General features: G+C 45.3%; 1 protein-coding gene across 3 annotated transcripts; it reads left to right on the top strand.

The window, feature by feature from the left end:
* Positions 1-2,988: 2,988 nt before the first annotated feature.
* SLC16A12 (solute carrier family 16 member 12) lies at positions 2,989-50,445 on the top strand. 3 transcript variants are annotated; one of them, XM_038744396.1, is made up of 8 exons: positions 3,009-3,046; positions 12,072-12,152; positions 15,179-15,394; positions 24,706-24,809; positions 28,490-28,633; positions 33,555-34,137; positions 43,591-43,850; positions 49,673-50,445. In XM_038744396.1, the coding sequence occupies exons 3-8, from the start codon at positions 15,285-15,287 to the stop codon at positions 49,921-49,923; spliced, it is 1,452 nt and encodes a 483-aa protein (XP_038600324.1). In that variant the 5' UTR covers positions 3,009-3,046; positions 12,072-12,152; positions 15,179-15,284; the 3' UTR covers positions 49,924-50,445. The 3 variants fall into 3 exon arrangements, with proteins under 3 accessions (XP_038600323.1, XP_038600325.1, XP_038600324.1); XM_038744395.1 differs by lacking the exon at positions 12,072-12,152 and having other exon boundaries at positions 2,989-3,046; XM_038744397.1 differs by lacking the exons at positions 12,072-12,152; positions 28,490-28,633 and having other exon boundaries at positions 2,989-3,046.
* Positions 50,446-72,089: the final 21,644 nt, after the last annotated feature.

The following is a 72,089-nucleotide window of genomic DNA, read 5'->3' on the forward strand; positions in this document are numbered from 1 at the left end:
GGGTTGATTGGTAGTCACTGGAGATTTTTGAGGAGGGGAGTAACATGCCCAGAGCGTTTCTGCACAGAGATGATCCGGGCAGCAGCGTGAAGTATAGATTGAAGTGGGGAGAGACTGGAGGATGGGAGATCAGAGAGGAGGCTGATGCAGTAATCCAGTCGGGATAGGATGAGAGATTGAATGAGGAGGGTAGCGGTTTGGATGGAGAGGAAAGGGCGGATCTTGTCAATGTTGCGGAGGTGAGACAGGCAGGTTTTGGTGACAGATTGTATGTGAGGGGTGAACAAGAGAGTGGAGTTGACGATGACACCAAGGTTGTGGGCTTGTGAGACGGGAAGGATGGTAGTGCCGTCAACAGTGATGGGAAAGTCACGGAGAGGGCAGGGTTTGGGAGGGAAGATAAGGAGTTCAGTCTTGGACATGTTGAGTTTTAGATGGCGGACAGACATCCAGATGGAGATGTCCTGAAGGCAGGAGGAGATACAAGCCTGGAGGAAGGGAGAGAGAGCAGGGGCAGAGATGTAGATTTGGGTGTCATCAGCGTAGAGATGATAGTTGAAGCCATGGGAGAGAATGAGTTCACCAAGGGAGTGAGTGTAGATAGAGAAGGGGACCAAGAACTGACCCTTGAGGAACCCCTACAGTAAGGGGATGGGAGGGGGAGGAGGAGCCCGCAAAAGAGACATGAGAAGCAGCATGGCGTAGTAGATAGAGCACGAACCTGGAAGTTAGAAGGTCAAGGGTTCTAATCATGGCTCGGCCACTTTGCTGTGTGACCTTGGGCAAGTCACTTCACTTCTCTGGGCCTCAGTTACCATATCTGCAAAATGGGGATTGAGACTCTAAGTCCTAAGAGGGACAGGGACCGTGTCCAACCCAATTTTCTTGTATCCACCCCAGGGCTTAGTACCATGCCCGGCACACAGAAAGCCCTTAACAAATACCACAATTATTATGTTACCATGAACACGGATGTTGCTATGCAAGCTGTTTCCTACCCGGGAATTCTCTGGAAAAATCTGGGAAGGGAATTAATAACAAAAGCTACTGACTCCCCAGCCAGTCCATCAGTGAGCAAGACAAATAGATAGGCAGTCAGGCACTTAATCAACTAGTATTCATTAAGCACTGTAATAGACTGTGAGCCCATTCTTCTAGACTGTGAACCCACTGTTGGGTAGGACCGTCTCTATATGTTGCCAACTTGTACTTCCCAAGTGCTTAGTAAAGTGCTCTGCACACAGTCAGCGCTCCATAAATACGATTGAATGAATAATAGGTGACTGCTGATACAGAAAGCGACATTTTTTCATACCTTAATTTTTTTTTCAAAGCCAAAGATATGCTTGAGGAAAAGTTACCTAAAATGGCTCCAGACCATGACAAACCCAAGCAGAGTCCTTGGACCAGCTGTGAACTTTCTCTTGAATGTTTTTGAACGGCTGTTTTTGTTGGTGCTGAACTTCGCCGGGCAGAGCGGTAAATGCTGTATGACTTTAATACTGGAGTAGAAGTTCCTCACTGTAGGGAGGACTCCAGAATCTTTGTGGAGAGGAGAGGGGTCCAGTGACAGCTTCGAGATTCCGATTTCAAGGACGTAAAGCAGCTTTTTAAATAATAATAATAATAATAATAATAGTTATGGTATTTGTTAAGAAATTACTTTGTTCCAGGCACTGTACTAAGTGCTGGTATGGATACAAGCAAATTGGGTTGGACATAGTCCCTGTCCCACATGGGGCTCAAAGTCTCAATCCCCATTTTACAGGTGAGGTAATTGAGGGATGGAGAATAATAATAATAATAATAATAATAATAATAATAATAATAATGACATTTATTAAGTGCTTACTATGTGCAGAGCACTGTTCTAAGTGCTGGGGAGGTTACAAGGTGATCAGGTTGTCCCACGGGGGGCTCACAGTCTTAATCCCCATTTTACAGATGAGGGAACTGAGGTCCAGAGAAGTGAAGTGATTTGCCCAAAGTCACCCAGCTGACAAGTGGCGGAGCCAGGATTTGAACCCATGACCTCTGACTCCAAAGCCCATCCTCTTTCCACTGAGCCACGCTGCTTCTCCAAAGGGAAGTGATTTGCCCAAGGTCACACAACAGACAAGTGGTGGAGCCAAGATTAGAACCCATGACCTTCTGAGTCCCAGGCCTATGCTCTATCCACTGCACCATGCTGTTTCCCAGGGAAAGCAGGGGCAAACTGCCTGATGGGTCAAGACTCCCCTGTTGTCTGTAGGGAGTTGGGGTAAGGTCTCCACAGCCTTCCAGGAGAACCCCTGTAGCTGATCCCTCAGTCCCTTCTTCATTTTTTCCTCTCTTTTCCATACCAAAAGTAACCTGGGCCAACACAGAAACTGTTGGCGTCCTGTTGGGGAAGTCTGGACACAGTGGACAGCAGAGTAGGTTTGGGACCATTGGTGGAATTACTTCTTTGAAAATGAATGCCTCAGGATGTTATTTCTTCATTATCAACAGCAAAAGACAAAAGTTTAGTGAAGCTTAAAGTTGGACATCTGAAGCTGGGTATCAGTTTGGGAAAGGTCTTTTAATGGGTCATCTGCCTATAACACATCATTTGTTGGGGGAATGTCTAATTCCACTCTCTTCTCCTCTAATTGGGAAGTTGCTTCTGACATATCATTGGCATTGACAAGTAAATTGATATCGTTGGAATTTGAACAAAAATGCCCACCTGTGGATGAGAACGGTTTGTGCAGCAGGGGAAGGAAACATTCATGAGACGGACCAGTATTTAAGAGGCTCTCTGGAGTTTTTTACCAACTTTAACAGGGATCTTCCAAAAAGCTAATAATGAGGGGCTAAGCTTGCTGCCCTGAAATCCCTAGGAGATGCGTCAGTACTGGCCTTTTCTCTTCTTTATTGTAAATAAGTAAAAATCTGTTAAACATTATCTTTTTGAATGACACAAGAGCTTCGATTTGGCTATCCCCTAAGTTGCTCTGTGTCATTTTGCTGTTCCTATGTGCTTGGATACAGATTCAGCGATGATGAAGACAAAAACTATCAGCTGGTAAATTCCAAACTTTAATATGATGACTTGGTTAATATAGTCTCCATAATGCTTAAATCTTTTCGTCTCTGCTTTCCTCACTGATCCTGGCAAGTGAAGTTGCTCTGGGTGGTCACAGTGTTGTTTAATCGTCATGATTTAAGTAGGGGAGTGTTTGTTAATTTAAGAGCATTGGCAATGCATGTTATTTTGGGGGAATATTTTTGCCTCTAAATAATCTGCTCCTGAGGTTAAAGGTATCCATTTTATCTATTCCTCATAAAAGAGAAAAAAAAAAAAGGAGTGAATTCCCACCCATGGGGATGGATTTAAATTGTGCCTCATTTTACCTCTGGAGAATATCAGCGCCTGTTTCTCATCAAAGGATGATGAGTGAAAGTAGGGTGAAAGAGGTATTGACATTTTCAAAACCTTGAAGATGTCATTATGGAAAGTTAATATGTTCTTACCATGGCAATCATTACTGTGTTTAGTAATTCTACCTCTGTTACTTTAAGTTTCTAACATCATGTCCTTTGCTAAAAAAGCTTTGTCTGTTGTCTTTTAACTGGTGTTAGCTTGTAATTAGTGATAATTCCAAAATACAAATCTTTCAATTAAAGTAAATGGTAGGAAGTTAACTGTCAGAGCAAGAAATAGAGACAATTAAAATCCCTTAGTCTCATTCATTCATTCATTCATTCAATCGTATTTATTGAGCACTTACTGTGTGCAGAGCACTGTACTAAGCGCTTGGGAAGTACAAGTCGGCAACATATAGAGATGGTCCTACCCAATGATGGGCTCACAGTCTAGAAGTGGGAGACAGACAACAAAACAAAACATAGAGAGGTGTCAAAATAATCAGAACAAATAGAATTAAAGCTATATGCACATAATTAACAAAATAAATAGAGTAGTAAATATGTACAAGTAAAGGAAATAGAGTAATAAATCTGTACAAATATATGCAAGTGTTGTGGGGAGGGGAAGGAGGTAGGGCAGGAGGTGGGGATGGGGAGGAGGAGAGGAAAAAGGGGGCTCAGTCTGGGATGGCCTCCTGGAGGAGGTGAGCTCTCAGTCGGGCTTTGAAGGGAAGAAGAGAGCTAGCTTGGTGGATGTGTGGAGGGAGGGCATTCCAGGCCAGGAGGAGGATGTGGGCCAGGGGTTGATGGCGGGACTGGTGAGAATGAGGTACAGTGAGGAAGTTAGTGGCAGTGGAGTGGAGGGTACAGGCTGGGCTGTAAAAGGAGAGAAGAGAGGTGAGGTAGGAGGGGGCAGGGTGCTGGAGAGCCTTGAAGCTGAGAGTGAGGAGTTTTTGCGTGATTCGTAGGTTGACAGGAAGCCACTGGAGATTTTTGAGGAGAGGAGTGACATGCCTAGAGTGTTTCTGTACAAAGATAATCTGGGCAGCAGAGTGAAGTATAGACTGAAGCGGGGAGAGACAGGAGGATGGGAAATCAGAGAGGAGGCTGATGCAGTAATCCAGTGGGGATAGGATCAGAGATTGAACCAGCAAGGTAGTGGTTTGGATGGAGAGGAATGGGTGGATCTTGGCGATATTGTGGAGGGGAGACCGGCAGGTTTTGGTGACAGATTGGATGTGTGGGGTGAACGAGCGAGCGGAGTCAAGGATGACACTAAGGTTGTGGGCTTGTGAGACAGGAAGGATGGTAGTGCCGTCCACAGTGACGGGAAAGTCAGGGAGAAGGCAGGGTTTGGGAGGGAAGATGAGGAGTTCAGTCTTGGACATACTGAGTTTTAGATGGCGGGTAGACATCCAGATGGAGATGCCCTGAAGGCAGGAGGAGATGCGAGCCTGGAGGGAGGGGGAGAGAGCAGGGACAGAGATGTAGATTTGGGTGTCATCAGCGTAGAGATGGTAGTTGAAGCCATGGGAGCAAATGAGTTCACCAAGGGAATGAATGTAGATAGAGAACAGAAGGGGACTAAGAACTGACCCCTGAGGAACCCCCACAGTGAGGGGATGGGAGGGGGAGGAGGAGCCCGCAAAGGATACTGAGAATGAACGGCCGGAGAGATGAGGAGAACCAGGAGAGGACAGAGTCTGTGAAGCCAAGGCTGGATAGCGTGTTGAGGAGAATGGGGTGGTCCACAGTGTCAAAGGCAGCTGAGAGGTCGAGGAGGATTAGGATAGAGTAGGAGCCGTTGGATTTGGCAAGAAGGAGGTCATTGGTGACCTTTGAGAGGGCAGTTTCGGTGGAGTGTTGGGGACGGAAGCCAGATTGGAGGGGGTCAAGGAGACAGTTGGCATTGAGGAATTCGAGGCAGTGGATGTAGACGACTCGTTCTAGGATTTTGGACAGGAAGGGTAGGAGGTTGATAGGGCGATAACTAGAAGGGGAGGTAGGGCCAAGAGAGGGTTTTTTTAGGTTGGGGGAGACGTGGGCATGTTTGAAGGCAGAAGGGAAGGAGCCAGTGGAGAGTGAGCGGTTGAAGATGGAAGTTAAGAAGGGGAGGAGGGAAGGGGTGAGAGATTTCATAAGATGAGAGGGAGATCGGGGTCTGACGCACAGGTGGATGGAGTAGCACTTGAGAGGAGGGAGTAGATCTCATCTGAAGATCCTTCTGGGAAGGATGGGAGAGTCGCAGGGAGGGTTTAGAGCAGGGGGTGGTGTTCTTATAATAGAAGAACACGTTTGTGGCATGACTTGTTTGCAATGAGCATTGTGTTGTGAAGTCTCACTATTCTTTAGGGGTGAATGAGCTCAATGAAAGGCTCATTTCATTTCTTGAGAACATGTCCACACTCTTACCTTTTCTCACCTATTGGTATAATAATAATAATAACAATAATCTGTGGTATATATTAAACACTTTCCATGCGCCAGACGCTGTACTAAACACTGGAGTAGATACAAGATAAGTGGTTTGGACACAGTTCCTGTCCCACATAAGAGCTAGCAGTCTTAAACCTGTTTCACAGATGAGACAACTGAGGTGCAGAGAAGCAAAGTGCCTTGCCCAAGATCACATAGCAGACAAGTGGCAGCACCCAGGTCCTTCTGATGTTCAGGCCCGTGCTCTATTCACTAGGCCATGCTGCTTCTATTCATTCATTCAATTGCATTTATTGAACACTTACTGTGTGCAGAGCACTGTACTAAGCGCTTCTATGCCACCAAACACCAAACACCCTGAAGTGGAAGTAGAATCTCAGACATTCTTTGCCTGAGGAAGGTTTGCTTTTTTGGGGGGCAACCGACCCTCCATTCCTGGAAGCTAATCCCTGGAGGGTGGCCCAGGGACTTAAACATTGCCCATAAAGTGATAACCACAAAGCCCCAAGAAGCACAAGATAGCTCAGGCCCCCCAAAATGAACACTAGTTTGTCCATGGCCCCAGCTCCTGCCCAAAGCTCTCTGAGGTGGAGAGGGTTCCAGCCTAGCTGTTTGTCTTGCTATGTCTGCACACCATGCCCTTCTGGAAAATAATAATATAATAATAATAGTAATGGTATTTATTAAGCACTTAACTATGTGCAAAGCACTGTTCTAAGTGCTTCTAGAAAACAGCATAATTTTCTATTATCCAGCAATCAATAAATGGTATTTATTGTGGCCTTTCTGTATGCAGAGCACTATACTAAGCACTTGGGAGAGTACAATATGATATCATCATTGGTAGATGCATTCCCTGTCCTTAAGGAACAGTCTAAAGGCAGCATGGCTTAGGGGAAAGAGCCCAGGCTTGGGAGTCATTGTCATGGGTTAGAATCCTGGCTCTGCCACTTGCCAACTGTGTGACCTTGAGTAAGTCACTTAACTTCTCTGTGCTTCAGTGACCTCATCTGTACAATGGGGATGAAGACTGTGAGCCCCACGTGGGACAACCTGATTACCTTGTATCTACCCCAGTGCTTAGAACAGTACCTGGCACATAGTAAGCACTGAACAAATACCAACATCATTATTATTATTATTATTATTTTATTATTATTATTATCAGGCAAGATTTTAAAGGGAAAGGTGGAGAAGAAGGCTGCCTGGGCCTAGACCTCAGTTGAGAAAGAATCACTGAATCATATTTATTGAGCTCTTACTATGTGCAGAGTACTGTACTAAGCTCTTGGGGGAGTACAAAACAGCAGAATTAGCAGATTGTTCATTGCCCATAACGAGGTCACGGTAATGAGCTTGAGACATGAAAGCAACTTCTCAGATCTCTTCTTTGAAAAATACATTTTTATAAAGTTTCTTCTTCTTCAAATGTCCTCGAGTTGTTTCTGTCCCATAGCGACTCCATGGACCCGCCCTCTTCAGAGCGTCCCATCGTCTGTCATAAAGTCATTCTGGTATGTGTATCTGGAGAGTTTTTTTTTGGTAAAGATATTGAAGCAATTTACCAGTGCCTTCTTCCGTGCCGTAAAAGCTTGAGTCTCTGCCATTGTTTTTGATATTTACTATTCTATTTATTTTGTTAATAATGTGCATATAGCTATAATTCTATTTGTCCTGACCATTTTGACACTTGTTTACATTTTTGGTTTTGTTGTCTGTCTCCCCCTTCTAGACTGTGAACCCGTGGTTGGGTAGGGACCGTCTCTATGATATTCCAAAGCCACATGGCCTTGTGGGTAAAGCGAGGAAATGGGTTCTAATCCCGGCTCTGCCAGTGGCCTGCTGTGTGATCGGGGGCAAGTCACTTCACTTCCCTGTTCCTCGGTCTTGCTCACTGTAAAATGAGGATACCTAATTCTCCCTCCTACTTAAACAGGGAGTTCCGTGCGGGATGGGGACTGTGTCCAACCTCAACAGCTTGTATCCTCCCCAGCCCTTGGAACCGTGTTTGATGCTTAGTAAGCTCTTAACAAATACCATTAAAAAAAAAGCCAGAGCAGACATAGGACACAGCAACTCGGAGCCACCAACGGAGCCACTGGAGATTAAAAGGTTAATGGGGACTAGTAACAATAATAATAATAATAATAATAATAATGGCATTTATTAAGCACTTACTATGTGCAAAGCACTGTTCTAAGCGCAGGGGAGGTTACAAGGTGATCAGGTTGTCCCGCAGGGGGCTCACAGTCTTCATCCCCATTTTACAGATGAGGTAACTGAGGCCCTGAGAAGTTAAGTGACTTGCCCAAAGTCACACAGCTGACAAGTGGCAGAGCCAGGATTTGAACCCATGACCTCTGACTCCAAAGCCCAGACTCTTTCCACTGAGCCACGCTGCTTCTCTGAAGCAGCTAGTAGGACCCAGGAATGAGCAGGACGGCTAAGGAATGAACCCGTAAGCCAGAAGAGTGAGGCCCAGTGCCTTGTTCCCTGCCAGGAGACACATTGGCTCTTGGATGTCTCCTGGTTCCCCACTCACTAGGGTGAACCAGACTTAGCTCTAGCAAGATGAATTTCCCAGCACCTCCATGCTCACCGGAGCAGCGTCTGGCCATAATCTTAGCATGGGATTCCTCCAACCAGAGGCCAAAGCCGTGTTTACTTGCTGCTTTTGGGGCTTCCAGATTCCACTGCCCTTCCCGCGGGCCTTCCTTGTCTCCCCCTTCTAGACTGTAAGCCCGTTGTTGGGTAGGGACCGTCTCTATACGTTGCCAACTTGTACTTCCCAAGCGCTTAGTACAGTGCTCTGCACACAGTAAGCGCTCAGTAAATACTATTGAATGAATGAATTGAATGAAAGAGCTTAGTACAGTGCTCTGCACACAGAAAGCGCTCAATAAATGTGATTGAATGGATGAATGAATGAATGAATCAGTGTTTTGATCACCTGATCATCTGCCTTTGACTCTTTCCCATGCTGATGCTGCCCAGCACAGGTGAATCAACTTTGTTTGAAACTTCGGCTTATATCTTTCCAATATGGGTAACCCTATATGGCATAGCTCTAAGATTCATTAGTGTACACAAACTCTCCTGCCACTCTAAGGCGTTGATTCATTGGAGAGCTATAAAGTTTAGAGACTGTTAACTGCAAACTGAATCATTTTGCTGTGTTGTTTTTGTCTCTGCCTATAATTTTTTAAATTCTTGTTCATTTAAATGTTCCCACTGTTAGTAATTGATTGCCTGTATTTCCTTTCTCTTTACTGTATCTGACCTCGCCCCTAGATTATGAGCCCATGTGAAATAGGGACCATGCCCAGTTTGTCTATTTTGCATCTTCTCCAGAATTTAGCGCAGCCTTTTGCACACAGTAAGTGCTCAAAAAATACTTTATGGGGGATGGCATACCTAGAGTGTCTGCATAAAACAGTGGAAATGTCAGCCACCTCATTAGGAAAGTGGTAACTTGATTTAATTGCTAATAATTCTAAGAACGTTTGACTTTTTCAACCTCCTCCACTTAACAGTATCAGATGGCAATTTGCAAGACTCTGTAAGCCTCCTCATCCCAATGGCAGCATTCATTTAAAAGTAGTAAGTAAAGATTAAAATGGAAATGTATGATAGCTTTAGTTGTTTATACTGGGTTTTTACTTGAGGGGAGGATCTTCACAAGAAGATTAAGAAAAATTAGCCAAGTCATATTAACAGTTACAGTCCTGCCTGGGTTGAGCAGATGGGACATGAATTGGGCCTCCATAAGATAGCTGTACAGGGTTAGGGAAATAATCAGAAGGATGTAAGTGGATTTTTCCCACTGCTGAATGACTATAGCAGTCCTAGACTCAGTCTTGATACTAACTGGTGGTGATTTTTTTTTCCTCAATCTAGCATGATTTGCCTCAGAAACATCTCTTGGGCTTCCTTGTGCCTTCTGTTGGCTCTGGAATCCATAAGATTGATAGCTGGTGTCCAGGGAATGCTGACAACCCAACTTCCCCTGATTCCAGTCCGCAAAGATTAGGGACTGGAATTGCCTTATGGCTGTCCAGGTCAACAGTGGTGTGAGCAATCAATCAATCAATCGTATTTATTGAGCGCTTACTTTGTGCAGAGCACTGTACTAAGCGCTTGGGAAGTACAAGTCGGCAACATATAGAGACGGTCCCTACCCAACAGTGGGCTCACAGTCTAAAACGGGAAGACAGAGAATGGGGGTGGAAACCGTGCATAGCTCCATGTCGGATAGGTCCGGTGGAGGTTGGGGTTTGGAATTGAGGTCGTTGTGGGCAGGGAATGTGTCTGTTTATTGTTGTGTTGTACTCTCCCAAGTGCTTAGTACAGTCCTCTGCACACAGTAAAGCACTCACTAAATACAACTGAATGAATGAATCCGAGCTGGCTGGGGTGAGCTGAGAGGAGCAGACGAGGCAGGCGCCTTCCACTAATGTTGGTAGTATCTGTAAGACTTACACCCTGCTCTGAGAAATAGGAATCAGCAGTGTAACACTGGAACAAAAACAAATCTTCTAATAGGGAAATTAAATTAAGGAAACAAGATTGCCCTTTGGAAATGATCGTTAAACTCGGCAAATAGAGCATGAATCTCATACCGCTATTTCTATAAATCCACAGAATCATCATCATCATCATCATCATCATCAATGGTATTTATTAAGCACCTATTGAGTTAGAAGTACTGTATGGTGACAAACTGTATTCCTGATGGGTGATCAGCCCATAAATCTGTCTTAGAAACCATTGTCTTTGTTCCTGAAGAGTTGTTGGCTTAAGGCAAATGTCTGCTTATTGTTTGTTCAGGAGGTTTTCCCAGACTGAGCCCCCTTTTTCCTCTCCTCCTCCCCTAGGAATTCGTCTCCCCACCCTACCCTCTTCCCCTCCCCACAGTACTTGTATATATTTGTACATATTTGTTACTTTATTTATTTTACTTGTACATATTTACTACTCTGTTTTATTAATGATGTGCAAATAGCTATAATTCTATTTTTTCTGATGGTTTTGATACCTGTCTACTTGTTTTGCTGTCTGTCTCCCCCTTCTAGATTGTGAGCCCATTGTTGGGTACGGGCTGTCTCTATATGTTGCCGACTTGTACTTCCCAAATGCTTAGTACAGTGCTCTGAACACAGTAAGCACTCAATAAATATGATTGATTGAATGAATGAATGAATGAATTAGCCGGTTTGACTATACTTAAAACAGGAATAGGTACCCCAGATAATTCCCAGCCTAAATGTCACTTCTGAAAATGATGTTTGATTTGTTTTTAAAATAGTATATTTGACTCACCTCTATAGTATATTTGACTCATGCTAAGAAAGAGTATTTCTGCTTTTAGAATCAGAAGATGTTACAAAGTGGAACTCTATATGAGGGGAAAAGGTGAGGTTTGTGCATTACCCTGAAGGGAGTGGCAAGGGCCTGGTAGAAATGTCTGGGGAGATGAGTGAAGTTTCACTCATTCAATCATATTTATTGAGCACTTACTATGTGCAGAGCACTGTATTAAGCACTTGGGAAGTACAGTTCAGCAACAGAAACCATCGCTGCCCATAAAGGGCTCAACATCTCAAAGTAATGCAACATGGCCCAGTGGGAAGAGCCTGGGCCTGAGAATCAGAGGACTTGGGTTCTAATCCTGGCTCCGCCACTAAACCTTTTGAGTGACCTTGGGCAAGTCACTTAACCTTGCTGTGCCTCAGTTCCCTCATCTACAATATGGGGATTTAATACCTGTTCTCCCTCCTACTTAGACTGTGAGCTCCATGTGGGACCTGATTATCTTGTATCTACCCCTGTGCTCAGTACAGAGCTTGGCATGTAACAAGTGCCTGACAAATACCACAATTATTATCATTATTATTAGTATTTTTAGAAAATGTGGCCCTGCCCCTGAAGAGCTATTGGTAGTGGCAGGGAAATGGGTGTTGTGGGAAAAAGAGGTAGGATTCAGAGTGATGGCTTCTCCCAGTAGAGTGAAATGGGGTGACTTGTATAGTTTTTGCAAAATGGGTGTAGGGGCTGATGACTTATTGCTTGGAAAATCCACTTAGTATAAAATCACCATGGATTTTTAGGTTTATCGATTACTGCCTTTAGTGAACATTCGGTTTGATATTATTTTGGTGGGAAAAAATGAATCATTTGTGGAATACTCAGCTGCTTTTTAGAAGACAATAAATTCCTATTTCATGCAGCCACTCTTCCTCTCACAGACCCAAGTCGGATGAGCCAGGGATGGATTGGGGAAACAGACATGGGAAGCTTTCAGAAATCCCGGACCCTGGAGAAGGCAGGTGAATGGCTTTTTTAACCAGAGAGAGGAGTAAGGGAGAAAAAATTATCCATCAGAATGCCAGCTATATTTGATTAGTGTGAGAAGCTCATTGCAATCATTTTTTTAATGGCATTTGTTAAATGTGTACTATATGCCATGCACTGTACTAAGCCCTGGAGTAGATACAAGCTCATCAGGTGGGAAACAGTCCACTTCCCACATGGGGCTCACAGTTTTAATTCTCATTTTACAGATGAGGTAACTGAGGACCAAGGCATTGAAATGACTTGCCCAAGGTCACACAGCAGGCATAGACGGGATTAGAACCTAGGTCCTTCTCACGCCTAGGCCCATGCTCTATCTATTAGAAGCATGGGAGAAGCAGCATGGCTCAGTGGAAAGAGCACGGGCTTGGGAGTCAGAGGTCATGGGTTCGAATCCCAGCTCTGCCACATGTCTGCTGTGTCACCTTGGGCAAGTCACTTAACTTCCCTTAGCCTCAGTTACCTCATCTGTAAAATGGGGATTAAGACTGTGAGCCCCACGTGGGACAACGTGATCACCTTGTATCCCCCAGTGCTTAGAGCAGTGCTTTGCACATAGTAAGCGCTTAACAAATGCCAATATTATTATTATTATTATTATTAAGTGCATTAAAACCAGCATCCCTATCCCCATGTGATATACAGAGAGTGCATAGAAGCAGCATGGCATAGTGGTTAGAGCACCAGCCCGGGAATCAGAAGGTCATACTGGCTCCATCACTTGTCTGCTGTGTAACCTTGCACTGCTCTGTGCCTCAGTTACCTCATCTGTAAAATGGGGATTGAGACAGTGAGCCCGACATGGGGCAGGAACTGTGTCCAACGCCATTTTACTTATATTCAATCGTATTTATTGAGCGCTTACTGTGTGCAGAGCACTGCACTAAGCGCTTGGGAAGTACAAGTTGGCAACATATAGGGACGGTTCCTACCCAACAGTGGGCTAGTAAAATATCCAAAAGTCTTCCCAACTTCCAAGGTACCAGAGAGCACCAGAGAGAGTTCCCAAGAGGATTTTTCTGGGAACCGGTGACATCTTTCGGGGCATCATTAAGGGGAGGGTGAAGAGGTATCCCAGAAGCTTGCTGTTCCCTAGCCTCATTTGGGAAAAGTCCTGCTCCTGGGTTGTCAAATCCTGCTGCTAAGCTTGATAGCTTTTCTGATTCCTTCACTCCAAAATTCACGTAGTCTTCCTCACCTCTTCTAGACTGTGAGCCCATTGTTGGGTAGGGACCGTCTCTATATGTTGCCAACTTGTACTTCCCAAGCACTTAGTACAGTGCTCTGCACACAGTAAGCACTCAATAAATACGATTGAATGGATGAATGAATGAATAGCAAGCGCTTAACAAATACCATCATTTTTTTTCTCACCAATGCATACCGTCCAGATGGCTTTCTCCTTTGCAATTCAAGGGAGCGGACCCCCAGCCATTCCCCACCAAGGGGTGAAATGCGGTGGGCAAACCGCCACGCTGGGACACCTGAATACTGCTGGCTGGTATCTCTCTCAGACCCTGGGGTTGGGTGAGGGTGACAGGGGCTAGGGAGGAAGGGGAGGAGGGGAGAGAAAAGATGGGGGAAGAGCCAGTAGTCTCCCCTTCTTCACTCCCCCCTCCCAACCCCCTTGTCCTGAAATCTCAAGTCCACCTCAGCAGTCAGTTCTAAAGGAAAGGAGATCCTGGCTCCTCATTGTGCATCTCGGGCTCCCATCTGACATGGTGGGAATTCAAGCATTGCAGAGAGGAGGTGGAGGGGGAAGGGAAAGGGAGGAGGAGAACGGGGAGTGGCAATCGGGAATCCCCCCATCTCTGCAGCAGGAGGATTTTTCGGGCGGGGGCATTGGGGAAGGTGCAGAGAAGTGGGGAGAGGAGAGAAAATAGTGGAAGTCAAACCGTTAACTCCATTCTCTCTGGACCAACCAAACCCAATTTCCATCTTTGTCAAGTGGCCCCTTTCTCCCAATGAACTCAATTCTGATCGTGGCCCTTCCATCCATTCCATCCAGCCAGTTGGAGGCTACTCTCCCCATCCACCTTTGTTCCATTATGTATCAGGGATTCAGCTTTTTGAAATGTCTTTTAATGTCCGTCTCCCCCTGTAACCTTCATTTATTCATTCATTCATTCAATCATATTTATTGAGCGCTTACTGTGTGTAGAACACTGTACTAAGTGCTTGGTAGAGTACAGTAGAACAAAAAGCAGACCCTTTCTCTAAGCTCCTTGTGGGCAGGGATCACATTCATTCATTCATTCATTCAATCACGTTTTTAAGTGCTTACTGTGTGCAGAACACTGTACTAAACACTTGGGAGAAACCAATACAACAGTAAACAATGACAATCCCTGCCCACAATGAGCTCACAGTCTAGAGGGGTGGGAGGAGACAGACATCAATACAAATAAATAAAATGACAGATATATACATAACTGCTGTGAGACTGGAAAGCAGGGGAAAGAGCAAAGGGCAAAGGGAGTGGAAGATGAGGAAAAGTGGGGCTTAGTCTGGGAAGGCCTCTTGGAAGAGATGTGCCTTCAATAAGGTTTTGAAGGGGTAGGGAGTAATTGTCACATCTGCCAACAAGCAGCGTGGCTCAGTGGAAAAGAGCCTGGGCTTTGGAGTCAGAGGTCATGGGTTCGAATCCCTGCTTTGCCAGTTGCCAGCTGTGTGACTTCGGGCAAGTCACTTCACTTCTCTGTGCCTCAGTTATCTCATCTGTCAAATGGGGATTAAGACTGTAAGCCTCCCATGGGACCTGATCACCTTGTAACCTCCCCAGCGCTTAGAACAGTGCTTTGCAAATAGTAAGTGCTTAATAAATTCTGTTATTATTATTATTATTACTTTCCCAAGAGCTTAATACGGTGCTCTGTGAACAGTAAGCACTCGGCAAATGCCCCCGATTGTTCGATCCATTGATCAAGTTAACTCTGATCGATTGTCTTTGTGATTTTGATTGTGCCAGGTAACGTTTCATGTTGACTTTCTATATTGACAGGAATTCTTTGTGTGTAAAATCATCGGGCTAGCGGAATCTGCCCCAAACCACCACTGGGCCATTAAAGTGGCTTTGCGGAGGAGAGAGAAGCTCATCAGCAGACACGATGGCGGCCCCAAAGAAAGTCCTGTACGCAGCACCCCCGGATGGAGGCTGGGGTTGGATGATTGTCGCGGGCTGTTTCCTCGTTACCATCTGCACTAGGGCAGTCACCAGGTACGTGGAGGTTCTCTCTCTGTTCTCTTGGACGGCCCTGCGTGCCCGGGTCCTTTTTCCTTTTTCTTCTGAGTTTGTAGGACCTGGAGTCTCAAGATTCTTGTCTCCAGGTGATTTTATCTTTTCCCCATATAAGATGGATAAAAACACGAGCAAAGCCAATAGTGTACGGCATTTAAAGTCCATCCGGCCCAATATCCTGTCTAAGGTGTAAGCTTGTCTCTAGACTGTAAGCTCGTTGTGGGCAGGGAATGTGTCCATTTGTTGTTGTATTGGGAGCTTATTACAGGGCTTTGAACACAGTAGGTGGTCAATAAATATGATTGAATGGCGATGACACTTCCTAGTTACCTTCTTTAATGGCTTTAAAAATACAGTGCTGTATACACAGTAAGTGCTCACTAAATATCATTGATTTAATTGATTTAGCTAACTTATGCCCCCCTATTCTTCCATCTACATCTCTAGCACTAATTGCTCCAAACCCCCAAACTGAACCTCCTGATACTTTCTGCCTCCACAATTTCCCAAGAGATCATATCACATGTACTTACTACCTGCTGGGCAGAGAACTGTTTAGTTTTATTGTTTTTAATCTGCCACAGTGCAGTTTCAGTAGTTGCCCTGTCGCTGCCAAGTTTAATGACTGCCTAACCCCGGCAGAGATGGGCCCTGCCTGGGCTGGAATTCCAGGGTCCTGCCCGGTCCCAGAAAGTGTGAGGCCTGGAGCTGGTCTGTGTTACACCCACAAGTGTAACACCCATGAATGTGAGTCTTGTAGCTGGTCTGAGTTACAGGATGAGGCCTGTACTCATCCTGAGAAGGTATCAGAGCCAACTGCACCCTGGGGTTGAGTTTTTGGCAGCCATCACCGATTGCCTGTTTCCTATCTACCCCAAACTATGGCCAAGTGTAACATATTCAGCACACAAAGCCACATCACTCCATTCAGCTTCAAAGGTTTTCAACAGCCAACAAAGCCAAGACATATCACACAACAGAGCAGCGAAATGAGGCCTACAAGCTTGGTGACATTTGACCCTTCATGAAGACACTGTGAATAGAGAGGACTTGAAATCCCCATTTCCATTCTATTTGAAATCCAGATTTCAAGAAAACTGAAAACAAGAGGCAGAAGTAAAATTAATTATTGTTTTCTTGAGGATTTTCACTGAGTTTAGAAGCATCTACTTTAAAACATTAGCTGATAGGCAGCTTTTTGTGTATTTTAGCCTCGGGCAGAAGTGAAAACAGTGAATTGCATTCATGATGATGATGGCATTTGTTAAGCGCTTACTATGTGCAAAGCACTGTTCTAAGCGCTGGATGTCTTCCCCTCCCAGTTAGTGTTTCAGAAACAAATATGTGAGTATGCATTTCCTAAATCCATGCTAGGCTGTGCAAAAAGAAAACAAACCCATGGGCTTCTGTTCCTGGAAGCTTTTTAAAAGTCTCCATCTCCTTGGGATAAGGTTTATTATCATTATTATTGATAACAATAATACTACTAATAATAATCATAGCATTTGTTAAGCAATTAGTCTCTTTTGCAGGCTCCTCCTCGCCCTCCAATCCCCTTACTGTGGGGGTTCCCCAAGGTTCAGTGCTTGGTCCCCTTCTGTTCTCGATCTACACTCACTCCCTTGGTGACCTCATTCGCTCCCACGGCTTCAACTATCATCTCTACACTGATGACACCCAGATCTACATCTCTGCCCCTGCTCTCTCCCCCACTCTCCAGGCTCACATCTCCTCCTGCCTTCAGGACATCTCCATCTGGATGTCTGCCCGTCACCTAAAACACAACATGTCCAAGACTGAACTCCTCGTCTTCCCTCCCAAACCCTGCCCTCTCCCTGACTTTCCCATCACCGTTGACGGCACTCCCATCCTTCCCGTCTCACAAGCCCACAACCTTGGCGTCATCCTCAACTCCGCTCTCTCATTCACCCCTCACATCCAAGCCGTCACCAAAACCTGCTGGTCTCAGCTCTGCAACATTGCCAAGATCCGCCCTTTCCTCTCCATCCAAACTGTTACGCAGCTCGTTCAAGCTCTCATCCTATCCCGTCTGGACTACTGCATCAGCCTTCTCTCTGATCTCCCATCCTCGTGTCTCTTCCCTCTTCAATCTATACTTCATGCTGCTGCCTGGATTGTCTTTGTCCAGAAACGCTCTGGGCATGTTACACCCCTCCTCAAAAATCTCCAGTGGCTACCAATCAATCTGTGCATCAGGCAGAAACTCCTCACCCTCGGCTTCAAGGCTGTCCATCACTCACCCCCTCCTACCTCACCTCCCTTTTCTCCTTCTCCAGCCCACCCTGCACCCTCCACTCCTCTGCCGCTAATCTCCTCACCATGCCTTGTTCTCGCCTGTCCCGCCATCGACCCCTGGCCCACGTCATCCCACGGGCCTGGAATGCCCTCCCTCCGCACATCCGCCAAGCTAGCTCTCTTCCTCCCTTCAAGGCCCTATGGAGAGCTCACCTCCTCCAGGAGGCCTTCCCAGACTGAGCTCCTTCCTTCCTCTCCCCCTCGTCCCCCTCTCCATCCCCCATCTTACCTCCTTCCCTTCCCCACAGCACCTGTATATATGTATATATGTTTGTACATATTTATTACTCTATTTATTTACTTATTTATTTTACTTGTACATATCTGTTCTATTTATTTTATTTTGTTAGTATGTTTGGTTTTGTTCTCTTTCTCCCCCTTCTAGACTGTGAGTCCACTCTTGTACTTCCCAAGTGCTTAGTACAGTGCTCTGCACACAGTAAGCACTCAATAAATACGATTGATTGATTGATTGATTACTATATGCCAGGCACTGTAACAATTAGGTTGAACACTGTCCCTCTCCCACATAAAGCTAACAGTATTAATCATTTTATAGATGAGCTAACTTAGATTAAGTTAAATGACTTGCTTAAAGTCACACAGATGGTACATGGTGGGGTAAGGATTAGAACCCAGTTCTTCTGATTCCCAGGCCTGTGCTCTTTCCACTAAGCCACACTGTTTCATGTTGCTTCTTTTTTTTTTTTTTGAGGAGCACTTTCCTTGGGTAAAATTATTTTACGGATTAGTATCGACACAGGCAGATCTCACCTTAAGCAGTGATCCAGTGCTTTTAGAAAGAGGCTGAGGCCAGCAGGGTGAATGCTTCTGAAATCACATATCTGCCTTCTCTGCAAAATTGCATCTTCCTCTTTCCTGGAACTTCGATATCAGCACATCTTCTTGGCAGCCTGTGCCTACTGGGTTTGGGGCCAATTTTCTTGCTTCGATTTTGGACCTTATACCTAGGTCTGGTTTTGCTGATTTGGCTGGGGGATTTTCATTCTCGGATCTATCTTCTCTGTCTCCTGTCCCAGTGACAAAGGAGTGGAGGAACAGTAGGAGGACAAAGATCAATGAAATAATCAAGCGATGATATTCTTGATTGGTTACTGTGTGTAGAACACTTACACATCAGAGGTTGAAAATTCATGACATGAAACTGAGCATGTTAATGCAGTTTTAGCAAAATTGATCTTTCAAGAGAACAGTCCATGATACGGAAAGGGACGAGGCCTAGAGGAAAGAGCACGGGTCTGGAAATCAAAGGACATGGATTCTAATCCTGACTCTGCCACCTGTGTGCTGTGTGACCTCGGGCATGTCACTTAACTTTTCTGTGCCTCACTTCCCTCATGTGCAAAAGAGGGATTCAATACTCGTTCTCCCAACTACTTGGACTGTGAGCCCCATGTGGGACCTGATTATCTTGGATAATAATAATAATAGTAATAAGAGTATCTGTTAAATGCTTACTACGGGCCAAGCACTGTTCTAAGGACTGGGGTGGATGCAAGGTAGTCAGATTGTCCCACGTGGGGCTCACCGTCTTAATCCCATTTTACAGATGAGGTAATTGAGACCCAGAGAAGTGAAGTGACTTGTCCATGGTCACACAGCAGACAAGTGACCGAGCCGGCATTAGAACCTACCCCAGTGCTTAGGACAGTGCTTGGCACATAGCATTTAAATACCATGATTATTAAGGGACAAAGTCACCCCTTCCTTTTCATAGGCTGAGTTTTTATGATGAACCCAGAGGCATGTTCTATGATAGACATAATAATGCAGTGCAAAACAAAAAAAAATCAGAATTCTGTGACCATCTTTTAAGCTCCTTACAGGTAGGGATCATGTCTATTGTCACTGTTGGATTGTACTTGCCCAAGCACTTTAGTATAGAACTCTGCACAAAGTAAATGCTCAATAAATACCATTCATTGACTGATTGATTGATTCTTTTGAGGTATTTTAGCAAAGGGTATTTAAAAATAGTTGCTCTTTGCCTGTAAATGGATGGAGTTAGGTAAGGAGGGAAGGAAGACCACTCTGTACCTGTGCTCAGGTTTAAGCAGCTGGACTCTACAAGATGAGACTGATTCAGCAATCATCACATCCCATTCCCACCTGAATGATGATGATGGTATTTGTTAAACACTTACTACGTGTCAAGCACTGTTCTAAGCACTGGGGTAGACACAAGGTAATCAAGTCAGATACAGTCCCTGTCCCACATGGGGCTCACATGGGGCTCACCTGGGGCCCCATGTGGGGCTCGCAGTCTCAATCCCCATTTTAAATATTAATAATAATAATAGTAATAATAGTATTTGTTAAGAGCATACTATGTGCCAAGCACTGTTCCAAGCACTGGGGCTGGTGGGTACAAGCTAATCCATTTGGACACAGTCCCTGTCCCACATGGAGCTCACAGTCTTAATCCCTATTTTACAGATGAGGTCACTGAGGCACAGAGAAGTAAAGTGACTTGCCCAAGTTCACCCAGCAGACAAGTGGCAGAGCTGGGATTAGAGCCCAGGTCCTTCTGACACAACTAGGCCACACTGCTTCTTGTGGTAAAATGAGGTAATCTAGGCATAGGGAAATGAAGTGACTTACCCAAGGTCACACACAGATGAGTAAGTGGAGCCAGGTTTAGAACCCAGGTCCTTCTGACTCCCAAGCCCATGCTGTATTTGCTAGACCGTGATGTTTAATACATATTTGCATGGGTACTAGCCCTGTCAATTCAGTAAACTGCATTTTTTCTTCTCCCAGGCTTTTCAGTAAGCTGCCATACATTGGGCATTAAGCAGCATGGCTTAGTGAATAGAGCAAGGGCTTGGGAATCAGAAGGACCTGGGTTCTAATCCTGCCTTTGCCATTTGCTGCTCTGTGTCCTTGGGCAACTCACTTAACTTCTCTTTTCCTTAGTTACCTCATCTGTAAATGGGGATTGAAACTGTGAGCCCCATGTGGGACAGGGACTGTGTCCAACCCCATTTGGTGTGTAAAACCCCATCCATCCCAGAGCTTAGTACAGTGCCTGTACTCATTCATTCATTCATTCATTCAATCGTATTTATTGAGTACTTACTGTGTGCAGAGCACTTTCATTCATTCAATTGTATTTATTGAGTGCTTACTGTGTGCAGAGCACTGTACTAAGCTCTTGGGAAGTACAAGCTGGCAACATATAGAGCCAGTCCCCACCCAAAAATGGGCTCACAGTCTAGAAGGGGGAGACAGACAACAAAACAAAACATGTCGACAGGTGTCGAGTTGTCAGAACAAATAGAATTAAAGCTAAGTGCACATCATTAACAAAATAAATAGAATAGTAAAAAAGTACAAGTAAAATAGAGTAATGAATCTGTACAAACATATGTACAGGTGCTGTGGGGAGGGGAAGGAGGTAGGGTGGGGGGGATTCATTCATTCATTCAATCGTATTTATTGAGCACTTATTGTGTGCAGAGCACTGTACTAAGCACTTGGGAAGTACAAGTTGGCAGCATATAGAGACGGTCCATACCCAACAGCGGGCTCACAGTCTAGAAGTGGGAGACAGAGAACCAAACAAAACATATTAACAAAATAAAATAAATAGAATAGTAAATATGTATAAGTAAAGTAAATGAGTAATAAATATGTACAAACATATATACAGGTGCTGTGGGGAGGGGAAGGAGGTAAGGTAGGGGGGTGGGGAGGGGGAGGAGGGGGAGAGGAAGGAGGGGGCTCAGTCTGGGAAGGCCTTCTGGAGGAGGTGAGCTCTCAGTAGGGCTTTGAAGGGAGGAACGGGGAAGGGGAGGAGGAGAGGAACTAATAATTATTATTATTTAAATTATTACCTCGAGACTTCTGGTTCAGAAATTCAAGTCATACCACGTGGGTTTTTATTTCAGTATTCTCTTTTACATGCCCAGCACCCTGAAGCTGCTATAAAATATCACCCAAATCTTTTGTAAAGTTTGCTCTCTCCCCAAGCACTGTTATTCCCCTCTCTGCAGCAGCTGCTGGGACCTGTTTTAGAGAGGGGGTCCCCGAGGCACTCTGAGGCTGGATTTAGGGGCTGGTTTTGGATGAATCTCCTGTGAACCTCACGGGGGGGGGGGGGGGGGGGGGGGTTCTCCCAGAAGAGGCAGGTAAGCTCACTTTATTCATTCATTCATTCATTCATTCATTCATTCAATCGTATTTATTGAGCTCTTCCTATGTGCAGAGCACTGTACTAAGCTCTTGGGAAGTACAAGTTGGCAACATATCGAGACGGTTCCTACCCAACAGCGGGCTCACAGCCTAGAAGGGGGAGACAGACAACAAAACAAAACATATTAACAAAATCAAATAAATAGAATAAATATGTACAAGTAAAATAGATAAATAAATAGAGTAATAAATACTGGGCTGGACTCACCCAAAGGAAGGCTGTGCCAATTCAGTGGCAACTTCAATGCCAGAATAACAAACTTTAGGACCAGAATCATCTCTGGTGAGATGGCTTGATGTCTCCATCGTGAGAAACTTGAGCTTGGACAGAGAGGGAACCAGAGAGGTAAATTCTGAACATGCGGGGAACCAAAGAAACAAGTTTCAAGTTATTTATTCATTTACATTAAAGTCCGTCTCCCCTTCTAGACTGTGAGATTGTTGTGGGAAGGAATATGTCTGTTGTTATAGCATACTCTCCCAAGCACTTAGTACAGTGCTTTGCATACAATGAGCACTCAATAAATGCAATTGAATAAATGAATGAAAGTTGTGCTCCACTGCTGTCTGAAAAGGGATTGAGTCTGATGGAGACAGAGTACTGTACTCTCCCAAGCACTTAGTACAGTTGAATACAGCTGAACAATGACTATGAACCAGGTAATAAGAGAGATTTTTTGTGGTATTTGTCAAGAGCTTACTATGTGCCAGGCACTGTTCTAAGCACTGGAATAGATACAAAGTAATCAGGTTGGACGCAGTCCATGTCCCACAAGGGGCTCACAGTCTTAATCCCCATTTTCCAGATGAGGTAACTGAGGCACAGAGAAGTGAAGTGACTTGCCCACGATCACACAGGAGGCAAGTGGCAGAGCTAGGATTAAAACCGACATTCTCTGGCTCTCAGGCCCATGCTTTTATCATTAAGCCATGCTGCTTCTGATGTTTGGTGGCAAATGAGGCCAGAAAAATTTTCCCTGCTAAGAAACATGTGGTACTGGGGTTAACTAGCAAAATAAGGGTTGGTTTTACTCTGTGTAGACTTGGCCAGAGACTCTGAACGTTTACACATAGAGCTCTAGGGTTGAATAACAAATGGAAGGTTCTCTAGATGCTGAAACTCCCAGTAACCCACTAGCAAGGAATCTTTCTTACTGCTCTTTCCCAAATGCTTAGAACAATACTCTGCACACCAGTAAGCACTCAATAAATGCCATTAATTGCTCTTCCCTAACAGGGAGTCTTCCTCCCTGGTTCAGTTAGCCAAATGGGAAGCACTTTCACCACTTTTGTACTCAGTTCCACTTGTGACACCTTGAGGACTGAGGAAATTTCCATTCTAACTTTCATGTCTCTCAATGACTTGTTGTGGGACAGCTTTGTTGCTGACAAGTGTGCTTGGTTCTTTGGTGCCAAGGCTGTGAACTGCTGGATCTTGTTTTTAATGGTGGCTGTGAGTCACATCCTTGGGTGAATTTAAAGGAAAGGCGGGGGTCACTCCAAGAAGGCTTTATGCAGATGATCATCCTCTATGTAATGATTCCCAACTCTACATCTCCAGCCCTGATCACTTTTCCTCTCTGCAGGCTCACATTTCCCCCTGCCTTCAAGACATCTCTACTTCGATGTCCTTCCCAACACCTTAAATTTAACTGTCCAAAACAGAACTCTTTTAACTTCCCATCCAAACCCTGTCCTTCCCCTGATTTTCCCATCACTGTATACGGCACCACCATCCTTCCTGTCTCACAAACCTGAAACCTTGGCATTTTCCTTGACTCATCTCTCCCATTCACATATTCAGCATATCATTAAATCCTATTGGTTCGATTTTCACAACATGGCTAAAATCCACCTTTCCTCTCCCTTCAAACTGCAACCACATTAATCCAAGCACTTATCCAGCAACCACGTTAATCCAAGCACTTATCCTAGCCTGCCTTGATTACTGCATCAGTCTCCTTGCTGTCTTCCCTGTCTCTTCTCCCTCCCCACCTCAATCCATACTTCACGCTACTACCCAGATCATTTTTCTACAAAAATGTACAGTCCATGTTTCCCCACTCCTCAAGAACCTCCAGAAGTTGAACTTCCACCACTGCATCAAACAGATACTCCTTACCATCGGTTTTAAAGCACTCAATCACCTTTCCCACTCCTGCCTCACCTGACTGCTCTTCTATTGCAACCCAGCCTGCACACTTCGTTCCTCTAATGTCAATCTTCTCATTGTACCTCAATCTCTCACCCACTTCCCATCTCTGGCCTGGAATGCACTCCCTCTTCTTACCCAACAATTACTCTCCCCTGCTTCAAAACTTTATTGAAGGCACATCTTCCAAAAGGCCTTCCCTGATCCTCATTTCCTCTTTTCCTTTCTCTTTTCCTCCCATTCCTTTCTACATCACCCTGATTTGTTCCCTTTATTCACACCCCCCTCAGTCCCACAGCACTTATGTACCTACCTATAATTAATATATTTATATTAATGTCTGTCTCCCTCTCTAGTCAGTGCACTTATCGTGGGCAGAGGACGTGTCTGCCAACCCTGTTGTATTGTACTCTCCCAAGTGCTTAGCACACAATAAGCCCTCAATAAGTACGACTGATTGACGATTGATCGAAGGCTAACCAGGGGGATGGTCTGGATGACCTCTCCAAATCTCTTCCAGTCCTGGGATCCTTTGAACTCTTGTCGCCCTGTTCTTTGCCTTGGGCAGAGGTTTGAGTCTATCGTATTTACATGGTGTGTTTTGCAGGTGTATCTCCATTTTTTTTGTGGAGTTCCAAACCCACTTCGCTCAGGATTATGCCCAAACTGCTTGGATCCATTCCATTGTAGACTGTGCCACAATGCTATGTGGTGAGTATGACACATTGAGAAGCAAGGACAAGCTTAGTCTTTCATTGTAAATGGCAGTGATTTCCGACATGCCATCATTACTGCCTTACAAGTAAAGGGGAGGGGGCTGATGAAATATATATGAAAGACCATCTCCCCTCACTTGCAGCTCCGGCTAACCTGGTCTCTATGCTGTAAGATCATTGTGAGCAGGGAATGTGTCTGTTATATGGTCATATTGTAACAATTATCATAGTGTACTCTTCCAAGCACTTGGTACAGTGCTCTGCACACAATAAGGGCTCAAAAAATATGATTGACTGATTGACCGACTGACTGGTTTTGCTGCTGGGGCAGATAGGAACTGAGGTCCACAAAATAATAATAGCAATTGAGGTATTGTTTAACTGCTTGCTGGGTGCCAGGCTCTGTACTAAGTGCCGGATATAAGCAAATCGGGTTGGACACAGTCCCTGCCCCATGTTCACACTCTCAATCCCCATTTTGCAGAAGAGGTAACTGAGGCCCAGAGAAGTGAAGTGACTTGCCCAAAGTCACACAGCAGTCAAGTGGTGGAGCCAGGATTAGAACCCATGACTTTCTGACTCCCAAATCTGTGCTCTATCCACTACGCCATGCTAAAGATCACAGACTATTGAATACCAGATATTGAACTGGCCAGGATGTTGGCCCCTGCTAATCAATCAATCAGTTATATTTATTGAGCACTTACTATGTGCAGAGCACTGTGCTAAGCTCTTGGGAGAGTGTAATAGAACAGAATCAGTGAGCACGTTCCCTGCTGATAGAGAGCTTACAGTATTACAAGTCAATGTGTGGAAGTAAGTATTGGTCTATTGGCTGTGTGTATCTAATTTCTGCTACCAATCACATAATAGAGCAATTTCCATTTCTATTATTTTCTCCTCATTAGGCACTGGTGCAAGCTAGATTTTTCTCAAAATGTAGATGTAAACTTGATCTCTGCCCATAGAGTTAATAAATAAGCAGCTGAAATGTATTTCTATCACATACTGCAGTTGTTAGATTGGTTCATGGGCTTCAACCCTAGCAAACATAAATATAAAAGTAGCTTAAATAATAATAATGACATTTGTTAAGTGCTTACTATGTGCGAAGCACAGTTCTAAGCGCTGGGGAGGATACAAGGTGATCAGGTTGTCCCACGTGGGGCTCACAGTCTTAATCCCTATTTTACAAATGAGGTAACTGAGGCACAGAGAAGTTAAGTGACTTGCCCAAAGTCACACAGCAGACAAGCAGCGGAGCCGGAATTAGAGCCCATGACCTCTGACTCCCAAGCCTGTGCTGTTTCCACTGAGCCACGCTGCTCTTACATGGTCTTATCATCAAGTGAGTCCCCAAGGATTTCACAATTTTTTTCTCCTCAGTAATGCTCGATTAGCTCTAAGAGGAAGACAGTTGCTGTCGTGAGAGCTCAAGAAATAACCTTAACTAATTTCCAGATCAATTCTGTACACATAGTCCTTTACACTCTCCACAGCACTTACGCACATATCCGTAATCTATTTATTTATATTACTTTGTGTCTCCCCCTCTAGACTGTAAGCTCCTTGTGAGCAGGGAAAGTATCTACCAACTTTTGTTATAGTCTACTCTCCCAAGCATTTAGTACAGTGATCTGCATATAGTAAACGCTCAATAAATACAATTGATTGATAGATTTTAGTGGTTCAACAACAACAACAGATCAACCCCTTGATTCCATTGTCCTGCACTGTGATACCTCATTTTAAATGGAAAAAAATTGGTCCCCAAATTACTATTAATGTACCAATATTTAGAAGGCATAAATGATTTCACTTATCGTGACTGCACTGGACCAACCTAAAGAACAGGTTGAACATTTTCCTCAGAATCTGACCATATCTTTCTGAGGCTAATGGTGGCTGGGTCTTTTGCCAAATATCTCTAGGGGGATTTGACTGTAGTCTTTCTCATTGCACTTCAGCAGGGAAGCACTGAAAAGCATTAGGTTGAGCATTAAGTTGAGATTGGTTCTTATTTGGGCCTTCCATTTATGTTCATATCATTAAATTATATCTTATAAATTACTTAATTATTCATATTAATGTCTGTCTCCCACTCTAGACTGTAATCTTGTGGGCGGGGAATGTATCTGCCAATTATGTAGTACTGTACTCTCTCAATAATAATAATAATGGCATTTATTAAGCACTTACTATGTTCTAAGCATTGGACATTGTTCTAAGCACTGTTCTCAAGCATTTAGTACAGTGCTCTGCTCCTAGTAAATGCTCAATAATATCATTGATTGATTGACTGATTGATTCCAACTGACTGGAGCACCTGCCTGGTGATCAGCTGTGTGGTGACACGTTGACATGGCTGTTCTGGCCTTTTCTCTTCTTTGCACTCCTAGCCTGCTTTGGCTCTGAGGCCACTCTGAGTAGCAATGGGATGGGGGCATTGGCTGTAAGCTCCTTGTGGGCAGGGAAGTTGTCTACCTACGCTGTTGTAGTATATTCTCCCAAATGCTTAGTACAGTGCTCTGTACACCGTCAGCACTCAATAAATGCCATTGATTGAAAAAAAAAAAACCTGCAGTAGGAAAAGGCAAGGTAGTGGTGGCGAGACATGAGAACAAGACTTTAGCTGGAAAAAAATAAAGAGTGGGAGCTGGACTGTAGTGGGAGAAAAGAGTGGATAAGTAGGAGGGAGAGAGCTGACAGTGCTTTGAAATGAATGGTCAGGATTTAGGGAAATACAACGGAAACCAGACACAACATTCCACATGATCCCTGGCCTACCTCTAATAGAGGAGACAGAACTTTTTTTTTTTTGCCAACAGTGGGATTCATCAACACTGATGAAGCCCAAGTTTTGGAAAGTATAGTCTTAAAGCATAGTAGGGGTGTGGATCTCATCTGATCTCTAATAATAATGAATAACTGGGCTTACATTGTGGGTAGGGAATGTGTCTGTTATATTGTACTCTCCTAAGAGCTTAATACAGTGCTCTGCACACAGTAAGCTCTCGATAAGTACGATTGACTGACTGCCTGACTGGGCCATTTTGTCATTTTATTTATTACAGAAAGAAGTTTAGTTTAGGCATTGAATCAACAGGCCCAGACTGTTTGTCATAGCGCTGGGTTAAATATCTGTCACATAGGTACTCAGATCTCACACCTACCCTAACGGTGATGGCTCTCCAACTTGCTTACATGTCCCAGTGGGGTGGACACATTGGAAATAATTACGGAGAAGAATCAAAATTGACAGGCCCTTTGGTCCAGATCCTACATTGGATGTTTCATGCTGCCTTTGGTCATAACATACCATCTGCAGTGCAATCATCGCTACCATTTCTTGCCACATGCTGGTCTTCTCAAGTCCGCAGGTCTGTAGTCTGAGGTGTGAAATTTACGAGGAAGCGTGCCCCATCAGAAGAAGGATCTGGGAAAGAGTACATTTAGCTCATCCTCTGGCTTTTTTAAAAACCATTTCTTTGACCCAAGTTCTGCAAGAGGTGTCCATTTTGATTAATAGAACTGTATGATTCACCCCTTAGGTAAATGTTCTAAATAAGGAGAAGGAGAAACTTGTTGCTAAAGTACTTTGAGGACCGGGGAGGAGTGGGTATTATGCCATAGAACCCATGATCTTTGCATTAACTCTGCTGTTGTGTTTTTAAGCTCCGCTTGGGAGTATTGTCAGTAATCATTTATCCTGCCAAGTGGGAATCATACTAGGAGGCTTACTTGCTTCTTCTGGTCTCATCCTAAGTTCGTTTGCCACCAGCCTTCAGCACCTCTACCTCACTCTTGGAGTTCTTACAGGTCAGTGTGATGTTTTCCACTTGTTTTAAGGTACACCCCAGACCAGCGTCATTTAGCCCATGATCAGAAAAGCAGTCCTGCCTCATTACTGTCATCGGTATCAGCCTCGGCATCATCATTCAATCAACCAGCCAAATCAATGGTGTTTATTAAATGCTTACTGTGTGCACAGCACCGTAGTAAATGCTTGGGAGAATACAGATTTTTTTTAATGGCACTTATTAAGCGCTTACTATGTGCAAAGCACTGTTCTAAGCTCTGGGTCACAGAGTTGGTAAACGTGTTTTTTGCCCACACTGAGTTTATAGTCTAGAGATGAGCCTACAGTCTAGAGGAGAGCTTACAGTCTAGAGATGAGCTTAATCAGGTTGGACACAGTCCCTGTCCCATGTGGGCTCACAGTCTAAGTAGGAGGATGAACAGACATCGAATCCCCATTTTAACTGAAGACACTGAGAAGTTAAGTGATTTGTCCAAGGTCACACATCTGGCAAACAGTGGAGCTGGGATTAGAACCCATCATCAGTCATTTTGGAACAACCACAAGGCTCACGGGTTCTGGATTAGGTTCTCTGGGATATGGACTTGGAAATAGTCCATGGAATTTTGTTGGGGTTGGGGGGGACTGAAAACTGAATGAGGGAAGGGGGAGGACATCTTACCTCGGGGCCTGGTCTGATAGTGGCATAGAGGCAGAAAGTAACTTTGCTTGGTTAAAATGACAGGTGCAAGAATGGGTGGATCAGAAAATGAGGAAAATTAGGTTGAAGCAGGGGCTGCTTTGGGAGGGGATTGTTGGTGATGTTGATGAAAATGAATATCAATAGAGTGGGTCATGATGGTGACTGGTGATAGAGACCCATCATGGCTTAATGGAAAGAACACAGACTTGTGAGTCAGAGGTCATGGGTTCTAATCCCACCTCTGCCACTTAGCTGTGCAACTTTGGGCAAGTCACTTCACTTCTCTATGCCTCAGTTACCTCATCTGTAAAATGGGAATGTAGACTGTGAGCTCCAGGTGGGACAACCTGATTACCTTGTATCTACCCCAGCACTTAGAACGGTGCTTGGCACATAGTAAGTGCTTAACAAATACCATTATTATTATTATTATTAGAAAAGAAAAAAAGATGAGGAGCTTAATTTTAGGCATGATAAACTGTAATGATAGCCAGATATTCAGAAGAGGTGTTTTGGAGTTAGGACAAGGTGTGAAATGGAGAACTCTGAATGGAGGGGGCAATTCAAGCATGTCAGAACATAAGCTAGAACCTTGGAGGTGCTAACATTTTAAGGGCTAGGAGAAGAGAAAGAATTGACAAAGGAGCTAGCAATCAATCAATCAATCAGCCATCTGAGAGTTCAGCAGAACCAGGTGAGTGCCATTAAAATATTTCAAATGCGAGTGGGTGGCCAACATATCCAAAGGCAGCAGAAAGGTTTAATCAACCAATCAACCATATATATTAAGCACTTATGTGCAGAGCATTGTACTAAGCACTTGGGAGAGTAAAGTACAACAGAGTTGGTAGACATGTTCCCTGCTCACAAGGAGCTTACAGTTTACAGTCTTGGTTGAGAATGATAAGAACAACGAAAAGAGCATTGGATTTAGCCAGGAGAAAGTGATCTGTGACTTCAGCCAGAAGAAGTCTCAGTGTCTAGTGAGAGAGGAATTTAGATTTGGAGGGATTCCGATAGAGATAGAGAGGAAGAGGAGTTATCATATCAGAGGAGCATAGTATAGACATTAAAGGAAGAGAGATCTGAGGCAGTAGCTGAAGGAGAAGATTAGAGGGGAAGGATGGTGTTTTCAGTTTGGAAAAGGTAGGAGAGAGAAATCTCCTGTCAAATACGAAGGAAGAGGAAATTCTGGGCCAGAGGCAAGACATGGATGAGGGCTATGTAGCAAGATATGAGCTGGAAGTATAATGAGTATGTTGGAGTAGAGAAGTAAAGGGAATGTACTGGCTTGTAGTAAGAAATCAGCAAGGTAAGATAGGAGAGGGCAAGGTGATTGAATCCTTTAAAGTAGATGGTAAGGCTTGATTATATAACGGCTTAAATTCAGACCTGGTATTCAAAGTTGCTCCAGATTTTTTTTTTCATCCCGCAGAATAAGATGGAAATAATTATGCCGAGATAGATTCCAAACTCAAATAAAATCAGATGTAGTCATGGTGACTTAAGATTTGAATCGGTCCCCTGAGGGCGGGTACTGTGGGAGCAGCTTTCAGCTAAACTAGTTGCACTAGCAGGTCAAGAAGTAAAAATCTGCATAGCAGAATGTTTGGCTTTGCCCAGTGATGCTAATCTTTGTGAGAGAGGTTTATAGTCAACAAAAAGGCCTTTGTAACCAAAATTATTCCATCACCTACTCTCCCAAAGCCAGGGAGCCTCTTTTATGAGAACCAGAATGAGAGAAGTATTGTCTCCTTGGTGGAAACAGCCCAAGACCTAGGAGAGTGCTTACTGTGTGCAGAGCATTGTACTAAGTGCTTTGGAAAGTACAATATAACAATTAACAGACACATTCCCTGCCCACAGTGACCTTACAGTCTAGAGGGGGATTGCAACTGTAAGCTCTATTGTATTGCACTCTCCCAAGAGCTTAGTATGACACTGGGCTTCCAGTTTTCTTCTTCTTCAAAGGCCGTCGAGCCGTTTCCAACCCATAGTGACTCTGCGGACACACCTCTTCAGAGCATTCCATCTTCTCTCATAAAGGTGTTCTGATATGTGTATCCGTGGAGTTTTCTTGGGAAAGATATGGAAGTGGTTGCCATTGCCTTCTTCTATGCACCCAGTAAGCACTCAATAAATAATACTGATTGGTAATGATGATAATAATAATAATTATGGTAGTAGTTATGCTACCTGATAAGCACTTACTATGTGCCAAGCACTTTTCTGAGCACTGGACTACCTACAAGCTAATCAGGTTGGACACAATCCTTGTCCCACAGTCTCAATCCTCCTTTTTCAGATGAGGGAACTCGGACATAGAGAAATGAAGTGACTTGCCCAAGGTCACACAGCGAACAAGTGGCAGAGCCGGAATTAGAACCCATGACCTTCCCACTCCCAGGCCTGTGCCCTATCCACTAGGCCATGCTGCTTCTCATTCTATTGTACTCTCCCAAGCGCCAAGCACAGTGCTCTGCAAACAGAAGGTGCCCAATAAATATTCTATGCATTTATTATATCAGTAAATACTGATTGGTTGATTGGGCCACAACTGCTGTGGGTGGGGATGAACTCACGTTTGGTTACCGTTTTCAAACGGTTACACAGTTCACAAGGTGAAAACATAAACTTTTTGCCCCAGATTATTATGTACCCTACCAAGTCTGGAGGCAGTCATCATACCTATTGTCATTCCCTGAGGAACTGGGCCCAGAGATATTTCCATTTACGCTGGGCCTAGCACTTAGTACAGTGCTTGGAACATAGTAAGCGCTTAACAAATACCACTATTATTATTATTATTATTATTATTATTATTATTATTATTATTATTATTACAATGGCAAGAGGCAGTGGAGTATTGATGCAGTTCTCTGGGTAGGTGGTTCAGACTCGAAATGCCTCTGCTAATGAAGAAAACAGAACTTTCTTTGGTTCACATTTGTCCTCAAGGCCCCAGTTTCACCGCTTCATTGTTTTTGCCTGTGTTGACCCAGTCCCTTTGGCTTTTTCTCTATCCAAGATGTGAGAATTAATGATTGACCAGACTGAGGTTGAAGTTTACCTGGGAGGACTTAGAAAGTAGCCTGAAAAACTACAGTATTTTGTTAAGCATTTAGTGTGCGCCAAGCCCTGGGGGGTTGGGGAGAATCTTTAGGATAATCAGAACGGAACTAGTCTTTGTCCCACACGGGGCTCACAGTCTAAGCATAAGGCAGAAGAATCCCCATTTTAAGGATGAGGAAACTGAGGTACAGGGAAGTGAAGTGACTTCACTATGGTCGCATAGCAGGCAAATAGCAGAGCAGGGATTAGAGCTCAGACTTTTAACTTGGGGGGTTTATGGAAGATTTAATTACTTCTCCCACCCAAACTTTTCTCTGGAGGATGGCCTAGTGGAATGAGCATGGGCCTAGGAGTTAGAGGACCTGGATTCTAATCCTGATCCCCCCCTCGTCTGCTGTGGGCAAGTCACTTAACTTCTTTGCACCTCAGTTACCTCATCTGCAAAATGAGGATTAAGACTGTATCTACCCCAGCTCTTAGTACAGTGATGATAATATTACTACTAATAATGATGGTATTTGTTAAGCACCTACTACATGCCAGGCACTGTACTAAGTGCTGGAGTGGATAAAAGCAAATCGAGTCGGACACAGTCCCTCATCCCATGTGGGGCTCACAATCTCAATCCCCATTTTACAGATGAGGGAACTGAGGTGCAGAAGAAGTGAAATGACTGGCCCAAGGTCACCCAGCAGACAAGTGGCAGAGCCGGGATTAAAACCCATGACCTTCTGACTCTCAGGCCCGGGCTTTATCCACTATGCCGTGCTGCTTCTTGTGCCTGGCATGTAGTAAGCGCTTAACAAGTACCATAAATAAGAGAAGCAGCATGGTTCAGTGGAAAGAGCCCAGGCTTGGAAGTGAGAGTTCATGGGTTCTAATCCCGGCTCCACCACTTGTCAGCTGTGTGACTTTGGGCAAGTCACTTAACTTCTCTGTGCCTCAGTTACCTATCTGTAAAATGGGGATTAAGACTGTGAGCCCCACGTGGGACAACCTGATCACCTTGTATCCCCCCCAGTGCTTAGAACAGTGCTTCGCACATAGTAAGCACTTAACAAATACCATCATCATTATCATAAATGAAAAGGATTTCCCCTTAATTTAGTAACTGCATGAGTTGTCCCTGGAATCCTCCCGTTGAATAACCTCCCTGTCTTTCCTAGGGATTGGCTTTGCCCTCTGCTATTCTCCCGCCATAGCGATGGTGGGCAAATATTTCAACAAAAGGAAAGCCTTGGCTTACGGCATAGCGCTGTCGGGGAGCGGGATCGGAACCTTCGTCCTGGCCCCCGTCGTTCAGGTCCTGATCGAACAGTTTTCTTGGCGTGGGGCGTTGCTTATCCTCGGCGGCTTTGTGCTGAACCTCTGCGTCTGCGGCGCTCTGATGAGGCCTATTGCGCTCAGAGATGATCGCCAAAATCCTGCCAAACTGGACCTTGTCTCCAAAGCCCACAAGCCCCATTTCAAGCACTTTTCTCTCTGCTCGCCTTTGGCCCAAGACTGGACCGGGACCAATCTCTGCTGCTCGTCCCGGAGGGAATACGACTTTTTACTGCTGCCAGACTTCCTCGTGTTGGCCGTGTCCGTCCTGTTCATGGCATACGGCTGCAGCCCTCTCTTTGTGTACCTTGTGCCTTACGCGTTGAGCGTCGGAGTGACTCACCAGCAAGCGGCCTTCCTCATGGGCATCCTTGGGGTCATCGATATCATCGGAAATATCACCTTTGGGTGGGTAGCGGACCGAAGGTAAGGACCAGAAGGCCGTGAACTCCTCGCCCGCTGTTGGGTAGGGACCGTCTCTATAGGTTGCCGACTTGTACATCCCAAGAGCTTAGTACAGTGCTCTGCACACAGTAAGCGCTCAATAAATACGATTGAATGAATCAATGACTTGATTGACTGATTGATCACTTGTTGGATAATAATAATGGCATTTATTAAGAGCTTACTATGTGCAAAGCACTGTTCTAAGCACTGGGGAGGTTACAAGGTGATCAGGTTGTCCCACGGGGGGCTCACAGTCTTCATCCCCATTTTACAGATGAGGGAACTGAGGCACAGAGAAGTGAAGTGACTTGCCCAAAGTCACACAGCTGACAATTGGCAGAGCTGGGATTTGAACCCATGACCTCTGACTCCAAAGCCCGGGTTCTTTCCACTGAGCCATGCTGTAGTTGAGCCACCACCCCCAGCTTGGCACTCATTTTTCCTCATTCAGCCATTAGCCCCACATTTATTGGTTTTGAAGATCAATTAATCATATTTATGCAGTAAGTACCCACTGGATGACTGAGATTGATTTATTTTTGACAGTTGTTTTCTTTTCCCTCAATATTTCGATGTTAGATAAAAAGAGCAAATTCTTCCAGAACTTCACAACTGTATTTCATTTGAAACAGATTCTCTCCCCTCTCAGCTTCTGCATCGCAAAGCTAAACAAAAAACACTCTCTTTTTTATTTTTACCGTTTTGGTACTTACTCTCCAACAATTATTTTCTCCTTTAATTTTCTCAATAATCATAAATCTGGCAATACTGCTGTCTGTCATTTTAACATGCAGAGAGTCTAAATGAAGCGTTACTTGGATTAATGGGAAGATCATTGATTTTATTTGCTTATTAAACCCTAAGGCCTTGTATGAAAATTGGTCATTTGCTAAATGTATTTTCTTTTGCAACATAATTACCCTACTAATTTAATGTCTGAAGTGGCTTATTTTTCAACTGGATTCATCCTATTCCATCTCTGGGGAAATACAAGTGTTTTATTACAATACAAGATCTTTCTATAAGAAGTATTTAGTTTGTTCCTTAATTTCATTTGCTTGATATATATATATATATATATATATATACATACATATATATATATACATATAACCAGATATATATGATATTTATAAGCCGTGTACTTGACAGTATGACCTTCAGTCGTTTGATATCCACCCCACCCTCAACTTCACAGAACTTTGAAACTTATCTTTAAATTACATAATAAAAATTATTTATATTACTGTCTGTCTCCCCCTCTAGATAGGGAGCAGCGTGGCTTAGTGGATAGAGCACAGGCCTGGGCGTCAGAAGGACCTTGGTTCTAATCCTGTCCCCACCACATGTCTGCTGTGTGACCTTGGGAAAGTCACTTCACTTCTCTGGGCCTCAGTTACCAGTGCTTGGCACATAGTATGTGCTTAAATACCATCATTATTATTATTAAAATGGGGATAAGAGCGTGAGCCCCATGTGGGACTGGAATTGTGTCCAACCTGATTAATTTGTATGTACCCCAGCGCTTAGAACCGTGCTTGGCATATAGTAAGTGCTTAACAAGTACCATAATTATCATTATCATTATTATTCTTATTTGACTATAAGCCAGTTGTGGGTAGGGAACACATTGCCAGCACTGTTGTACTCTCCCAAGCACTTGGTATAATGCTCTGCACATAGTAAGTGTTCAATAAATACCATTAATGATGATGATGATTTTTCAATCATATTTACCAGTCAATAGTATTTTTGAATGCTTACTGCGTGCAGAGCACTGTACTAACCACTCTGGAGAGTACCATATAACAAGTTGGTAGATATGTTCCGTGCTCACAAGGAGTTTACAGTCTAAAGGGGGAGACAGAAGGTAAAATAAATTATGGTAGCACTCTGGGACTGAGAATGGTGCTGCAAACCTTGTCCCCCGGGGCTCTGGCCTGTTTGCCAACACTGCCACCTGAGAAATTTGGAAGAGCACGGATCTGGGATTCAGAGGATTTGGATTCTAATCCTGACTCTAACACATGTCTGCTGAATGACCCTGGGCAAGTCACTTAATTTCTCTGTGCCTCCGTTTCCTCATCTGAAAATGAGGATTAATCCTACTCCCTCCTACGTAGACTGTGAGCCCCATGTGGGACAAGGACTGTGTCCAACCTAATTAACGTGTAATAACGATAATAATGATGTCATTTGTTAAGCGCTTACTATGTGCAAAGCATTTTTCTAAGTGCTGGGCACTGTTCTAAGTGCTGAGCCCTATTCTAAGCGCTGAGCACTATTCTAAGCATTGTATCTCCCCCCAGTTCTTAGAACAGTGCTTGGCACACAGTAAGTGCTTAACAAATACCGCAAACATTATTATTATTATTAATAATAATGTTTGCGGTATTTGTTAAGCACTTACTATTATTACTATTATTATTAATAATAATATTAAATGGGAGCCTTGCCCCTTCTGGAGTTGGGGTGCTGATAATAATGATGATGATGATGATGAGCATTTGTTAAGCACTTACTACGTGCAAAGCACTGTTCTATGCAGTGGACACTGTTCCAAGTGCTGAGCACTGTTTTACATGCTGTATCTCCCCCAGTTCTTAGAACAGTGCTTGGCACACAGTAAGTGCTTAACAAATACCACAAACATTATTATTATTATTATTAATGATAATAATAGTAAATGGGAGCCTTGCCCCTTCTGGAGTTGGGGAGCTGATCATGATGATGATGATGATGATAATAAAGTTTATTAAGTGTTTGCTATATGACCAGCACTAAACTAGACACAATAAAGCAGATCAGACCCAGTCCCTGTCTCACGTGGGGCTCACAGTCTTACAGGGAAGGAGAACAGGTACCTTATCCCCATTGTACAGATGAGGACACTGAGGCCCAGAGGAAAGAAGCGAATACCCAAGGTCACACATCGGGCAAGTAGCGGGTCTCCTGACTACCGGCCAGCCCTGTGGTCTTCATTCATTCATTCAATTGTATTTATTGAGCGCTTACTGTGTGCAGAGCACTGGACTAAGATCTTGCCTCTAGTTGACGGTCCGCTTTCTGCAGGCTCAGGTTGGCTGCTAAGGACAGAAGGCCCAAGCGGGGGGCTGAGGACGCTGATGCCAACCGGGGTCCCCTTAGTGTGCTCCTTCAATTCTCCCAGATGCCCTCCACATCAGGCGTTCCCCGGACTCCATTCTGGCCTAGGCCTCTGGCCACACAAGGTCCTGCGGGTTGGTGGCCTCAGGTGGCACTTGAGAAGACTGGGCAGTCAATCAATCAATCAATCAATCAATCAATCATATTTATTGAGCACTTACTGTGTGCAGAGCACTGTACTAAACGCTTGGGAAGTACAAGTTAGCAACACATAGAGACAGTTCCTACCCAACAGTGGGCTCACAGTCTAAAAGGGGGAGACAGAGAACAAAACCAAGCATACTAACAAAATAAAATAAATAGAATAGATATGTACAGGTAAAATAAATAGAGTAATAAATATGTACAAGCATATATACATATATACAGGTGCTGTGGGGAAGGGAAGGAGGTAAGATGGGGGGATGGAGAGGGGGGCGAGGGGGAGAGGAAGGAGGGGGCTCAGTCTGGGAAGGCCTCCTGGAGGAAGTGAGCTCTCAGTAGGGCCAGTCCTTTGCTCAACTGGTCATAGTGGGGGTGCGTTATGGGAAACAGCAAAGCATAGTGGATAGGGCACAGGCCTGGGAATCAGAAGGTTCTGGGTTCTAATCCCAGCTCCACCACTGGTCTGCTGTGTGACCTTGGACAAGTCACTTCATTTCTCTGGGCCGCAATTGCCTCATCTGTGAGCTCAAGACTGTGAGCCCCACGTGGTGCAGGGACTGAGTCCAACCTGTTGATCTCGTATCTGAAGCAGCACGGCTCAGTGGTAAGAGCCCGGGCTTTGGAGTCAGAGGTCATGGGTTCAAATCCCGGCTCCGCCAGCTGTCAGCTGTGTGACTTTGGGCAAGTCACTTCACTTCTCTGGGCCTCAGTTCCCTCATCTGTAAAATGGGGATTAAAACTGTGTGCCCCCCGCGGGACAACCTGATCACCTTGTAACCTCCCCAGCGCTTAGAACTGTGCTTTGCACATAGTAAGCGCTTAATAAATGCTATTATTATTATTATTATTATTATTATTACCCCAGTACTTAGTACAGTGCGTGGCACATAGGAAGTGCTTAACAAAAACCATAAATATTATTTTTATTATTATGGGGATTATCAATCAGGCATTCAATCGATGGAATTTCTTGAGCTCTTACTGTGGGCGGACCACTGTACTGAATGTTTGATAGAGTACAATATAGGAGAGTACACTCTATTGTATTGTGAAGCATTCATTCATTCATTCAATCGTATTTATTGAGCGCTTACTGTGTGCAGAGCACTGTACTAAGCGCTTGGGAGGTACAAGTTGACAACATATAGAGACGGTCCCTACCCAACAGTGGGCTCACAGTCTAGAAGGAGGGTGGCTGACTCCATGCCTGGGAATCAGAGAACCTAGGTTCTAACCCCAGCTCCATCATTTATCTGCTGTGTGACCTTGGACAAGTCACTTCACTTCTCTGGTTCTCAATTCCCCTCATCTGCAAAATGGGGATTCAATACTCACTCTCCTCAGATGGGACCTGATTATCTTGTGTCTACTCTACAGAGAAGCAGCATGGCTCAATGGAAAGAGCACGGGCTTTGGAGTCAGAGGTCACGGGTTCAAATCTCGGCTCCGCCAATTGTCAGCTGTGTGAATTTGGGCAAGTCACTTAACTTCTCTGTGCCTCAGTTCCCTCATCTGTAAAATGGGGATGAAGACTGTGACCCCCCGTGGGACAACCTGATCACCTTGTAACCTCCTCAGCGCTTAGAACAGTGCTTTGCACGTAGTAAGCACTTAATAAATGCCATCATTAATTAATTAATTAATTAATTACTCTAGCACTTAGTACAGTGCTTGGGACATAGTAAGTGCTTAACACATACCACAATTACTACTATTATTATTGTCATAGGTAGAAATAATCCCTGATCACAAGGACCCTAAAAAGGGGAGATAGATATTAAAATAAAATATAAATGGGTATACGCATAAGTACCATGGGGTTGGGGAAGGAATTGATATGAAAGTGCTTAAGGCTACAAACCCAGGTGCATTGGTGGTACAGAAGGTAGGGCTTAGACAGAATGAGTCTGAAGCAGCATTACTTGTACATATCTATTCTTATTTATTTTATTTTGTTAGCATGTTTGGTTTAGTTCTCTGTCTCCCCCTTTTAGACTGTGAGCCCACTGTTGGGTAGGGACTGTCTCTATATGTTGCCAAATTGTACTTCCCAAGCGCTTAGTACAGTGCTCTGCACACAGTAAGTGCTCAATAAATACGACTGATGATGATGATAGAGCACGGGCCTGGAACTCAAAAGGTTGTGGGTTCTAATCCTGTCTAATCCTGGCTCCACCACTTGTCTGCTGTGTGACCTTGGGCAGGTCACACCATCTCTGTGCCTCAGTTCCCTCGTCTGTAAAATGGGGAATAAGACTGTGAGCCCCCCGTGGGATAACCTGATCACCTTGTAACCTCCCCAGCGCTTAGAACAGTGCTTTGCACATAGGAAGCACTTAATAAATGCCATTATTATTATTATTATTATTATTATTATTATTATTATTACTTAGGGCGTAGCTCATACTAAGCACTTAACAAATACTACAATTATTATTATTACTTGGAGGTGGGGCATTCTGGGAGAGGTGGAGTTGCTAGGGGTCAGAGACGACTCTACGGCATAAGGCAAGACAAGACCACAGGACATAGTGAGGATCTCCAGGCTAGACACTTGTTTTAAATTACATTTTAAGTAGAAAGAACAGCAGCAAAGCTGATTAGTTCTGCAGGGGCAGACTGCGTTGCTGTACTTGGAGTGTAATTTACGGCGGTTCTGGCTGCGATCGCTCCGTGATCACAAATTATCATCTGGATTTCTCACTAATTCAGATCTGGTCTTACGAGCATAAAGCCGAAGAAGGTGCCAGATGTCACTGGGCTGATAGAAGCAGAGAGATGGATTGGGTTGAGAGTTAGAAGGCTGAGATTTTAATCTTAAGAGCAAACCGCAAATCTCTGTGCCTTGGTTTTCCCTGATTAGTTTTTTTTCAAATGGTATATAGGCGCTTACTATGTGCCAGGCACTGAACGAAGCACTGAGATAGATGCAAGCTAATTGGGTTGGACACAGTCCATGTCCCAAATGGGGCTCGCAGTCTTAATCCCCATTTTACAGATGAGGGAACTGAGGCACAGAGAAGCAAAGTGACTTGCTCTAGAATCACATAGTGGACAAGTGGCAGAGCCAGGATTAGAACTCGGGTCCTTTTAGCTTCCAGGCCCGGGCTCCATCCAATAGGCCACGCCGCTTCTCTATATGAAATGGGTTTGTAATCTCTGTCCTCCCATAGCACCCAACCAATGAGAAGCAGCATGGCTCAGTGGAAAGAGCCCGGGCTTTGGGGTCAGAGGTCATGGGTTCAAATCCCGGCTCCGCCAGTTGTCAGCTGTGTGACCTTGGGCAAGTCACTTCACTTCTCTGGGCCTCAGTTACCGCATCTGTAAAATGGGGATTAAGGCTGTGAGCACCCTGTGGGACATCCTGATCACCTTGTAACCTCCCCAGTGCTTAGAACAGTGCTTTGCACATAGTAAGCGCTTACTAAATGCCATTATAATAATTATAATAATAACCACATACTGTACCTCGAGCTCATCCTCCTTGCCACCAACTCCTTGTCCACTTCCTTCCTCTGGCCTGGATTTCCTTCCCCCTTCAAAGCTTTATTAAAATCACCTCTCCCCCAGGAGGCCTTACCCGATTAATCCCTCATTTCCCCTACTTCCTCTCCCTTCTGCCTCACCTATACACTTAGATCTGTACCTTTCAAGCACTAGATAGCCACTCCAACTTCAGTCTCACAGCACATACATACATAGCCACAATTTTTTATTTTAATGTCTGTCTCTTCCTCTAGACTGTAATCTCCTTATGGACAGAGAACGTGTTTACCATTAAGTTCATTCATTCATTCATTCAATCGTATTTATTGAGCGCTTACTGTGTGCAGAGCACTGTACTAAGCGCTTGGGAAGTGTAAGTTGGTTACTATGTACCAAGCACTGTTTTAAGGCCTGGGGTATTCGTTCATTCATTCAATCGTATTTATTGAGCGCTTACTGTGTGCAGAGCACCATACTAAGCGCTTGGGAAGTACAAGTTGACAACATATAGAGGCGGTCCCTACCCAATAGTGGGCTAACAGTCTAGAAGGTAGATATGAGTGCTTAGTACAGTGCTCTGCACACAGTAAGTACTCAATAAAAACCATTGATTCAGGACAAGTTTGGCCCAAACCTCACCACGGGGTTGGGGGGAAACAGGCAGAATCAGGGAATGCCTAATGGAGGAAGACGATCAGTTGGTGAAGGTTTCTGATCTCCCTAAAAGTAGCTGGCTAATGTAGAAGGGAAGACTTGTAACGGCTACCAAGGCAGCTATCCTAGCAAATGCCTTCTGGTCGACAATGTCAATCAATCAATCAATCAATCGTATTTATTGAGCGCTTACTGTGTGCAGAGCACTGTACTAAGCGCTTGGGAAGTACAAGTTGGCAACCTATAGAGACAGGCCCTACCCAACAGTGGGCTCACAGTCTAAAAGGGGGAGACAGAGAACAAAACCAAACATACTAACAAAATCAAATAAATAGAATAGATATGTACAAGTAAAGTAAATAAATAAATAAATAGAAACATACTAACAAAACATACTAACAAAATAAAATAGAATAGATATGTACAAGTAAAAAGTAAATAAATAAATAAATAAATAGAATAGATACATACAAGTAAAGTAAATAAATAAATAAATAGAGTAGTAGCCTGGCCTCGATACAGTGCTGCAGTAGCTATGGCTGCTAGTGGGTTTCGCACGTAAAATAATTCTGTGCTCTTCACAGTGTGCCACCCCACTCCTCGCCCCCTCAGTTTTTGCCCCCTCTGCCCCAGCGGGAACAAGACCGGCAGGCTTGGGCGAGTGTGAGAGGCATTGCCAAAACCGTTAGGGCTATCTTCTATGACCCTCTTCCCATTTTTTCTCGGTTCCGGGAGTCTTCCTGACAGAACTGAAGCTTGTCCGTTGGTAATGGAAGACTACGTCATCATGGTGTTTGAAAGTGCTTAGAATGCTCTGAAAGACGGGCATTATGTCAGTATATATGCAGCAGTGTGGTAGAGTGAAAAGCAGCGTGGCTCGGTGGAAAGAGCACGGGCTTTGGAGTCAGAGATCATGGGTTCAAATCCCCACTCCGCCAAATGTCAGCTGTGTGACGTTGGGCAAGTCACTTAACTTCTTTGTGCCTCAGTTCCCTCATCTGTAAGGGATTAAGACTGTGAGCCCCACGTGGGACAACCTGATCACCTTGTATCCCCACAGTGCTTAGAACAGTGCTTTGCACATAGTAAGAGCTTAACAAATACCATTATTATTATTATTAGTGGATAGAGCACAGGCCTGGGACTATGTTTTATTGTTGTAATGTACTTTCCCAAGTGCTTAGTACAGTGCTCTGCACACAGTAAGTACTTAATAAATATGATTGAATTAAAGGAACTGGCTGTGCCACTTGTCTGCAGTGTGACCTTGGGCAAGTCACTTCACTTCTTTGGGCCTCAGTTCCCTCATCTATAAAATGGGGATTAATAATAATAATAATAATAATAATAACAATAATAATAATGGTATTTGTTAAGCTCTTACTATGTGCCAAGCACTGTTCTAAGTGCTGGAGTAGTTACAGGGTAATCAGGTTGTCCTACATGGGGCTCACACTTTTAATCGCCATTTTACAGATGAGGTAACTGAGGCACAGAGAAGTTAAGTGACTAGCCTAAGGTCACACAGCTGACAAGTGGCGAAGCCGGGATTAGAACCCTGGTCCTCTGACTCCCAAGCCCGGGCTCTTTCCACTAAGCCACACTGCTTTCCCCACGTGGGACAGGCTCTATGTCCAACCTGTTACCTTGTGTCTACCCCAGCACTTAGAACAGTGCTTGGCACACAGTAAGCGCTTAATCAATCAATCAATCAATCGTATTTATTGAGCGCTTACTGTGTGCAGAGCACTGTACTAAGCGCTTGGGAAGTACAAGTTGGCAACATATAGAGACAGTCCCTACCCAACAGTGGGGAAATACCACAATTGTTATTAACATGCGGTTAAATGGATAAAACAGAAATGACGTCCATCAGCCGCGCTCCCTTCTCCTCATCGGGGCACGAGTTGGCGGAAAAACTGCTCGAGCTTCGCAGATCGGGCCTATTTATGCCAATCTCACCCCTGTTCTCTAAATCCGCAGGTGTCTGAAGAGCTACCGACATATTTGCTACCTCTTTGCGGTGGGACTAGATGGTCTCTGTTATCTCTTTCTTCCGCTACTCCAGAGCTTCCCCCTCCTCGTGCCTTTCTCTTGCACCTTTGGGTACTTTGACGGTGCCTACGTGACGCTGATCCCGGTCGTCACCGCGGACGTGGTGGGCACCAGCTGCTTGTCGTCGGCCCTTGGCGTGGTGTATTTCCTCCACGCCGTTCCCTACTTGGTGAGCCCCCCCATTGCAGGTGAGTCTCTGGTTGTCTCCGCTTTGGTATCTCCTCTGGAAAGAGACAGGGCTCCCCGAGGTCTTCACATTCATGGGCTGCCGGGAAGTTTGGTCACCCACTAAAATTCACTGTTCCCCAGAGTTGGATACCCCAGAGCGGGTGTGGGCATTTGCCCGGTGGCTTATTTTACTTGTACATATCTATTGTATTTATTTTATTTTGTTAATATGTGTGGTGTTGTTCTCTGTCTTCCCCTTCTAGACTGTGAGCCCACTGTTGGGTAGGGACCGTCTCTATATGTTGCCAACTTGTACTTCCCAAGCACTTAGTACAGTGCTCTGCACACAGTAAGCGCTCAATAAACATGATTGATTGATTGATTGATTGACTTAGTGGATAGGGAATGGGGTTGGAAGTCAGAAGGACCTGGGTTCTGATTCCGGCTCTGCCATGTGTCTGCTGTGTGACCTTGGGCAAGTCACATAACTTCTCTGTGCCTCAGTTACCTCATCTGTTATAAAATGGGGATTAAGAGTGTGAGCCCCATTTGGGGCAGGGACTGTGTCCAACCTGATTGATTTGTATCTACCCCAGCGCTTTAGAACAGTGCTTGGCACAAAGTATGTACTTAACAGGTACCATAATTATTATTGCTATTATTATTACCCTGCCTTTCTCCAGGGTATGAGGAGTGAGCAAAATCAATCAATCAATCAATCATATTTATTGAGCGTTTACTATGTGCAGAGCACTGTACTAAGTGCTTGGGAAGTACAAATTGGCAACATATAGAGACAGTCCCTACCCAACATTGGGCTCACAGTCTAAAAGCAGCCAAATGTCAAACTCCACTTGTCCTCCTTACTCAATAACTGGTCACCAAACCTTGGTAGATTTGATCTCCTGGACGTTTCACCCTACAAATGTTTCTTCCTCCCCTTCTATCCCCTGAGAAGAGCACGAGCCTGGGAGTCAGAAGGTCATGGGTTCTAATCCCGGCTCTGCTGTGTGATCTTGGGCAAGTCATTTCACTTCTCTGGGCCTCTGTTGCCTCATCTGTAAAGTGGGGTTTGAGACCGTGAGCTCCAAAAGGGACAGGGACTGTGTCCACCCCAATTTGCTTATATCCACCCCAGCGCTTAGAACAGTGTCTGGCACGTAGTAAGCACTTAACAAAGGCCTGCTAACCTGGAGATAGTTTAACCTGGAGAAGCTTAGAATCGTAGGAATATATCTGGCCTCCTGGATGGAAGGTTTCTGCCTGACTCTGTTATCCGCCATGGTCCAAGCTCCTGCTTTTCATTCATTCATTCATTCACTCAATCGTATTTATTGAGCGCTTACTGTGTGCAGAGCACTGTACTAAGCACTTGGGAAGTACAAGTTGGCAACAGAGACGGTCCCTACCCAACAGTGGGCTCACAGTCTAGAAGGGGGGAGACAGAGAACAAAACAAAACATATCAACACAATAAAATAAATAGAATAAATATGTATAAATAAAATAAATAAATAGAGTAATAAGTATTAAGAGCTTGCTATGAGCCAAGCACTACGGTGGATACAAGCAAATCAGGTTGGACACAGGCTGTCATTCATTCAATTGTATTTATTGAGTGCTTAGAGCTCTTCTCTAGATTGTAACCTCCTCATGGGCGGGGAACATGCCTGCTAATTCTGTTATATTGGACTTCCCCAAGCTCCAGCTCTAGCTCTAATAACAATAATAATTATGGTACTTGTTAAGTACATACTTTGTGCCAAGCACTGTTCTAAAGCACTGGGGTAGATACAAATTAATCAGGTTGGACACAGTCCCTGTCCCAAATGGGGCTCACATTCTTAATCCCCATTGTATAACAGATGAGGTAACTGAGGCACAGAGAAGTTACGTGACTTGCCCAAGGTTACACAGCAGACACATGGCAGAGCCGGAATTAGAACCCAGGTCCTTCTGACTTCCAAGCCCATTCCCTATTCACTATGTCAAGCTGCTCCTCTAGCCCACAAGCCACTGGGCAAATGCCCACACCCCCTCTGGGGCGTCCAACTCTGGGGAACAGTGAATTTTAGTGGGTGACCAAACTCCCCGGCAGCCCGTGAATGTGAAGACCTCGGGGAGCCCTGTCTCTCTCCAGAGGAGATACCCAATGCTCAGCACATAGTGAGTGCTCAATAAATACCACTGATTGATCAAGAACTGAATTTAGAGATTAAAGATTTCCCCAGATAATAATAATAATAATGATGGCATTTGTTAATTGTTAATTTGTTGTTCTCTGTCTCCCCCTTCTAGACTGTGAGCCCATTGTTGGGTAGGGACTGTCTCTATGTGTTGCCAACTTGTACTTCCCAAGCGCTTAATACAGTGCTCTGCACACAGTAAGCGCTCAATAAATACGATTGATGATGATGATGATGATGATTTGTTAAGCGCTTACTATGTGCAAAGCACTGTTCTAAGCGCTGATCACTAGATGGTGCTTTCCCAAAGGCTCTCAGTCCATTCCAACATTTAACAATCCTCAGTGCCCAAACTGTAACAATATCAATGCCCTAAAAACAGTAGTCTTTGGAAATGTCCTGGTTTCTCCATAAAGTCAAGGTCCATGTGAGTTAAAGGGAGATGCTAGACTGCTTTCCAGCCCATGGTTTCAGAGAAAAATTCTCCCAAGGGCTTAGGTCAGTGCTGTGTTTAATTTGACCTCTGTGTTTTCTTTCAGCATGCTCTGCACGTAGTAAGGGCTTGATAAATACTATTACTACAATTACCACTACTAGTCCAACTGTAACCACTAGTACTACTATCACCCTGCATACAGTAAACACATAATACGTAGCATTGATTAAATGAAGGGGGAAGAGCTGTGTGGTTTCTTCACCATGATACATTTATGCCATTGTTCAGCTCTTCCAGGAGCGCTTTGGCCAAGCAGCCACAGGCTAGGAATGACCAGACCTGAGCCCAGTGGTTTTGAAGACTCTCTGTTGGGGGAAGTTTGAGCCCACAGAATAACCACTCCCAGGGTATGGATTCATGTGAGAGAGATCATGCGGTCCCGCCAAAAGATGTGATTGGGATGGATGGCCTGGTTTTCTGGAGTTCCTAAGGGTCTAGGAGGGAATTCAGGACCGGCAAGGAGACAGAGGAGGGCGGGGAGGTGGGCACACCAGCAGGAAGCTGAATCTCTGGAGAAAACCAGCACTTCGCTTTCCACAAGCAGCTCAGACCCAGGCCAACCAGCATCCCCGAACAGTGTTGGGACAATTAATTAATTCATTCAAAGTCATGGCTTCCAATCCCGCTCCACCACGTGGCTGCTGTGTGGCCTTTAGGCAAGTCACTTCAGTTCTCTGGGTCTCAGTTCCCTCATCTGTAAAATAATAATAATAATGATGGCATTTGTTAAGCGCTTATTATGTGTGAGGAACTGTTCTAAGCGCTGAGGGGGGGGATATAAGGTGATCAGATTGTCCCACGTGGGACTCACAGTCTTAATCCTCATTTTACAGATGAGGTAACTGAGGCTCAGAGAAGTTAAGTGACTTGCCCAAGGTCACATAGCAGACATGTGGCGGAGCCGGGATTTGAACCCATGACCTCTGACTCCCAAGCCCGGGCTCTTTCCAATGAACCACGCTGCTTTTGGGAATTGAGACTGTGAACCCCATGTGGGGCAGGGACTGTGTCCGACTCGATTTGCTTGTATCCACCCCAGCGCATAGTACTGTGCCTGGCACATAGTAAGCACTTAAAAATGCCATTATTATTATTATTGTTATTATTATTATTATTACTAAGCACTGAGTAGATACAAACTAATCAGATTGGACACAATCCCTGTCCCACATGGGTCTTAATCCCCATTTTACAGATGAGGCACAGAGAAATGACGTGCCTACAGTCACACAGCAGACAAGTGGAAGAGCAGGGATTAGAACCCAGGTCCTTTCGACTTCCAGGCCTGTGCTCTATCCACTAGACCACACTGCTTCTTACTGGACCACACGATCCCCCATGCCTTAATCCAGAGCCACAGAGCTAATATACCTGTTCAGGCAGGTGTCACTTAATAATAATAATAATAATAATAATAATGATGACATTTGTTAAGCACTTACTATGTGCAAACACTGTTCTAGGCATTGGGGGGGAGATACAAGGTGATCAGGTTGTCCCGCGTGGGGCTTACAGTCATCATCCCCATTTTTCAGATGAGGTAACTGAGGTTCAGAGAAGTTAAGTGACTTGCCCAGGGTCACACAGCAGACATGTGGTGGAGCCAGGACTCGAACCCATGACCTCTGACTCCAAAGCCCGTGCTCTTTCCACTGAGCCACGCTGCCTCTCTCCAACGCTAGTGGAGAAAGGCAGGAGATTCCCAAAATTTTAAACACAGCCACACTTTCTTGTAGCTACCTTTCATTCGTTCATTCATTCAATTGTATTTATTGAGCGCTTACTGTGTGCAGAGCACTGTACTAAGCGCTTGGGAAGTACAAGTCGGCAACATAGAGAGACGTTCCCTACCCAACAGCGGGCTCACAGGCTAGAAAGGACTAGAAGGGACCTCACTCGCTTGCTGCCTAATAATGATAATAATAATAACAGACTACGTGCCAAGCACAGTATTAAGTGCTAGGGTAGATACAAGATAATCAGATGCAATGTAGGCCCTGTCCCATGTAGGGCTCACAGTCTAAGAAGAAAGGAGAATAGGTATTGAGTCCCCATTTTTCAGATGAGAAACCTGAGGCATAGAGAAAATGTTACACAACAGGCAAGTGGAAGAACCAGGATTAGAACCCAGGTCTGAAGACAGCCCTGGCTCCGAGGAATCAAAGGGCAGAATGGGCTTTCCACTGCTATCTCCAAAATTGGAGATAGACGTGGTTGGGCTCGAGAGCACGGGCTTTAGAGTCAGAGGTCATGGGTTCAAATCCCGGCTCCACCACTTGTCGGCTGTGGGACTTTGGGCAAGTCACTTCACTTCTCTGTGCCTCAGTTCCCTCATCTGTAAAATGGGGATGAAGACAGTGAGCCCCCCGTGGGGCAACCTGATCACCTTGTAGCCTCCCCAGCGCTTAGAACAGTGCTTTGCACATAGTAAGCGCTTAATAAATGCCATCAGCATTATTATTATTAATCTCCTTCCCCACATTGCTAGGAATGAGAGACTGGTGTTAACCAAGCAGCCGGGCTGGGTTTCTTGGGTGTCTGAGTGTGACTGACTCATTGGATGGGGAATCAGTCAATCGATTGAGTGCTTAATCTATATAAAGCACTGTACTACAGAGTGAGTTTAACAGAGTAAGTAGACACAAGCTCGTTGTGGGCAGGAAATATGTTTATTGTTGTATTGTACTCTCCCGAGTGCTTAGTACGGTGATCCACACGTAGTGAGCGCTCAATAAATATGATTGAATGAACACAATCCCTGCCCTCAAGAAGTTTACCCTGTAGTGGGAGGAGAAACGGACTAAAAATAACCAGTTAGGGGAGGCAACTGAGTATAAAGAGAGGTGGTGTGGCCTAGAGGAGGAAACGCGGGCCTGGAAGTTGGAGGACCTGGTTTCTAATCCCAGCTCTGCCACTTGTCTGCCGCATTACCTTAGGCAGGTCACTTACCTTCTCCGTGCCTCAGTTACCTCGTCAGTAAAATGGGGACGAAAACTCTGGGACATGGACTGTGTCCAACTCGACGACCTTGTATCTAGTACGGTGCCTGGCTCGTAGCGCTTAACAAATACCGCATAAATAGGTATGTTAGAGATGATTGAGAAAATGGTGATTAATAGAAGTGTCAAGATGATCTGACGAGATTACTTGTTTGCCAACAGGGTGGCTAGTGGATACGACTGGCAGCTACACTGGCAGCTTCCTCCTCTGTGGATTTTCCATGATCTTCAGTTCAGTGCTACTCGGCTTTGCTCGACTCATCAAGAGGATGAAAAGAAGCCCTGCCCCACAGCCCGACCCCAAACTGCGCCTCTGGAGTAATGGAACCGTAGCTTATTCTGTGGCAGGAGAATTAGACCAGAAGGAAGGCGAGGTCGTGGCCCCGAGGGGTACCACTTATGCCAACACATGACAAAGACAGTAGCCCTCCCCGCCCTCCCTCCCTGCCCGCCAGCCTCCAAGCCTTCAGCATTGCCACTCCGTCTGGGGAAGGTTTATTTTGGCTACCACCAAAGGAGCAATGTCTTTTGTTACTTTTTTTAAAAACAACAACAAGCCAACTGGTATATAAAGAACACAAATCATAAAATAAACCTGGATCCATCAGCTGTATTTTCTTCATTCGAGCCGTATGCCAGATCATTTCTGATTTGATTCTTAGGCCAGCCGTGTTCCAGGGGAAATGTGAGGAAGCTGCTACCATAATTGAATGCAATTAGAAGTAATGATTGGACATTTAACAAGCAGGCCCTGGGGCAAATGTAATGAAGGGCTTCTTAACGGCGCTGAAGGCAGGGCGAGAGTTTTGAGAGAACACTGTTCCAATCCCATAAAGAGTAGTGATGAATAGAGAAAGAAGGGGACTTAACACTTCCTCGTTCTGCAACCCCAATATTCATTCATTCAATCGTATTTATTGAGCGCTTACTGTGGGCAGGGCACTGTACTGAGCACTTGGGAAGTACAAGTCGGCAACATATAGAGACAGTCCCTACCCAACAACGGGCTCACGGACTAGAAGGGGGAGACAGACAACGGCACAGAACAAATAGGTGTCGATACCATCAGAACACCCCCTTCCCACCACTGAACTGAACAACCATTTGAGAATGTCTTTACTGTAACTCCTAGAAGCCCAGTCCTAGGAGCCTGGAGTAAAAACCACTTCATGAGAGACCCAACTCAAATCGTGCTACCTACCAAAAAACAAAAACAGGTGACCCAACAAACAAGCTGCAAGCAAATGGCCAGAGTAAAAGGGGTCATCGGGAAGAAAAAGGCTTCCTTAAAAAAAAATGGAACGTCCCCACTTCTGGAAAGAGAACAGAAAAGCCTTTAAAAGCATGGCCGATCTGGAGCAAAAAGGAAATTAGGAGGGCTGAAAAGAAGCTGGAAGAGAATCTCGCAGGGGATGTCAAAGCTAATAGCCAAAGATACTTCAAACACACCACAAGCAGCAAGTCAGCTGGGGAACTAGTGGGACCCCTCAAGACTGGTGTGGAAGTTGCCATTCTGGGCTGAAAATAAGATAGCCAAGAGACTCCACGATTCTCGCTCTTACCAAGGAAGATGTTGAGAGACTCACAAATCCTGATCAGAGGAACCGAATCAAACTCTGATGACCAAACAGAATATTTTGACCCAAATTGTATTTATAAATCGCCACGGCTGGGTGAACATCCACTTGAAAGTTCTGAAGGAACCTCTCACCATCATCGTCGTCATCGCCGTCACTGGTATTTAGTAAAAGGCTGCTGGGTGCAGAGCACTGTACTGGACTCTTGGGAGCAGATAATCTGAGAAGAAAATAAGGCCCCTGCCCTTGTCAATCAATCAATCAATCAATCGTATTTATTGAGCACTTACTGTGTGCAGAGCACTGTACCAAGCGCTTGTCAAGTTTGCAATCTAGTGTAGGAGATTGCCTGACAGACACAAACAGTACACATATAATGGAAATAAGAGGGACAATATAGATAGAACTGGAAACAACCAAAGTAAGAACAAAATGAATAGATGCTATCTTGAAGGGGAAGCTGTGAAACTCCTAGCAAGGGTATATAACCTATCTTTACAAATGTTCACTGCACTGGACCCTCTGCCGGTCTCACGACTTGGAGGTATTCAACTAAAGCTGAGATTCCTTGAGCCCTGAGGCAGCAGATCCTCTGGGGCGGGGGATCGGGATGGGGTGGCACACCTTCTGGATGGGCCAGAAAATATAGAAGTCATCCAAGTTCCTGTTCCAGAGCAGGAGAAAGCTGGCTTGGTCGGGAATGGGTTGGGGAGCTCAATTGTCCTCCAGCTGTCCTCTGGGCTGCCTGGAAGCATCAGAGACGGGCAGGACCCTGGAGCTGGCTCCAGAGAATCAATCAATCAATCAATCGTATTTATGGAGCGCTTACTGTGTGCAGAGCACTGTACTAAGCGCTTGGGAAGTCCAAGTTGGCAACATATAGAGACAGTCCCTACCCAACAGTGGGCTCACAGTCTAAAAGAAGGTTCCAGAAGGTTCTTCACCTCTGTTGGACCGTGCCACTGACTTTCTAGCTCTCTGGGGAAGCCAGATAACCTGGCTGATGGATGAGCCTGGAAGAGAGGAGATGGAAGAAACATTTGGAGTGCAGGTGGGGGCTGCAGGGCCTAAACTGAATTCTGAAGCCTTTCAAAGTGCCCAAAGCTGAGAAGGCAGTTTACCAAAGCATTTTCACTGGGTTCTTTTTCCTTCCACTAGGTCGTCTTCAGTTGCAGTGCAAGATGCCCAAACATATGAATTGCCTGGGGTCTAGATGACTAACTCACCCATCATACTGAGCACTTACTGTGTGCAGTGCACTATACTAAGCACTTGGGGGAGAACAAATTCTGGATGGATTCGAGAAGCAGCGTGGCTCAGTGGAAAGAGCCCGGGCTTTGGAGTCAGAGGTCATGGGTTCAAATCCCAGCTCCGCCAATTGTCAGCTGGGTGACTTTGGGCAATTCACTTCACTTCTCTGGGCCTCAGTTACCTCATCTGTAAAATGGGGATTAAGACTGGGAGCCCCCATGGGACAACCTGATCACCTTGTAACCTCCCCAGCACTTAGAACAGTGCTTTGCACATAGTAAGTGCTTAATAAATGCCATTATTATTATTAATAACAATATAAAAGATGGTAGACATGTTCATTCATTCATTCAATAGTATTTATTGAACGCTTACTGTGTGCAGAGCACTGTACTAACATTGCCTGCCCATAAGGCATTTCCAACCTAGAGGGAAGCTAAAGATAAACTCTCAGGCAAAAAAACCCTCCACCCTCAAATGATGGAGTAGCAAAGTCAAACTATGAGAAGCAGCGTGGCTCAATGGAAAGAGCAGGGGCTTGGGAGTCAGAGGTCATGGGTTCAAATCCCAGCTCTGCCAATTGTCAGCTGTGTGATGTTGGGCAAGTCACTTCACTTCTCTGGGCCTCAGTTCCCTCATCTGTAAAATGGGGATTAAGACTGTGAGCCCCCCATGGGAGAACCTGAACACCTTGCAACCTCCCCAGTGCTTAGAACAGTGCTTTGCACATAGGAAGTGCTTAGTAAATGCCATTAAAATATATAGGACTAGGGACGAGGATTTCTCATTTTTCTTGGTCAGCATGCTTTAGAGAAGCATTAGAAGCAGCGTGGCTTAATCAGTCATTCAATCAATCATATTTATTGAGTGCTTACTGTGTGCACAGTCCTTTTAGACTGTGAGCCCACTCTTGGGTAGGGACTGTCTCTATGTGTTGCCAATTTGTACTTCCCAAGCGCTTAGTACAGTGCTCTGCACATAGTAAGCGCTCAATAAATACGATTGATTGATTGATTGCAGAGCAGTGTACTAAGCACTTGGGAGGTACAAGTTGGCAACATATAGAGATGGTCCCTTCCCAACAGTGGTCTTAATGGGAAGAGCCCGGGCTTGAGAGTCAAAGGATGTGGGTTTTAATGCTGGCTCCACTGCTTGTCTGTTGTGTGGCCTTGGGCAAGCTACTTAACTTCTCTGTGCCTCAGTTACCTCATCTGTAAAATGGGGATGAAGACTGTGAGCCCCCTGTGGGACAACCTGATTACCTTGTCTCTACAATAGAATAGAATACAATAGAATAGTGCTTGGCACATAGTAAGCACTTAACAAATATCAAAATATATAATATATATATATATATGTTATATATATAAACACCTGCTATATATATATAGCAGGTTTCTGTTCCAGAGTTGGGTCAAAACCCACTTTAGAGCCTTCTCAGGATTATTATTATTACTAGAGAAGCAGCGTGGCTCAGTGGAAAAGAGCCCGGGCCTTGGAGTCAGAGGTCATGGGTTCAAATCCCGGCTCCACCACTTTGGGCAAGTCACTTAACTTCTCTGGGCCTCAGTGACCTCATCTGTAAAATGGGAATTAAGACTGTGAGCCCCCCGTGGGACAACCTGATCACCTTGTAACCTCCCCAGCGTTTAGAACAGTGCTTTGCACATAGTAAGCGCTTAATAAATGCTATTATTATTATTATTATTATTATTATTATTAGTTAAGGTTGCCCACAGCGCCCCCTGCTGCGCCTTCAGTATAACGCCTGCTCAGGAAAACAACGTTTTCCAGTCGGTCTAGGTAAATCAAACGCTTAGTACAGTGCTTTGCACACAGTAAACGCTCAATAAACAGCATTGACTGATCGAATGATTGATGTGCCTTGATCCCAGTCATAGTCTACTCAGGCAGAGTTCTTCGGGGACCAGGAGTTCTCATTTTTCTTGGTCAGCATGCTTTAGAGAAGCATTAGAAGCAGCGTGGCTTCACGGAAAGAGCCCGGGCTTGAGAGTCAGAGGATGTGGGTTCTAATGCCGGCTTCACTGCTTGGCCCTGGGCAAGCTACTTAACTTATCTGTGCCTCTGTTACCTCATCTGTAAAATGGGGATTAAGACTGTGAGCCCCAAGCGGGGCAACCTGATTACCTTGTATCTACCCCAGCGCTTAGAATAGTGCTTGGCACATAGTAAGCACTTAACAAATGCCTTAATTATTGTTATTATTATCATTATTTAGGTGAATTCTCCCTTTTCACTCGTTTTGATATTGCCACAACTCCCTTACTCTAACCTTTTAAGCATTTCACCATTTTGTACACATTTTGAGCATAGAACTAACTCTGAGAGCAAATGCCGCTTCATCCTTCTTGGAAGGCTTTGCCTTTATTGGGTGAACTCTGCAGAACATGGCTTAGTGGACAGAGCACGGGGCTGGGAGTCAGAAGGGCCTGAGTTTTAATCCCGGCTCCGCCACAAGTCTGCTGTGTGACCTAAGGCAAGTCACTTCACTTCTCTGGGCCTCAGTTCCCTCATCTGTAAAATAGGAATTAAGAGTGTGAGCCCCATGTGGGACAAGGACTGTGTTCAACGTGATTAACTTGTATCTACCACAGGTCTTAAAAAAGTGCTTGGCACATAGTAAGGGCTTAACAAGTACCATTATCCTCATCATTATGGTTGGAGATTGGCACTGCAATGCGTCAGGACCAACCCTGAACTGGATTCTCCCAGGATCCATGTTCTCCCATGGATACCAGTGCTGTATTAACTCTTACAGACCCTGTGGATTCCATTCAGTAAATTTGGTTTCATTGCCATGAAAGGGACACTTAGGTGAGGTTGACACTAGTGAGTATCCTGTTAATTAGGGAAAAAAATACACTGTGAGCTCTAAATTATCCAGATATTTCAGTGCAAATGAACTATCGATTAATAGTATTTATTGAGCATTTACTGTGTGCGGAGCATTGTACGAAGCGCTTGGGAATGTGGCTTAGTGGCAAGAACACAGCGTGGCTCAGTAGGAAAGAGTTCGGGCTTTGGAGTCAGAGGTCATGGGTTCAAATCCCGGCTCCGCCAGTTGTCAGCTGTGTGACTTTGGGCAAGTCACTTAACTTCTCTGTGCCTCAGTTACCTCCTCTGTAAAATGGGGATTAAGGCTGTGAGCCCCTCTTGGGACAACCTGATCACCTTGTAACCTCCCCAGTGCTTAGAACAGTGCTTTGCACATAGTAAGCGCTTAATAAATGCACAAAAAAAAGAACACAGGCTTGAGAGTCAGATGTCATGGGTTCTAATCCCAACTCTGCCACTTGTCAGCTGTGTGACTTTGGGCAAGTCATTTCACTTCTCTGTGCCTCAGTTACCTCATCTTTAATGGGGATTAAGACTGGGAGCCCCTCGTGGGACAACCTGATTACCTTTTTATCCACCCCAGTGCTTAGAACAGTGCTTGGCACATAGCAAGTGCTTGACAAATACCACCATTATTATTATTATTATAGAATGGAGTGGGTAGACACATTCCGTGCCCACCACAAGCCGACAGCCTAGAGGGGCAGACAGCCATTAATATAAATAAATAAATTACGGATATGTACATAAGTGCTGTGGGGCTGAGAGTGGGGTGAATAAAGCGTTCAAATCCGCGTGCAAGGGCGATGCAGAGGGGAGTGGGAGAAGAAACGCACACTGGGAAGAAATTAGAGAGACCCAAATCGCTTAACATGAAACTGTTTTCTTTTACCTCAATTATTCGGGGTATCATTTAGTAACTACTGCAGATTGTAGGCTCTCGGTGGACAGGAAACAGGTCTCTCAACTCTATTATATTGTACTCTCACTTAAACTGAAACTTTGTTATGGGCAGGAAACATTTCTGTTAATTCTGTTGTATTTTGCTCTCCGAAGCGCTTAGTACGGTGCCCTGCACATAGTTTGACATCAATAAATACCACCGGTTGATTGACGGATAGATCTTTGACTGGTAACTTTCTGTGGTTAAAGACGACCTCTTGTAACCATGTTAGAGTCACTGCAGTTTTCTGAAAGTTCGGACCCTGGAAACATCGGGCTTAATTTAGGCAATGATTTTTCTCTTTTTTCAGTGAGAGAAATTGGTCCATAACCTCTGGGGCTCGAGACATTCCCCTACACTGGCCTTCTGCTCTCTGTCCAGCCAATGGGAGGTTACTGGCATAGCGCTTAGAGCACTGGCCTCGGAGTCAGAAGGTCATGAGTTCTAATCCCGGCCCCACCACTTGTCTGCTTTGTGACCTTGGGCAAGTCATTTCACTTCTCTGTCCCTCTGTGACCTCATCTGTAAAATGGGGATTGAGACTGAGCGCCACATGGGACAGAGACTGTGTCCAACCCGATTCGCTTGTATCCACTCCAGCGCTTAGTACAGCGCTTAACGAAAACCCTTACCACAATTGCTGAAATCCACACTTGCCGAAGTTGCAGAAATGCGGGCAGTGCTGTGAGTCATGCTGTTTTTACATCACATCCTCCTGGAATAAGAAGATATCTCAGTTTTTCAGAACCCTCTTCCCAGGGCTCGGAGTTGTAGGGATACAAGATCCCTGAAGTAAGGGGACTGTCTGAACCAATTTGGTGGGTCCATCCTGAAATTTCGCCTCAGTCCCACTTCCCTCCCTAGGTCTCTTGGGAAAAATTAACATCTCAAAAAGCCTAAAGAAAAAGGAATGGTTGGCTGAGATGCACACAATCTCACCAATATGATGCACACATTCATTCATTCATTCATTCATTCATTCAATCGTATTTATTGAGCGCTTACTGTGTGCAGAGCACTGTACTAAGCACTTGGGAAGTACAAGTTGGCAACATATAAAGACGGTCCCTACCCAACAGTGGGCTCACAGTCTAGAAGGATGCACACATAAGAGAAGCAGCATGGTATAGTAGATAGGCTTGGGCGTCAGAAGATCACGGGTTCTAATCCCTGCTCTGCCACTTGTCCACTGTGTGACCTTTGGCAAGTCACTTCACTTCTCTGGGCCTCAGTTACCTCAGCTGTAAAACGGGGATTGAGACTGTGAACCCCTTGTGGGACAGGGAGAGTGTCCAACCCGATTTGCTTTTATCCATCCCAGAGCTTAGCACATAGTAATTGCGTAACAAATACCACAATTATTAAGTGCTCTGGAGCTGAATAAAGGGAGAAAATCAGAGTGACACAGAAGGAAGTGGGAGAAAAGGAAATGAGGGCTTAGTCAGGGAAGACCCCCTGGAGGAGATGTGACTGATTGATTAGTTGCCATGGCACTGACAAACTGGGAAACAGACACGTATCCCATTGACAAGCCCCGTGGTCCCTCACTGGGAACCCTAGAGTGTGGGGCACGGTGGGGTGGGGGAAATTTGAAAATCTGAAGTTATTCTACTTCCATTCATCCCCAGGTCCACTTCTTTTCCTCCAAGGGGCTACTAGCATCTCCAACAGATCGAGTCAGCTCCGCTACCTGCCTCCGCTCTTCCCAGGCGTCCAGCTAACAGAGCGAAGCAGAGTCACCATAGGCCACAGGTCAAAATCAACACGGTGGTTTACATAGAAGCTTAGCTCCATCAATCAATCAATCAATTGTATTTATTGAGCGCTTACTGTGTGCAGAGCACTGTACTAAGCGCTTGGGAAGTACAAGTTGGCAACATATAGAGACGGTCCCTACCCAACAGTGGGCTCACAGTCTAGAAGGGGGAGACAGAACAAAACAAAACGTATTAACAAAATAAAATAAATAGAATAGATATAATGCCCCCTCTAGACTGTAAGCTCATTGTGGGCAGGGAATGCATCTGTTATATCGTACTCTCCCAAGCGCTTAATTCAATGCCCTGCACACGGTGAGCGCTCAATAAATATGATTGACTGACTGACTCAGAGCCATCGTGCCAAAATGCTGTTGAGGAACAATTTCTGTTGAGGACCTGATTGGCCAACCTGTACTTCCCAAGCGCTTAGTACAGTGCTCTGCACACAGTAAGCGCTCAATAAATACGATTGAATGAATGAATTTAATGCTGATTAGGACCGATAGGTGGCGCTGATGTCTTGCCATTCGAGGTTCATTCATTCATTCATTCCCTAGTATTTATTGAGCGCTTACTGTGTACAGAGCACTGTACTAAGCGCTTGGGAAGTACAAGTAGGCAGCATATAGAGACGGTCCCTACCCAACGACGGGCTTACAGTCTAGAAGGGGGATAATAATGGCATTTATTAAGCGCTTACTATGTGCAAAGCACTGTTCTAAGCGCTGGGGAGGTTAAAAGGTGATCGGACTGTCCCACGTGGGGGGGCTCACAGTCTTAATCCCCATTTTACAGGTGAGGTAACTGAGGCACAGAGAAGTGAAGTGACTTGTCCGCTTTTACTATGTGCAAAGCACTGTTCTAAGCGCTGGGGAGGGTTACAAGGAGATCAGAGATTGTCCCTCGGGGGCTCACAGTCTTAGTCCCCATTTTCCAGATGAGGTAACTGAGGCACAGAGAAGTGAAGTGACTTGCCTGCGTTTAGTATGTGCAAAGCACTGTTCTAAGCGCTGGGGAGGTTACAAGGTGATCAGATTGTCCCACGGGGGGGCTCACAGTCTCTTAATCCCCATTTTCCAGATGAGGTTACTGAGGCACAGAGAAGTGAAGTGACTTGCCCGCGTTTACTATGTGCAAAGCACTGCTCTAAGTGCTGGGGAGGTTACAAGGTGATCAGCTTGTCCCACGGGGGGCTCACAGTCTTAGTCCCCATTTTCCAGATGAGGTAACTGAGGCACAGAGAAGTGAAGTGACTTGTCCGCTTTTACTATGTGCAAAGCACTGTTCTAAGCGCTGGGGAGGGTTACAAGGAGATCAGAGATTGTTCCTCGGGGGCTCACAGTCTTAGTCCCCATTTTCCAGATGAGGTAACTGAGGCACAGAGAAGTGAAGTGACTTGCCTGCGTTTAGTATGTGCAAAGCACTGTTCTAAGTGCTGGGGAGGTTACAAGGTGATCAGCTTGTCCCACGGGGGGCTCACAGTCTTAGTCCCCATTTTCCAGATGAGGTAACTGAGGCACAGAGAAGTGAAGTGACTTGCCCGTGTTTACTATGTGCAAAGCACTGTTCTAAGCACTGGGGAGGTTACAAGGTGATCAGATTGTCCCACGGGGGGGGGGCTCACAGTCTTAGTCCCCATTTTCCAGATGGGGTAACTGAGGCACAGAGAAGTGAAGTGACTTGCCCGTGTTTACTATGTGCAAAGCACTGTTCTAAGCACTGGGGAGGTTACAAGGTGATCAGATTGTCCCACGGGGGGGGCTCACAGTCTTAGTCCCCATTTTCCAGATGGGGTAACTGAGGCACAGAGAAGTGAAGTGATTTGCCCAAAGTCACACAGCTGGCAACTGGTGGAACAGGGATTTGAACCCATGACCTCTGACTCCCGAGCCCGGGCTCTTTTCCACTGAGCCACGGGTCCTGTCGAGTTGATGTGGTCTCTCCATTTGGGGTTGGGTTGGCTCTGACAGTGAGTCAAAAGGGGTGACATTTCTGAACAAGGGTCTCTAAAATTCAGAGTTCTGGAAAGAAACCCAGTAACCCCCTTCCAACCCCCACCCCTCCCTCGGGGGTTAATGCCATCTTGAAAAGCTTCGAAGAATGTGGCATTTAGTCCTGTCTGGTGCCTCAGCACATCCATAACTCTGTCCCGGCATCCGCAGAGGGAGGAAAGCAGTTCCACAGAGACGGGGATGAGGGCCAAGGGCAGGGGCTGACAAACGGATTCATTTCGAGTTTCTTGTGTTAGGGTCCAAGCTGAAAATCGAAACCTCAGTTTCTCCCCTTCCCTTCCTTGCTCTCCCAACAAGAGCGACTCAGTGGCTGGCCCCAGAGGAAGGGAACATCAGACAGTTTGGAAAGATCATAGTGGGCAGGGAATGTTATATTATATTATGTCTGTTATATTGTACTCTTCCAAGTGTTTTGCTACAGAAATGAAGATGGCAAGCAGAGCCACCCACCCCGTTCTGCTCGCTTGTCCCTAGATTGATGAGTGCGACATTCATTTGAAAGCATCAGCCAACGCTGGTTGATTCATTCATTCATTCATTCATTCGATCATATTTATTGAGCGCTTACTCTTCATTTATTAATTCAGTCATATTTATTGAGTGCTTACTGCATGCATAGGACTGTAAGAATAAGAATAATGGCATTTATTATTTGCTTACTACGTGCAAAGCACTGTTCTAAGTGCTGGGGAGATTACAAGGTGATCAAGTTGTCCCACGGGGGGCTCGCAGTCTTCATCCCCATTTTACAGATGAGGGAACTGAGGCACAGAGAAGTTAAGTAACTTGCCCACAGTCACACAGCTGACAAGTGGTGGAGCCGGAATTTGAACCCCTGACCTCTGACTCCAAAGCCCCTGCCCTTTCCACTGAATGCTTGGGAGAATACAACAATAAACAGACACGTTCCCTGCCCACAATGAGCTTGCAGTTTAGAGGCAGGGGAGACAGACATTAATATAAATAAATAAATTAAAGATATGTACAAAAGTCCTGTGGGGCTGAGGGGGGAGGGGGGGCGTGAAAAAAGGGAGTAAATCAGGATAATAATAACAATAATAATAATGATAGCATTTATTAAATGCTTACTATGTGCAAAGCATTGTTCTAAGTTCTCGGGAGGTTACAAGGTGATGAGGTTGTACCACGGGGGGCTCACAGTCTTCATCCCCATTTTCCAGATGAGGGAACTGAGGCCCAGAGAAGTGAAGTGACTTGCCCAAAGTCACACAGCTGACAAGTGGCGGAGCCAGGATTTGAACCCTTGACCTCTGACTCCAAAGCCCGTGCCCTTTCCACTGAATGCTTGGGAGAATACGATACAACAATAAACAGACACGTTCCCTGCCCACAATGAGCTTACAGTTTAGAGGCTGGGGAGACAGACATTAATATAAATAAATAAATAAAAGATATATACAAAAGTCCTGTGGGGCTGGGGTGGGGGGCCGGGGGTGAACAAAGGGAGTAAGTCAGGATGAGTCAGAAAGGAGTGGGAGAAGAGGAAAGGGGGCTTGTCAGGGAAAGCCTCTTGAAGGATATGTGCCCTCAGTAAGGCTTTGAAGGTGCGGAGAGTAATACTGTGTGTAAAGCACTGTACTAAGTGCTTGGGAGAGTACACTATAACAATATAACAGACACATTCCCTGCCCACAACGAGCTTTCCAAACTGGTCGATGTTCCATTCCTATGGGGTCAGCCACTGAGTCGCTCCTGTTGGGAGAGCAAGGAAGGGAGGGGGAGAAACTGAGGTTTCGATTTTCAGCTTGGGCCGCCAACACAAGAAACTCGAAATGAATCTATTTGTCAGTCCCCGCCCTTGGCCCTCATCCCCGTCTCTGTGGCACTGCTTTCCTCCCTCTGCTGATGCCGGGACGGAGTTATGGATGGACTGAGGTACCAGGCACGTCTAAGTGTTTCCTTCAAAGGAAACAGTCCTCCCGGCCGTGGCTCCACAGAGCAAGCTAACCTGTTCAGGGGGGGAAAAGCGATGAGTTCTAATCTGATTCCCTGGCTATGATTACTGCTCTACTCTCCACTCTTTCTGCCTGTGGGGTCTGGCATTCTGACCCTGTGGTGAGTTTGGCTCAGCCTTCTCTGGTATCCTCGACCTTCTCTGAGCCCTTGGGCCTGCTTTTTTCTTCTCGGCCCCCTGGACGGGTCAGTAGGGGCCACAGGGGCCATGTTGTCTATTTCCACCGACCGCCCTTGACGGGGTCTCTCAGTACATTGTACCCTGAACCCAAGGAGCACCTTTTAGAGAACCTTTTAGACTGCGAGCCCACTGTCGGGTAGGGACTGTCTCTATATGTTGCCAAATTGTACTTCCCAAGCACTTAGTACAGTGCTCTGCACACAGTATGCGCTCAATAAATACGATTGATGATGATGATGATGATGAGCAATCAATCAATCAATCAATCAATCGTATTTATTGAGCGCTTACTATGTGCAGAGCACTGTACTAAGCGCTTGGGAAGTACAAATTGGCATCACATAGAGACAGTCCCTACCCGATAGTGGGCTCACAGTCTAAAAGGGGGAGACAGAGAACAGAACCAAACATACCAACAAAATAAAATAAGTAGGATAGAAATGTACAAGTAAAATAAATAAATAAATAAATAAACAGAGTAATAAATATGTACAACCATATATACATATATACAGGTGCTGTGGGGAAGGGAAGGAGGTAAGACGGGGATGGAGAGGGGGACGAGGGGGAGAGGAAAGAAGGGGCTCAGTCTGGGAAGGCCTCCTGGAGGAGGTGAGCTCTCAGCAGGGCCTTGAAGGGAGGAAGAGAGCTAGCTTGGCGGATGGGCAGAGGGAGGGCATTCCAGGCCCGGGGGATGACGTGGGCCGGGGGTCGATGGCGGGACAGGCGAGAGCGAGGTACAGTGAGGAGATTAGTGGTGGAGGAGCGGAGGGTGCGGGCTGGGCAGTAGAAGGAGAGAAGGGAGGTGAGGTAGGAGGGGGCGAGGTGATGGAGAGCCTTGAAGCCCAGGGTGAGGAGTTTCTGCCTGATGCGCAGATTGATCGGTAGCCATTGGAGGTTTTTGAGGAGGGGAGTGATATGTCCAGAGCGTTTCTGGACAAAGATAATCCGGGCAGCAGCATGAAGTATGGATTGAAGTGGAGAGAGACACGAGGATGGGAGATCAGAGAGAAGGCTAGTGCAGTAGTCCAGACGGGATAGGATGAGAGCTTGAATTAGCAGGGTAGCGGTTTGGATGGAGAGGAAAGGGCGGATCTTGGCAATGTTGCGGAGCTGAGACCGGCAGGTTTTGGTGACGGCTTGGATGTGAGGGGTGAATGAGAGAGCGGAGTCGAGGATGACACCAAGGTTGCGGGCTTGTGAGACGGGAAGGATGGTAGTGCCGTCAACCGAGATGGGAAAGTCAGGGAGAGGACAAGGTTTGGGAGGGAAGACAAGGAGCTCAGTCTTCGACATGTTGAGCTTTAGGTGGCGGGCGGACATCCAGATGGAGATGTCCTGAAGGCAGGAGGAGATGCGAGCCTGGAGGGAGGGGGAGAGAGCAGGGGCAGAGATGTAGATCTGGGTGTCATCAGCGTAGAGGTGATAGTTGAAGCCGTGGGAGCGAATGAGGTCACCAAGGGAGTGAGTGTAGATTGAGAACAGAAGGGGACCAAGCACTGAACCTTGGGGAACCCCCACAGTAAGAGGATGGGAGGGGGAGGAGGAGCCTGCAAAAGAGACTGAGAAAGAACGACCAGAGAGATAAGAGGAGAACCAGGAGAGGACGGAGTCTGTGAGCAGGGAGACAGTGGCTCTTTGGGGCAGGTGTGACTCTGGGGCAGGGCTTGTAGGAGGGTTTAAAGGTTGGTCAGTGTGAGCACAGTCCGAGAAACCACCGCCTGGAGCTAGGCAGGTCGGGAGGTGCCCGGATTGGGTCAGAACTCAGAATGACTCAGAACGGAAGGAAACGTGGGCTGGGGAGGAGCTTTAGAAAGTTGCCCGTTCAACACCGTTGACCCCCCCCAAAGAAGAAGACTCGTGTGATCTGAACAACCCCCACTTTTGGGGTGAAATATCCCTTTATTCATTCATTCATTCATTCAATCATATTTATTGAGCGCTTACTGTGTGCAGAGCACTGTACTAAGCGCTCGAGAAGTACAAGTTGGCAACATATAGAGACGGTCCCTACCCAAAAGTGGGCTCACAGTCTAGAAGGGGGAGACGGACAACAAAACAAAACATATTAACAAAATAAAATAAATAGAATAAATATGTACAAGTAAAATAGAGTAATAAGTATGTATAATCAATCGATCAATCAATCGTGTTTATTGAGTGCTTACTGTGTGCAGAGCACTGTACTAAGTGGTTGGGAAGTACAAGTTGGCAACATATAGAGACAGTCCCTACCCAACAGTGGGCTCACAGTCTAAAAGGGGGAGACGGAGAACAAAACCAAACATTTTAACAAAATAAAATAAATAGAATAAATATGTACAAGTAAAATAGAGTAATAAATATGTATAATCAATCGATCAATCAATCGTATTTATTGAGTGCTTACTGTGTGCAGAGCACTGTACTAAGCGCTTGGGAAGTACAAGTTGGCAACATATAGAGACAGTCCCTACCCAACAGTGGGCTCACAGTCTAAAAGGGGGAGAAACGCCTCCGGTCGCACGGCAACATAGTAAACTTCATACATAGTGAGCGCTGGCGCGCTCCGACAATAGGGACCGTCTCTATAAGTTGCCAACCTGTACTTCCCAAGCGCCTAGCCCAGTGCTCTGCACACAGTAAGCGCTCAACAAACACGACTGACTGAATGAATGAATGAACGACAACTGGCGGAGTGGGAATTTGAACCCATGACCTCTGACTCCAAAGCCCGGGCTCTTTCCACTGAGCCACGCTGCTTCTCTAAGCCCAGGGAGCCCGTTGGTCATGAGCAGATGGGGCAACTGGGGGGGCAGGTTGGGCCAGAAAACCAGTCTGGCCAGCTTAGTACAGTGCTCTGCACACAGCAAGCGCTCAATAAATACGATTGATTGATTGATTGATTGGCAGAGTGTGAGCCCACTGTTGGCTAGGGACCGTCTCTATATGCTGCCAACTTGTACCTCCCAAGCGCTTAGTACAGTGCTCAGCACACAGTAAGCGCTCAATAAATACAATTGAATGAATGAATGAACGAACCAATAATTTAAATAAATAATTTATAATTTTGAATGAACGAACCAATAATTTCAATATATAATTTATAATAATTGAAATAATTTATAATATTTAATTTATAATTATTTAAAACAGCTCTATCTATATTCCCATCTCAGGCTCGCACCTGGAGGGTTTCCAGTCCTCTACCAGTCTCGGCTAAGGGAGGGAGAGTCAAGCAGAGGCCTGTCCATTCCGTTCCTAGCTTGGGCAGTGGCTAGTGAGTGGAAGGCAATTGGCTACAAGTCAAAACTCACTCATGCAGAGTAGCAGTGACATGGAAGAGAGTCGAGGATGGAAACTTGTGTTTACTGTGTGGAAGGTGGCAATGGTAAACAACGTCTGGATTTTTACCAATAAAGCTGTATACAACCAGAATATTGCAGATGGAGAGCGGGGTATTTTTTGGTTTTTTAATGGCATTTATTAAGCGCTTACTATGTGCAAAGCACTGTTCTATGTGCTGGGGAGGTTACAAGGTGATCAGGTTGTCCCACGGGGGGCTCACAGTCTTAATCCCCATTTTACAGATGAGGTCACTGAGGCACAGAGAGGGAGAGTTGTGTCCGTGGTGTTGCTATGGGTCGGAAACAACACGGCGACATAAGACAAGACAAGATCTATCTATATTACACATATATGTGCTATATTGGACATCCAAGATCCACTGGGGGCCCCAAAACAGGATGGGGGAGGGAGAGAAGCAGCGTGGCTCAGTGGAAAGAGCGTGGGCTTTGGAGTCAGAGGTCGTGGGTTCAAATTCTGACTCCGCCAATTGTCAGCTGTGTGACTTTGGGCAAGTCACTTCACTTCTCTGTGCCTCAATTACCTCATCTGGAAAATGGGGATGAAGACTGTGAGCCCCCCGTGGGATAACATGATCACCTTGTAACCTCCCCAGCGCTTAGAACAGTGCTTTGCACATAGTAAGTGCTCAATAAATGCTATTATTATATTATTATTATTTTTATCACCTTGTAACCTCCCCAGCACTTAGAACAGTGCTTTGCACATAGTAAGCACTTAACAAATGTCATTATTATTATTATTATTATTATTATTATTATTATTATTATTATTATTATTATTATCTCCAAGGTGGGAGGGGAGACTTACTTCTGGCTTCAAGAGAAGCAGCATGGCTCAGTGGAAAGAGCATGGGCTTTGGAGTCAGAGGTCATGGGTTCAAATCCCTGCTCCTCCAATTGTCAGCTGTGTGACTTTGGACAAGTCACTTGACTTCTCTGGGCCTCAGTTACCTCATCTGCAAAATGGGGAATAAGACTGTGAGCCCCCCATGGGACAACCTGATCACCTTGTAACCTCCCCAGTGCTTAGAACAGTGCTTTGCACATAATAAGCGCTTAATAAATGCCATTATTATTATTATTATATCTCCAAGGTGGGAGGGGAGACTTACTCCTGGCTTCAAGATGGGCACTATGCCTTCAGCCGACCAGGTCTGGGCCCCAGACCCCGAGGACCTGGCGGGCAGGGTGGCCATAGTAGTCCTGGTATCAGGATCGCATTCATTCATTCAATCGTATTTATCGAGGGTTTACTGTACTGAGCGCTTGGGAAGTACAAGTCGGCAACAGAGACGGTCCCTACCCAACAACGGGCTCACAGTCTAGAAGGGGGAGACAGACGACAAAACAAAACAGGTAGACAGGTATCAAAAACGTCAGAATAAATAGAATTATAGCTAGATGCACATCATTAACAAAATAAATAGAATAGTAAATATGTACAGGTAAAATAAATAGAGTAATAAATCTGTAAGGTTCAGGGCTTGGCTATCAAGGCTGCCCAGTCTGCTGGGCCTGCAGAATCCGGAGCTTGGGTTGCTTTGGTTTTCCTGTGAACTGCCTCTTCTCTCGCCTCTCCCACCCTTGGGGTGAAAAGCTGCTCCTCATCGTCGTAACTGCCACCTTCTCTCCCATCGAGGGTCCCTGCTCCCAATAGCTCTGTGCCCATCGGGCTGGGTATAAATTGCTCCCAGGGGCTCCTGGACTCTGTGGTGATTGCCACCTTCCTTTCTGCTGCAGAAAGTCCCTGCTCCCAGCTTGCTCCCCGCCCCCGGGATGGGGAGAAAAAGTTGTTCCTCCACGTTCCCGCAGCATGAAACCTCCACAAAACTCTGAAAAGACGGGTGGCTGCGGATGTGCCCTGATTTTGGACCTCAAGGAGCCTGAAATTCTCTTTTAATGATGAGCCCACTGTTGGGTAGGGACCGTCTCTATATGTTCTCAATTTGTACTTCCCAAGCGCTTAGTACAGTGCTCTGCACACAGTAAGCGCTCAATAAATACGATTGATGATGATGATGATGGCATTTATTAAGCGCTTACTATGTGCAAAGCACTGTTCTAAGCCTGGGGAGGTTATAAGGTGATCAGGTTGTCCCACAGAGGGCTTAATCCCCATTTGGTAACTGAGGCCCAGAGAAGTTAAGTGACTTGCCCAAAGTCATGTAGCTGACAACTGGCGGAGCCGGAATTTAAACCCATGACCTCTGACTCCAAGACTCGTGCTCTTTCCACTGAGCCACGCTGCTTCTCTATAATAATAATGATGGCATTTATTAAGCACTTACTATGTGCAAACCACTGTTCTAAGTGCTGGGGAGGTTACAAGGTGATCAGGTTGTCCCACGGGGGGCTCACAGTCTTCATCCCCATTTTACAGATGAGGTCACTGAGGCCCAGAGAAGTTAAGTGCCTTGTCCAAAGTCACACAGCTGACAACTGGTGGAGCAGGGATTTGAACCCATGACCTCTGACTTCAAAGCCTGTGCTCTTTCCACTGAGTCACGCTGCTTTTAACCACAGAACCTTCCTGATTTTGTATTTCGTGTATTTGTCTGTTGTGTTTTGTTTCATTATTCCAGATGTGTCTGACTCCAGCTCTTTCTCCCTGCTCAGACTTTTAGATTATGAGCCTCCCAAAGGTTAGCAACCATGTTTAATTATCACCTGTGTATTCCCTCCCAGCGCTTAGTACAGTGCTCTTCACACAGTAAAAGCTAAATAAATACTACTAATAACGACAGCATTTATTAAGCGCTTACTATGTGCAAAGCACTGTTCTAAGCATTGTGGAGGTTACAAAGTGATCAGGACGTCCCACGTGGAGCTCACAATCTTAATCCCCATTTTACAGGTGAGGTAACTGAGGCACGGAGAAGTTAAGTGACTTTCCCAAGGTCACACAGCTGACATTTGGCAGAGCTGGGATTTGAACCCATGACCTCTGACTCCAAAGCCCAGGCTCTTTCCAGCGAGCTACGCTGCTTCCCTTACTAATATTACTCATTAAATAGAAAGAGAGAAGTGCCGTGACAAGGACACTAATTTCTCTCCTCCCATTGACAGAAGTGTACATCATCATCATCCCCCTCCCCCTCCTTCTCTTCCCCCTCTCCCTCTTTCTCTTCCTCCTTTTCCTCTTCCTCTTTCTCCTGCTCTTCCTCCTCCTCCTCCTGCTCCTCCTCCTCAACGGTATTTCTTCAGCGTGGCTCAATGGAAAGAGCCCGGGCTTTGGAGTCAGAGGTCATGGGTTCAAATCCCCGCTCCGCCAACTGTCAGCTGTGTGACTTTGGGCAAGTCACTTCACTTCTCTGGGCCTCAGTTACCTCATCTGTAAAATGGGGATTTAAACGGTGAGCCCCCCATGGAACGACCGGATCACCTTGTAGCCTCCCCAGCACTTAGAAAAGTGCTTTGCACATAGTAAGCACTTAAATACCATCATTATTATTATTACTGTAGAGCATTGTACTAGAAGTTTGGGAATCAATCAATCAATCGTATTTATTGAGCGCTTACTGTGTGCAGAGCACTGTACTAAGCGCTTGGGAAGTACAAGTTGGCAACATATAGAGAAAGTCCCTACCCAACAGTGGGCTCACAGTCTAGAACACATAACACAGGAGCCTATTTACTACCCTTAAGGAGTTTACAGTGTATTCACTCAGTCATTTGTACTGAGCGCTTATTATGTGCAGAGCACTGTACTAAGTACTTATTTTATGTGCCAGATGACCATTTATGTTTCCTAGTGGCATTGTTCCCCTAGGTCTTGGATTTCTTGGGTTTGGGGGCCTCCCTCTCCTTCCTCCTATGGCAGCCAGATCATTCAAGGCCCTTCTAGACTGTGAGCCCACTGTTGGGTAGGGACTGTCTCTATACGTTGCCAATTTGTAATTCCCAAGCGCTTAGTACAGTGCCCTGCACACAGTAAGCGTTCAATAAATCCAATTGAATGAATGAATGAATAAATTATTTTCGAGCTGAGTGTAGATGGAGTTGGGCAACAATTTCTAGACTGTGAGCCCACTGTTGGGTAGGGACCGTCTCTATATGTTGCCAGCTTGTACTTCCCAAGTGCTTAGTACAGTGCTCTGCACACAGTAAGCGCTCAATAAATACAATTGAATGAATTTAGACAACTGGGCCGGAAGAGGTTGCCCATAATCTGTCCCTTCTGCCTAGCTGTGAGCTCTCGGCTCTTTGGAGAGTGCTAACCCTTTAGGGTGATCGGCACTATTACGGTCTCCCTCTGTGAGGTTCTCATAGTGAGGTTCAAACATTGTTTTCACCCGCTCAGTAATTTGGGCTGCCTTTGAATCTTGTTCACTCCTTGTCTCTGACGAGAACCGAATGCTCTGCATAGATTGGAAAAGGCCCCAAATGATGCCTTTCTGACCTATAAAGTTTCCCATTCCCCTTCTCACTTGCCACCCATCTTAAAGCCACCTCCACTGCCTCCCATTCCACAATCCCCTCCCGGGATCACGGGAGGGCTTGAGAAGCAGCGTGGCCTAGCAGATAGAGCACAGGGCTGGAAGTTCCACCAAGCTAGCTCTCTTCCTCCCTTCAAAGCCCTACTGAGAGCTCACCTCCTCCAGGAGGCCTTCCCAGACTGAGCCCCCTCCTCCCTTCCCCCCCACCCAATCCCCTCGGCCCTACCTCCTTCCCCTCCCCACAGCACCTGTATATATGTATATATGTTTGTACGGATTTATTACTCTATTTTATTTGTACATGTTTATTCTACTCATTTTATTTTGTTAATATGCTTTGTTTTGTTCTCTGTCTCCCCTTTCTAGACTGTGAGCCCGCTGTTGGGTAGGGACTGTCTCTATATGTTGCCGACTTGGACTTCCCAAGTGCTTAGTACAGTGCTCTGCACACAGTAAGCGCTCAATAAAGACGCTTGAATGAATGAATGAATGAATGAATGAATGAATGAGTCAGAAGGACCTGGGTTCTAATCCCGGCTTCGCCATTTGTGCGCTGTGTGACCTTGGGCAAGTCACCTCACTGCTCTGGGCCTCAGTTCTCTCATCTGCACAACGGGGATTAAGACTGTGAGCCCCTCTGTGGGACAGGGACTGTGTCCAACCTGATTATCATGTATCTACCCCAGTACTGAGAACAGTGCCTCGCACATAGTAAGCACTTAACAAATATTATTATTATTAATAAGATGGGGAGAGTTGGGGAATTTGAATGGGGAGCATTCTAAGGTGAACCAGGGACCTGCCATCTCAAGGTCAATACACTATCCATGCCTTCCTGAGCCAGCAAGGTGGGACTCGGAAGTGTGGAAGGGGCACCAAAATCGAAACTTTTTCTACATATTTATTACTCTATTTATTTATTTTACTTGCACATATTTATTCCATTTATTTTATTTTGTTAATATGTTTTGTTTTGGTGTCTGTCTCCCCCTTCTAGACTGTGAACCCGCTGCTGGGTAGGGACCGTCTCTATATGTTGCCAACTTGTACTTCCCAAGTGCTTAGTACAGTGTTCTTCACACAGTAAGTGCTCAATAAATACGATTGAATGAATGAATGAATGAATGATAGGCATTCCCACGGCACATGTTTTGTTTTGTTGTCTGTCTCCCCCTTCTAGACTGTGAGCCCATTGTTGGGTAGGGACCGTCCCTATATGTTGCCGACTTGTACTTCCCAAGCGCTTAGTACAGTGCTCTGCACACAAGAAGTGCTCAATAAATATGATTGAATGAATGAATGAATGAATGAATAACCAAAACCATTCAACATTCCCAAAGTTCAGGAAGGTGGATGGTGTCCCTTGTCCCTGTGCCAACCAAGGCATGGAGGAGGAGGAGGAGGAGGAGGAGGGGTGGGAGAGACGGGGAACCAGTGATTGGACAAGCAGAAACCAGAAGCAGGAATGACCCAGAGGACAGGTAAAAAATGCCTGCCGCCTGTGACGTCCTGAGCAGTGGATGGAGACTCACAGCAGCTGACTGCGTGTCATCTCTGGCCACACCAAGTGAGAAGCCATGGGACAGGTGAGTATCCTGCTGAATGCTCCTGGGGCTGGAAGCTAGAGTGCTTCTCCACATGCCTGTAATGCATAAATGAACTTCTCCCGAATGGGAAACATGTGTGGATGGGAGCTGAGTGCTTCTCCGTGTGTGAGTAGTGCATAAGTTAATTCCTTCCAAGTGGGAAACGTTTGTGGGTAGAAGCTAGACGCTTCACCCTGTGTGAATAACGCTTAAGTGAATACCTCCGGAGTGGGAAACGTTTGTGGGTTGGAGTTTGGCTCTTCACCACATATGTGTCAATTCCCCCCAAAGAGGGAAGCATTCAGTTTGATTGGACGCAGGGCATTGTAAGGCACAGGGTGCCAAACTAAAAATAAAAACAATAATAATAATAATAATGAAATTTATTAAGTGCTTACCATGTGCAAAGCACTGTTCTAAGCACTGGGGAGGTTACAAGGTGATCAGGTTGTCCCACTGGGGGCTCACAGTCTTAATTCCCCATTTTACAGAAATTCCCCATTTTACGGAGAAGCAGCGTGGCTCAGTGGAAAGAGCCCAGACTTTGGAGTCAGGGGTCATGGGTTTGAATTCCGGCTCCACCACACGTCTGCTGTGTGACCTTGGGCAAGTCACTTAACTTTTCTGAGCCTCAGTTACCTCATCTGTAAAATATG

This window comes from Tachyglossus aculeatus, chromosome 3 (assembly GCF_015852505.1).
Source record: "Tachyglossus aculeatus isolate mTacAcu1 chromosome 3, mTacAcu1.pri, whole genome shotgun sequence".
NCBI lineage: Eukaryota > Metazoa > Chordata > Mammalia > Monotremata > Tachyglossidae > Tachyglossus > Tachyglossus aculeatus.

Excerpts from the sequence above, each read along its gene's own strand:
- SLC16A12 (XM_038744395.1), top strand. The coding sequence starts at position 15,285 with ATGGCGGCCCCAAAGAAAGTCCTGTACGCAGCACCCCCGGATGGAGGC. Across the intron at positions 15,395-24,705 it reads TGCACTAGGGCAGTCACCAG|GTGTATCTCCATTTTTTTTG; the intron begins GTACGTGGAGGT and ends TGTGTTTTGCAG. Across the intron at positions 34,138-43,590 it reads GGGTGGGTAGCGGACCGAAG|GTGTCTGAAGAGCTACCGAC; the intron begins GTAAGGACCAGA and ends CTAAATCCGCAG.